The 72,089-nt window shown below is 35.4% G+C and overlaps 4 protein-coding genes across 7 annotated transcripts; 1 reads left to right on the forward strand and 3 right to left on the reverse strand.

The window, feature by feature from the left end:
* Positions 1 to 26,829: 26,829 nt before the first annotated feature.
* Positions 26,830 to 30,950, reverse strand: LOC113317505 (sulfite exporter TauE/SafE family protein 3-like). 4 transcript variants are annotated; one of them, XM_026565631.1, is made up of 13 exons: positions 30,848 to 30,950; positions 30,043 to 30,202; positions 29,296 to 29,496; positions 29,149 to 29,213; positions 29,019 to 29,043; positions 28,826 to 28,905; positions 28,625 to 28,738; positions 28,465 to 28,551; positions 28,311 to 28,361; positions 28,016 to 28,237; positions 27,671 to 27,764; positions 27,422 to 27,562; positions 26,830 to 27,277 (listed from the first exon to the last, which is right to left on the reverse strand). In XM_026565631.1, exons 2-13 carry the CDS (start codon positions 30,095 to 30,097, stop codon positions 27,192 to 27,194), a joined length of 1,221 nt encoding a protein of 406 aa, XP_026421416.1. In that variant the 5' UTR covers positions 30,098 to 30,202; positions 30,848 to 30,950; the 3' UTR covers positions 26,830 to 27,191. The 4 variants fall into 4 exon arrangements, 3 of the variants coding, with proteins under 3 accessions (XP_026421416.1, XP_026421415.1, XP_026421414.1); XM_026565630.1 differs by lacking the exon at positions 30,848 to 30,950 and adding an exon at positions 30,288 to 30,355 and having other exon boundaries at positions 28,465 to 28,473; XM_026565629.1 differs by lacking the exon at positions 30,848 to 30,950 and adding an exon at positions 30,288 to 30,355.
* Positions 30,951 to 32,773: 1,823 nt separating this feature from the next.
* Positions 32,774 to 35,014, reverse strand: LOC113319609. Its single transcript, XM_026567854.1, has 3 exons — positions 33,786 to 35,014; positions 33,515 to 33,679; positions 32,774 to 33,317 (listed from the first exon to the last, which is right to left on the reverse strand). Exons 1-3 carry the CDS (start codon positions 34,245 to 34,247, stop codon positions 33,132 to 33,134), a joined length of 813 nt encoding a protein of 270 aa, XP_026423639.1. The 5' UTR covers positions 34,248 to 35,014; the 3' UTR covers positions 32,774 to 33,131.
* A 3,967-nt stretch (positions 35,015 to 38,981) lies between these two features.
* On the reverse strand, positions 38,982 to 41,500 carry LOC113315968 (sulfite exporter TauE/SafE family protein 3-like). Its single transcript, XM_026564206.1, has 11 exons — positions 41,288 to 41,500; positions 41,040 to 41,199; positions 40,611 to 40,811; positions 40,456 to 40,520; positions 40,243 to 40,368; positions 40,091 to 40,177; positions 39,920 to 39,970; positions 39,595 to 39,816; positions 39,410 to 39,503; positions 39,171 to 39,311; positions 38,982 to 39,061 (listed from the first exon to the last, which is right to left on the reverse strand). The coding sequence occupies exons 1-11, from the start codon at positions 41,498 to 41,500 to the stop codon at positions 38,982 to 38,984; spliced, it is 1,440 nt and encodes a 479-aa protein (XP_026419991.1).
* A 23,962-nt stretch (positions 41,501 to 65,462) lies between these two features.
* Positions 65,463 to 67,214, forward strand: LOC113315969. Its single transcript, XM_026564207.1, has one exon. The coding sequence runs from the start codon at positions 65,463 to 65,465 to the stop codon at positions 67,212 to 67,214; it is 1,752 nt and encodes a 583-aa protein (XP_026419992.1).
* Positions 67,215 to 72,089: the final 4,875 nt, after the last annotated feature.

The following is a 72,089-nucleotide window of genomic DNA, read 5'->3' on the forward strand; positions in this document are numbered from 1 at the left end:
AATTGGGAGCATCAGATCTTGTCTTCGTCTTTACGAAATTATCCTTTTGATAACCATTACGATTGTGAAAAGGATTCGTATGACGTTTATAGGAAAATCTAGGCTTATCACAACACTGATTCCTTTGCCTAAGGGTTGGACAGTTATAACCTGTAACATTAAGAGGATTAGTCTTAACGTATGATACTGGTTTCACAACGTCTTGCGATGCCCAAACAAGAACATCATGAATTTTCTCATTCCTTATACGGAAACGACATCTCCTTTTCAGGTGACCTTTATTTCTGCAATAGTGGCAAACATAAGGAATGTTCTTAGCTCGATCTGTGTGTGCTGACTTGGGAGGTTGATATACTTTGCTCTTTTGAACCTTAACTGCTGGTGAACGTATTTCACTTTTGCAATCAATGGAAACCTTTTGTTGAGAAGAATCACTAGCCTTGACAAATTTTACCTCTTTGCTAATTGGAGCATCTATTCCCTTATAGCCCAATCCTCGTGTATCACGATGATTTTTACTTGCTCCTAGCATAGTGGTTAATTTGCTTGAACTAGTATTGAAATTTTTCAAGTCATCTTCCAACATCTTGATTTTATCAAGAGCAGCAGATAAATCAGCCTCAAGACGTTTTTCTCGAGCGAGAAAAGCGTTTTCTCTGTCATCAAAACTTGCTTGATGGGAGTTAATCCTTCCTTCAATTTCTGCAAGTTTTTCTTCTAACAAGAAGTATTTTTGATATACACGATCACATTCAAGTGACTTCCTACTCAGGTTTTCCTCGGTATCTTTGAGGACCGATTCGCACGTGCGATTCTGACCATAAAGACCTCCGTAAATCCTTTTCAATTTCTTGTTTTCTTGACAGAGAGGAGTCAGAAGAGGTGTGACATGAGAAGTTGTAATCTTCTTCATTTTCCACGAATGCAAAAACTTAATGTACTCTGATATTTCCTCATCAACACTCTATCAATATCTGAATCACCTTCATCAGAAAGTTCATCCAACTGTTCTTCTAGGAGTGTTTCCCAATCAATAGTTTTTACATCAAGAGAATGTTTATATATTAGCTTAGATGTGGCAGTTTTCTCAGGTGAAACGAAGCTTTCAGAATTATCAGGTGATTTCTGAATTGGTACGTTATTAGAGATAGACTCGTCCATAATCAGATCGCTACAAACACAGACTTATAAGGTCTTTAATGTGTTTGCCTGCTCTAATATATACTAATTGAAAAAGTAGGGGTCTAACAACACCACCCAATATTTCAATTAGAAATCTGTATGGACTAACTCCGAAACAATTACTAGAGAATCAACTAGACAGTCAGACTTAATCTAGATAAAAGTATCTCAAGGAGTTAATATCTCTCTCTTGTTTTCATTCACTCACGCTAATAGAAATCAACAAGTCTATAATCAAACACAAGGAATAACTTGGACGGTACCAAAGACCAATGTCGAACGATCAATCAATATCAATCAACAACCAAAGGTCGGATTTCCGAACGATTGATTCAAACGCACAACCTGTATTATTTCAATTATATAAACAAATATAATGCGAAAATATAAATAACACACATACCAAAAATTTTGTTAACGAGGAAACCGCAAATGCAGAAAAACCCCGTCCAAATTGAATACACACTTTATTAAGCCGCTACAGACACTAGCCTACTCCAAGCTAACTTCGGACTGGACTATAGTTAAACCCCAATTAGTCTCCCACTGATCCAAGTATAGTTGTACTCCCTACGCCTCTGATCCCAGCAAGATACTGCACACTTGATTCCCTTAGCTGATCTCACCCACAACTAAGAGTTGCTACGACCCAAAATCGTAGGCTTTAACAATAAACAAATCTGTCTCACACAGACAAGTCTATCAAAGGATCAATCTGTCTCCTACAGAAAAACCCTAAAAGTTTTTGTTCCGTCTTTTGATAATAATCAAGGTGAACAGGAACCAATTGATAATCTGGTCTTATATTCCCGAAGAACAACCTAAATTAATCAATCACCTCACAACAATCTCAATTGTATGGTAGCGAAACAAGATGTCGTGGAATCACACACAATGAGACGAAGGTGTTTGTGATTAATTTTTATATCTTGCATATCGGAGAACTCTCACGATCTCTAGCCAATCAATATGATTGTACTATTACACCAAAAGATGCAAGATCAGATCACACAACTACGATAAAAGTAGTATCGGTCTGGCTTTACAATCCCAATGAAGTTTTTAAGTCGTTAACCTGGTTTTAGAAGAAGAAAACCAAAGGTTAAGGAGAATCGACTCTAGCAGAGAAACTAGTATCACACGGACGTGTGGGGATTAGTTTTCACAATGCTAAATGTCTACTTTATATAGTCTTCAAATTATGGTTTTGCCATAGTTAAAAAGCAATCAATATTCACCGTTAGATGAAAACCTGATTTAGATTCAAGCTAATATTTCTCAACCGTTAGATCGAAAACTTAGCTTGTCATACACAAATGACTGTGCGCTTCTAGGTTTGTTAACCGCACCCAAACGTGTACATTATTGGTTCAACAATATTCTACCAAAAGAGGTTAACTATATGAGCGGTTCATACCAACCATGTTCTTCTTCACCATAACTAGTTCAATTTACTCAAATGAACTAGTTAAGAGAGTTGTTCAATTGCAAGGAAATCTTATGTAACTACACAAGACACAATTGAAGCAAAGATGATTTGATTCACTCGAATCGGTTCATGAACTTTAATAGCAACGGTTTGCAAATGCATTCCTTAGTCTTTTAAAATTAAGTTCAGAAATCATCTTTAGATATATAACCTTCTCAAGTTCGCAGACTAGGTTCGCGGACTTAAGACACCGGATAGAGTTTACAAACTCCGGCAGAAATTCTCGGGTTCGAAAACTACGCCGGTTCTCGGACTAGGTTCGCGGACTGGGTTCGCGGACTTGGCTCATGCAAGTAGTTTGTCAACTCCATCAAAAATTCTCGGGTTTGAGAACTTCGGCAGTTCGTGGACTGAGTTCGCGGACTTGGCACTTGCCATACTTTCGGTTCTCTTGATTAACAAAGTTCGAAAACTTCGGTTCAAGGAATCCATTGGTTATGTAATCTAAACTATCGTTCCAATCATTAAAACATTCTTAGAGGACGTTATATAATTGTTAAACTATTTCTCGCCAAAGCAATTTTCAAAATGATTGAAACATTCATGACTTTCGTCACTAGGTAAAGATAAACTTGGTCGAAGCGAAAAGCTTACCAACACATATTTCGAGATATAGATAGGCGAGGTATACTCGGCTCGAAATACCAAATGTGCATGATCTAGTCTATATATATAGCATACGACTTTTGTCTCAAAGAGTAGGAGATAGAATAGATATACTTTTGAGTGATATATAAGTTCAAGTCTCCACATACCTTTTTGTCGAGAAGTTCCACCGGTTCCTTGAGTAGATCTTCTACTTGTTTGATGAATCGCCATGAAGTCATCGAGCTCAACTAAACTTACTATTCTAGTCCGAGACTTAGCTTTAAGAGACTAGAAATCAAGACTTATAGTTTTGATCACTAACATTGACAAACATGCTTGAGATAGCAACGCATGCGAGTTTGACCGAGCAGTGCTCTAACAAAACATTTACTGTCTTTTTAAATTTTGAAACAATATCGGTAATGAATTGAACTACATTTTCTTTCCCAACATCATTAATTACCTCCTTTACAAGCTCACATATGAAATCAACATCATTTTTTAGGTTTGACGCATATACAGACTTCAAGAAAACTGACCCTTTCGGACAATTCACCAAAAAGTTAATAAGATGTCGCCTTTTCCCATCTGGAATAATAGAACATCTATATCTCTTTAAATGTACCTTAACTGTATCAACAAACTTCTTTGTTTCTTCTAATTGTTCCTTGAAAAGATTTGTACGAATCTGATGGTAAGACAGCACGGGCATAGCTAACATCAAAAGAAGAAATATAAGAAGCATAAGTAACACAACAAATGTACCGAACCTCATGCATAAAAAGAAACATAAAAAACAACTAAATAAAATCAGCTCCTACAAGTAGAAATGACTTGTATTCTTTTCCATGATGTAAAGATTTATAAAAAGAGTACCAATACTGGGAGCACTACATACCTTTTCCATACAAGTACAAATACACAAGCATATTAAACCAAAAGTAACAAAAGGTAACTAGGAGCACTACATACCTTTACCATATTCACCAATTGCATAAATATTTCTTGGAAACTTGGGCAACAAGCAGTATTAAAAGATATCGAATTCTCGGTCATCCAAGCTGAAATAGTTTTCCATGCACTTTTCAATAACTTCTCTTTAGTTGAACTGTTTCTTTCAAGAGCGGCTTGCTGAGTTTTCTGATGGTCTGTCTGCATAAATCCATTGGACCTTTATTATTACTTTGGCTTTTGAATTTTCTCATTTTTTTGACTCTGAACAGCTACTTGACTGTCACTACCACTACCACTGCCCAATTGGTATCCTTTTCAACTTCTTGTACCTCAGGGTCTTCATCATCAGTATCAACATCATCATCAGAGTTTATACGATGAAACTGTTGCTTTCAAACAGGATGAAACATTCCATGTCTTTTGAGTGATATGGTCCTTGAGCCTAGTAATTCCACCATCACGCATTTCTTTGTTGCATAACTTACAAGTTAGTTTCTTCGGAAATGCAGGATCTTTGCGTTCAGCCTATTGCCATACTGGATCTCTAGTTTGAGTCTGAGTAGAAGCTTGAGGCAGCATTGACCCACATGCAGTGTTTGAGGTTTTCTAATTCGATGAATTAGAAGAGTCCACAATCACAAACTGAAATAAAAGAAGTTAAATCATAGTAGTCAGGGAATCGTTCAAACATGTTAAACGTCATCCTTAACAACATTACTTCCGCTCTATGAAGAATAAAAAAAACTAGACAAATGATCATGCATCCAAATCAAATATTGTAACCAGACAAAAATATTATCAGTAATATAACATTTACTTTTTCTTAAATATAACAAGTAAAGAAAAGAGAGCAGTAAAGGGAAAACGTATTACTGCTGATGTAATTAGAGCTATAAGTTCAGCTAAGCAGACTATGAATTCAAACAAGAACACAACAACAATAGCTAGTTGTATGGGAGAAGAAGAATCATTAGTGAAGCTAGTTGGAGCTTGGACTAGTCCTTACTGAAATACAATCCAATTCACAAAAATATACCAATTCTCATCAGGATTAAGAAAAACAACTACATAAATAACTAGAGCACAACAACAAGAGCTAGCCATATGGGAGAAGAAGAATCATCAGTGAAGATAGCTGGAGCTTGGCCTAGTCCTTACTTAAATACAACCCAATTAAAAAAAAGATACCATTTCTTATCAGGATTAAGAAAAACAACTACATAAACAACTATTGTTAAACATCAGGATTAACTTGTAATGTAAATCATCCATATTATTTTTTAAAACAAAATTATTTATGTAACAGTCAAAACGGTCAACGACGGTCCTATGATCCAAACTCTAATTAAATTTTATCATGACCCATTCGCAATTCTGGTCACTTTTTTGTGACCCATAGTCAAAATATCCTATAAAATAATTATTTAAATTTATGTTTTTGCATCAATTTGTTTCTTCAAATAATTTTTATTTTTGACACATCGTAGTATTTCGGATTTGGTAACAAATATACTTCTTTGTTTTAATAGATGTTATTAATTTGAAGCTCTTAACAATAAGAAAGATTTATTTTCTGTTGTATGTAATACCACATGTATCACATATATATATGTATATATAGATGTATGTATTCTTAAATATGAAAAACTATTTAAAGTTGTTTACTTCTAATCAGGAAATGGACCCAATGCAACTCTTTTCACGCCATAAGGAAATGCGTTCTTATTGAGTCGTTCAAGCTTCAACGGTTCTTGCACGTTAGAATAGCACTATGTATAGTATTAGAGCACTGCTCGGTCGAACTCGCAAGCGTTGATATCTCAAGCTTGTTGTCAAGTTTAGTTGACAAAACTATAAGTTTTGATTTCTAGTCTACTTATAAATAAGTCTCGGATTAGGATAGAAAGTGTAGTTGAGCATTAGACTTCACGACGTTCATCGATTGAAGACGAAGAACTAATAAGGGGAGCTTGTGGAACTTCATCAACAAAAGGTATGTGAAGACTTGAACTCATCTATCACTCAAAAGTCTATCTACTTTATCTCCTATTTGAGACAAAAGTCGTATAGATATATAGACTTCAATTATACACATTTGATATTTCGAGTTGAGTTTAACTCGCTTACATATTTCTCGAAATATGTATTGGTAAGCTTTCGCTTTAACCAAGTTCATCTTATACTCTTGACGAAAGTCAAAAGATGATCATATGAAAATCTCCTTGTAACATTTCATTTGATGTAGACTCGAAATGTTTCGTATTGATTATTTCAATAACTTGAAAATCACTTTGATGCTAATAATTAGTGAAAAAAACTATTGGCATCCTCTAAGAAAGTTTCAATGATTGAAATAGAGTTTAGAACAAATGGATTTAAGCATAGTATGTGTACTTTCATATATGTAATCCATGTCCGGGAACCATGGTATGCATATGTTGGTTTGAGGAAGTCCGGGAACCTGGTATGCAAACCGGTACTCGTACTGGCATAAGGTTCATGTCCGGGAATTTCTGCTGAGTTTGGATGGTATGCGCCAGTTCGCGTACTGGCGAAACCCAAACTTGGTCCGGCTACTTAGATATGCATACCCGTACGCATACCTAAGTGGATGATGTTCTAAAATCGGTTTGTTCATGAACTAATACATTTATATAATAAGTAGGGTTGCCCATGGTTCGGTTTTCTACCCAGACTGAACTGGTCCAAACCGACAAAAAAACCCAGAAAACCAGAGACCGAAAAATCCAAAAACCAAGAAACCCAAAAACCGAGAAAACCGATTTTAGGTGGTTTGGTTTTGGTTTGATGTCACAAAATAACCAAAAATCAAAAAAAACCAAACTAAAGAAAAAACCGAGAGTTAGAACCAAAAAAACCGACAAAAATCGTAATAATATGTACAAAACTTTCCATCATAGTATAATATATTTACACTTCAATGAGTATATCCATAAATAAAGAAAATATTATTAAAAATGTATGTAATATTGAATTATATATGTATAATATATGTGATTTTAATGATTATACCCATAAATAAAGAAATTATAGCTCAAAATATATCTATTTTTGATGATTTGCTTTACAAACTTCATTTACGAGTTAAAAATGAAAGTCTAATCAAAAAACCAAAAAATCCAGAAAAACCAAAAAAACCAGTGGGACGGTTCTGGTTTCTAATATTCTAAACCGAACATGGTCTGGTTTGGTTTTGGTTTCCTATAATTGATATTGGTTGGTCCTTGGGTTTGGCAGAAAACCAAACCAAACCGAACCATGGGCAGCCCTAATAATAAGGAATGCAATCTTTTGCAAACCGTGGCTATAATGTTCATGACTTGATTCGAATGAATCAAAATCGATTTTGCTTCAATTGTGTCTTGTATACTTCTATGAGAATATAAACAATTGAAAAACTCTAGAACTAGTTTCATTTGAGTTATTTGAACTAGCTATGGTTAACATGAATAAGTTTGATAATGAAAGTGTTCATATGGATAACTTTGTTTGACTATTGTTGATCCAACAAAGTGTATACATTTAGGTACGGTTACCAATATCTAAAAGAAGGTACATTTCATTTGTGTGTAACAAGCTAAGTTCGATCTAACGGTTGAAAGATATTAGCTTGAGCCTGATCAGGTTTTCATCTAACGGTGAATATTGAATGCTTTGCTACCAAGGTAACACTGATTGCAAACCCTAATTTGAAGACTATGTAAAGGAGAACTCTAGCAACTGGAAAACCTAATCCCCACACCTCTTGTGTTATACTAGTTACGACTAGATTTGATTCTCCTTTAACCTTAGGTTTTTCACGAAACCCTATAGGGTAAACGATTTAATGACTTCATTGGGATTGTGAAGCCAGACCCAACTATTTTCTCAGTAGTTGCGTGATCTGATCTTGCATATTCTATCGTATTGAGTATTATCTTCTCTAAGATTGGCTCGAGATTTATTCTCTGATAGACAAGATAAAAAGTAATCACAAACATCTTCGTCTCATCGTTTGTGATTCCACAATATCTTGTTTCACTACCATACGATTAAGATTATTGTGAGGTGATTGATATTTCTAGGTTGTTCTTCGGGAATATAAGTCCGGTATATCAATTAGTTCCTGTTCACCTTGATTTATTAAAAGACGGAACAAAACTCATAGGTTTATCTATGGGAGATAGATTTATCTATACAATAGACTTTTCTGTATGAGACAGATTTTTTTTATCAAGTCTCCGACTTTGGGTTGTAGAAGCTCATAGTTGTGGGTGAGATCATCTAATTAAAGGAATCAAGTGTGTAGAGTCCTGCTGGGATTCATAAACGTAAGGAGCGCAAATGTACCTTGATCAATGTGAGATTGATTAGGAATCAACTACATTCCAGTCCGAAGTTAACTTGGAGTAGGCTAGTGTCTATAGCGACTTACTACAGTGTCGTGTTCAAATATGGACTAGGTCCCGGGGTTTTTCTGCATTTGCAGTTTCCTCATAACAAAATTTCTGGTGTGTCTGTGCTATTTTTTTCCTCATTATATGTTGTTATATAATAGAAATATCACAGGTTGTGCGTAAGTTCAATCAATTGTGAATCCAACCTTTGGTTGTTGATTAAATTGATTGACACTTGGATATTATTTTTTGATACCGTCCAAGTTATTTCTTATATTCAATCGGACTCACAAATTCCTATTTGTTTTATTGCGGATTGAATTGCGAAATAGAGATACAACTCTTGGATATATTTCCATTGATTGAGTATGACTGTCTAGTTGATTCTCTTGGAATTATATTGGAGTTTTTCCATACAGATTGTTAAGAGAAATATTGGGTGTGGTTGTTAGACCCCCGCTTTTTCAATTGGTATCAGAGCAGGAAATCACGTTTAAGACCTCATAAGTATGTGTTTGTAGCGATCTGACTATATGGACAGAGGATCTATCTCTGATAACACATCACCAGTTCAGAAACCGTCTGACGTGGTTCAAAGCCTTGAGTTACCTGAGAAATCTCTCAAATATTCTCCTTATCTGATACTGCTTTCAACTAGGAAATATGCCTAGATGAACTTTCAGATGAAAGTGATTCAGAATAGGTACAAGATCTTGATGAGGAAGTATCACAATATATCAAGCTTTTTGACCATCTCATAAAGAAAAAAGGTTCAACAACTTGATTGGCTGATATCTGACTCCTCTCTGTCAAGAAAATAGGAAACTGAGAAAACTATTTAACGGATATGATTGTGGTTACCAAATTCTACAATCTCTTCTTAAAGATCGTGAAGAAGATGTACGTTCAAAAAAATCTGAATGATAATCTTCATCAGAATCTCTTTGTGTTGAATGAAAGACTTGCAGAAACTGAAGCAAGATATGGCTCTCAACAAATATGTTTTAACGATAGAGAAATCAACTTTCTCGCCAGAGAAAAATAATTGGAGATTGATCTAGTTGTTGCTCTTGATAAGATAAAATCACTGGAAGAGAATCTGAAAAGATTCAATGCTAGTTCTACAAAATTATCCACTATGCTATGACCATGTAAAGAACATCGTGATACACGTGGTCTGGCTATAAAGGAATAGACGCTCCAAGTGCTGGTAAGATCAATTTTTTCTGTGCTAATGGCAAACTTCCTAGTGAAAATTTCACTGCTATCAAAAGTGAAAAACTATCTTCAGCTGCTGATGTTCCTAAGGACAAAAAGTGTCAATCTTCAAAAAACATCTCATAAGAAAACAGTCAAAACATTCCATTCCATTGTTATTATTGTGGAAAAATCGGTCATATCGAAAGGAGATGTCATTTTCGTTTACGAAATGAAAAACTTCATAACATTCTCGTCTGGATGTCTAAAGAAGTAATCAAACCTGCTTCTCAGTGTGCTGTCAGAAGTCCATCTCTCAATCATGAAAAGTGATGTGATGAGCCAATTCCTAAGTGTAAATATAACACAACTTCTGTTTACAATCTTAAAAAGAACAATGTTGTATGGATGACGGATAATTCTGGAAGGTCTGTAAATACAAAAAGTTTTCGAAGAAAGGAAAAATCTTCAAACTCCTCTCTTTCCCTCAATGTTGATCTTGTTACCAAAACGGGTGTTCCTGATTATATTCATATCAATAATCGGGTTTCGGAACTCAAGACCTCTATCAACAGTCTCAAGCGCAAGATCAAGAAGGCGAGAAAAGCAGCTGTTTCAGGAAACTTATGTCCTTCCCTTGTTAATCCTTTTGAAGGTTCTCATAAGAATTATATTTTACGTCAAGAAAGAGAAAAGGAAAATATCAATACCCATGATGAGCTTCATGCTCATCAAATTACAACTTGACCATTTCCTTATGTGTATCCTCTTTAAGACCATGAGAAGATACACATAACTCTCAAGAAGTTGATCCCTTCTTGAAATGGTCTGATTCTATTTTTTGTCGGCTTTGATTTTTTTTTTGAGCCTTGCTCCAGACAATTTTTTTTTTTGGGTTTGTTCTTTCTTAATTATAGTTAATCTTCAACTTTGTGTTGTACTCTGTATGAACCAAAGTTTCCTGTCATTTACTCAAAACTTGTTTTTCTCAAAACATGTTTCTAAACGAGTAGCTCATTTGGTTCCCTGATTTTGATTTCAGGGTCATGACCATGATATCTGTGCACCCGACCCGATACCGAACGCTTGAGGGTTCCCTTGTGAAAATTCTTAAAAATATATATCAAGGATTTGTTTTGATATATATACTCGTTCAGTAACGTCAATACTTTTCTTGGAATTTTTGTGTGCACAATGGAAGGATGCAAAAAGGAAGATAAATTTGATGATGCCAAGGTTGTTGAACTTCACGAAGAACCCATCTCCATCATTTTCTTTCAAGCAATTGATCATGAAAATGAAGTCCAGATGTCTCTTCAATTGGTTGGAAATCTTCTTCAAGATTTTGAGGTCGTATGTAAACAATTTTAAATTGCATCAAGGAACCTTGCTTTTCTGAAAAAACGAACTGAAAAGAGCATCTGATGAACTTGTCCTTGTCTGTTCTCTGGTTGCTGACCGTATCTAAGTTTCTCTTAGATATGTTTTACTTTTGTCTAGGAAACTTCTTACGAGAATTTATTCTTGTATTTTAAGAAGAATAACTAGGGTTTGGAATTGCCATTATTGTGAGTACACATAGGTATTTCCAACAATTTTCATCTTGCAATGTTTTTAGATTTATTTATTTAACTTCTAAAGTTTATTTGGAAGATGATTTTGCAGTATTAATCTTTATGGTTTTATATATTGCAACTTGTTATGGTATATGTGTGTTTGCATCTGTGAACTATGATTGTCCCGTATATGTCAAAAGTTAAGTCTTTGGTATGTCATTATTCATATATTGATAAAAGATTGAATGAACTTTTGACAAACAAAAGTTAAGCCTATTATGTCATTATGCAAATATTGATGGAAGATAAGATGAACTTTTGTTTACAATGATTAAGTCTATTATATGTCTCTATGCAAATAGTGATGAAAGAGAATGAATTTTGTCTATTCCGCAGTATTGGTCTTCCCTGGAGTAGGCTAGAGTCTGTAGCGGCTTAATAAAGTGTGGTTTTCAAATCTATACTGGGTCTCGGGGTTTTTCTGCATTTGTGGTTTCCTCGTTAACAAAATTTATGGTGTCTGTGTTATTTATTTTCCGCATTATATCTTTTTATATAATAGAAATATCACAGGTTGTGCGTAAGTTCAATCAATTGTGAATCCAACCTTTGGTTGTTGATTAAATTGATTGACACTTGGATATTGGTTTTTGAAACCGCCCAAGTTATTTCTTATATTCAATCGGACTCGCAAATTCATATTGTATGATTGCAGATTGAATTGGAAAATAGAGATACAACTCTTGGATATATTTCCATTGATTGAGTTTGACAGTCTAGTTGATTCTCTTGGAATTATATTGGAGTTTGTCCATATAGATTGCTAAGTGAAATACAGGGTGTGGTTGTTAGACCCCCGCCTTTTCAATTGGTATCAGAGCAGGTAAACACGTTTAAGACCTCATAAGTCTGTGTTTGTAGCGATCTGACTATATGGACAGAGGATCTATCTCTGATAACGCATCACCAGTTCAGAAACCTCCTGACGTGGTTCAAAGCCTTGAGTCACCTGAGAAATTTCTCAAATCTTCTCCCTTATCCGATATTGTTTTCAACTGGGAAAAGTGCCTAGATGAACGGTTATATGAACTTTCAGATGAAAGTAATTCAGAAGAGGGACAAGATCTTGATGAGGTAGTCTAACAATATATCAAGCTTTTTGACCATCTCATAAAGAAAAAAGGTTCAACAGCTTGCTTGGCTGAATATCTGACTCCTCTCTGTCAAGAAAACAGGAAACTGAGAAAACTCTTTAAGGGATATGATTGTGGTTACAATATTCTACAATCTCTTCTTAAAGATCGTGAAGAAGATGTGCGTTCAAAAAAATCTGAATGCGATAATCTTTATCGGAATCTCTTTGTATTGAATGAAAGACTTGCAGAAACTGAATCAAGATATGGCTCTCAAAAAAAATGTTTTAACGATAGAGAAATCCGCTTTCTCGCCAGAGAAAAACAATTGGAGATTGATCTAGCTGCTGCTCTTGATAATATCAAATCACTGGAAGAGAATTTGAAAAGATCCAATGCTAGTTCTACAAAATTATCCACTATGCTATGCCCATGTAAAGAACATCGTGATACACGTGGCATGGCTATAAAGGAATAGACGCTCCAAGTGCTGATAAGATCAATTTTGTCCGTGCTAATGGCAAACTTCCTAGTGAAAATTTCACTGCTATCAAAAGTGAAAAACCATCTTCAGATGCTGATGTTCCTAAGGACAAAAAAGTGTCAATCTTCAAAAAACATCTCATAAGAGAACAGTCAAAAACATTCCATTCCATTGTTATTATTGTGGAAAAAGCGGTCATATCGAAAGGAGATGTCATCTTCGTTTACGGAATGAAAAAATTCATAACATTCTAGTCTGGATGTCTAAAGAAGTAATCAAACCTGCTTCTCAGTGTGCTGTCAGAAGTCCATCTCTCAATCATGAAAAGTGTTGTGATGAGCCAATTCCTGATTGTAAATATAACATAACTTCTGTTTACAATCGTAAAAAGAACAATATTGTATGGATGACGGATAATTCTGGAAGGTCTGTAAAGAGAAAAAGTTTTCGAAGAAAGGAAAAATATTCAAACTCCTCTCTTTCCCTCAATGTTGATCTTGTTACCAAAATGGGTGTTCCTGATTATATTCATATAAATAATCGGGTTTCGGAACTCAAGACTTCTATCAACAGTCTCAAGCGCAAGATCAAGAAGGCGAGAAAAGCAGTTGTTTCATGTAACTTTTGTCCTTCCCTTGTTAATCCTTTTAAAGGTTCTCATAAGACTTATGTTTTACATCAAGAAAGAGAAAAGGAAAATATAAATACCCATGATGAGCTTCATGCTCATCAAATTACAACTTGACTGTTTCCTTATGTGTATCCTCTTTAAGACCATGAGAAGATACACATAACTCTCAAGAAGTTCTTCCCTTCTTGAAATGGTCTGAGTTGTATTTTTTGCCGGCTTTGATTTTTCTTTTTGAGCGTTGCTCCGGAATTTTTTTTTTTTTTTGGGTTTGTTCTTCCTTATTGACATTTGATCTTCAACTTTTTGTTGTACTCTGTATGAACCAAAGTTTCCTGTCATTTACTCAAAACTTGTTTTCCCAAAACATGTTTATAAACAAGTAGCTCCTTTGGTTCCCTGGTTTTTGATTTCTAGGTCATGACCATGAACTATGTGCACCTGATCTGTTACCGAACGCTTACAAGTAACGTTAGTGTTCCCTTGTGAAAATTCTTATAAAAATATATCAAGGATTTCTTTTGATATATATACTCGTTCAGTAACGTCAAGACTTCTCTTGGAATTTTTGTGTGCACAATGGAAGGATGCAGAAAGAAAGATAAATTTGATGAAGCCAAGGTTGTTGAACTTCACGAAGAACCCATCTCCATCATTTTCTTTCAAGCAATTGATCATGAAAAGGATCTTCCAGTCCAGATGTCTTTTCAGCTGGTTGGAAATCTTCTTCAAGATTTTGAGGTCGTATGTGAACAACTTGAAATTGCACCAAGGAACCTTGCTTTTCTGAAAAATGAACTGAAAAGAGCATCTGATGAACTTGTCCTTGTCCGTTCTCTGGTTACTGACGGTATCTAAGTTTCTCTTAGATGTGTTTTGCTTTTGTCTAGGAAACTTCTTATGAGAATTTATTCTTGTATTTTAAGAAGGATAACTAGGGTTTGGAATAGCCATTATTGTGAGTATAAATAACTATTTCCAACAATTTTCATCTTGCAATGTTTTTAGATTTATTTATCTAAATTCTAAAGTTTATTTGGAAGATGATTTTGCAGTATTTACCTTTATGGTTTTATATATTGCAACTTGTTATGGGATATGTGTGTTTGCGTCCGTGAACTATGATTGTCCCATATATGTCAAAAGTTAAGTCTTTCATATGTCATTATGCAAATATTTATAAAAGATTTAATGAACTTTTGACAAACAAAAGTTAAGCCTATTATGTCATTATGCAAATATTGATGGAAGATAAGATGAACTTTTGTTTACAAAGATTAAGTCTATTATATGTCTCTATGTAAATAGTGATGAAAGATAGAATGAATCTTGTCTATTCCACAGTATTGGTCTTCCCTGGAGTAGGCTAGTTTCTGTAGCGCCTTAATAAAGTGTGGTGTTCAAATCTGGACTAGGTCCCATGGTTTTTCTGCATTTGCGGTTTCCTCGTTAACAAAATTTCTGGTGTCTGCGTTATTTCTTTTCCGCATTATATCTTTTTATATAATAGAAATATCACAGGTTGTGCGTAAGTTCAATCAATTGTGAATCCAACCTTTGGTTGTTGATTAAATTGATTGACACTTGGATATTGGTTTTTGATACCGTCCAAGTTATTTCTTATATTCAATCGGACTCGCAAGTTCCTATTTGTTTGATTGCGGATTGAATTAAGAAATAGAGATACAACTCTTGGATATATTTCCATTGATTGAGTCTGACTGTCCAGTTGATTCTCTTGGAATTATATTGGAGTTCGTCCATACAGATTGCTAAGCGAAATATTGGTTGTGGTTGTTAGACCCCCGCTTTTTCATATAGGTTAAAAAAAACGTTGATGTTTATACCTATCTGAACCATTTAGAGTGGTTATCCACTTTACTTAAGTGAACAATGTTTGCAGATAAATGTTGTCTATAAGTATGTAGTTCTTTATCTTTTATTTTCATAATCTATGAATTTTGTTATGGGTGTGGTGATAAGTTTGATGACTACCATTGAAGTAGTAAAATGTCACAATTTTCTTTGAGACTTTATTTTTTCTGGATGTAATTTTAGAAGTTTTCGATATGAAATTTTAGTTTTTGCCATTTTAGTGAATGTACTATGGTTAATTGTTTACTATGGATACAATATGTAGTGTTGTAGCTTGACATTTACATTTTTTTCTAAGGGGAAGTCGAAATATCTATATGATAAAAAAACCTACTGATATTCAGAATGGGGCCGACCCTTATGCACTCATTTTATTGTCTCTATTTTTGGAGACTAGAAATCCTACTGAGATTTTGTGACCAAAAAAAGAAAAAAAATGGAAGATTCATTCTCACCTAGCTTTGGGGGTATTATGGTTGGGACAGTTAAGAATTTTCTAAAATATATGCAACTGGTGCAGCTCCATACACAAAGAGAATTCTGGAGTTCGTAATGGTGAATCTGTTAGAGCATTGCTCTGTTGAACCCACAAGTTTTTCTATCTCAAGCTTGTTGTCGATGTTAGATGATCAAAACTATTTATTGATTTCTAGTCTACTAAGTAAAGTTTCAAATAGGTTAGAATTGTAGTTGAGTATTAGAGATCACCCTTGAAGACTGAAGATCGACGTAGACATTCAGAGAATTTCTGTATCAGGTATGTGAAGACTGAACCATTCTATTTTACTCACTATACCATCATTCTATCTATTGATACTATGTCGTATGACTTATAGTAGAATCACAAAGAAGATGTTTCGAGTCAAGCTTGTCTTGTGAAAAATCTCGAAACATGATTTAGCGATTAGATGTTCAAAGGTCCTTAACAGGATTAGTTCTATGAATTAATTTGTGGATTAATTGAAAATTTCCCATGCAAATAATTACATTACTTGGGAATGTTTTAAACATCATAACAAAGAAATATGAACTTTCTGAAATTTCTACTCATGGTAGGTTGGCGAAGAAGTTCGCAAACCATGTATAGATATATGAGATATATAAATACACGAAGGTTGACGAACTAGTACGAAAACCGCAAGTTCAATTGGGAACAGTTCACGAAGCCGGTTGGCGAACCTTGGTAAACTGGTTTTTATAAGTTGGATAAACAGGATAACAGTTGGAGAACCCGACTCACGAACTGTGGTCAACTAAGTTAGGTAGTCTAATAGGGTTTGCGAACCTAGTTCACGAACTGTATCACTCGACTCGTGAATAAGTCCACGGCTGGCAAACCATTGTATCAACTGTCCCGACAATTTTTAGCAGATGCTTAAAGACTTATTGTTTTAATATGTTTAACATTGCTAGAAATCTCTAAAACACTTCTAAGACTTCATTTATTACTTAAACACTTATGTGTTTGTATCATGACTAACTTCTTATATAAGTTTTTCAATGAACATCAAATAGCTTTGAGTTTTTTTTTTGGCTAACTTGCCAAACTGAACAGTCATTATACACGTTCCATAACCGAACCTGTCTGTATAGTTTTGTATTATATAATGAAGACCTAAATTGTTTGCTTGATTCTCAAGTTATTTTATCTTGAATTATAAGCTAACCCAGGTCTTTAAAAACTATAAATAGAGCATCTCTTTCAATTGGGAAAATCAATCCCTGACACTTTGTTTCTTAGTTGATTCTAGAGCCGTTCTCTATTGACCTTTTAGGTATACGACTAAAATACTTCATTTTGGGGATTAGTGAATGCAGGTCCGACTATCTTTAACTTGATGATTTGTGAATCCTGATCTTTCTTTTTTGTTATCGAGGTTTTCGTAATCTCTTTCAGGCAAGATAGATAAAAATCGCAAAGTTCTCTTCATCTCAGACTTTGTGATTCCTCAAGTTAGATATCTAAAGATTGATCTTAGTTGATATTTCGACGATTATTTTTGAGAGGTGGTTAAGAATCTATATTGCTCTTCGGGAGTCGTAAGTTCCGGATTTGTGAGGTTTGCTAGATTTGTTTATTGCAAACATATTTCCACACTTGATCTTTGATCTAAACAAAAATCTAATAGGCTTATTTGTTAGAGGAAGATTAGTATCAAAAGTCTTCACTTCGGTTGAAACAACTCTTAAGTTGTAATGGACGTCAGCTAAGGGAATCAAGTGCGTAGAACCTTACGAGGTTCAAGAGACGTAAGGAGCACGACTGTAACTGAATCGCTTGGAGGGTGGGTTAGGTCCCATCTACATTCCAGTCTGAATTTTAATAGTAGGCAAGTGTCTGTAGCGGCTTAATACAGTGTGATGTTTAATCTGGACAAGGTACCAGGGTTTTTCTGCTATTGCAGTTTCCTCGTTAATACAGTATAGTGTCCCTAGCAGACGAGTTAAAATCTCATGAAAGTTTATAAGAGGTATAGACACATAACATATACTCCAAACCTTAGCTACCTATGAAAAATCTAAGAATGACACTAAACAATCTCCTTATTTGGCATACTTTCATGGCTATAGTAGGAAGTACCCCGACACGAATTCAATTGTTGTACACGAGTTTGTACTCAAGCATACTAAAATTCATATACAAGTAAATCTACTCGGATAGTTGCACTATGGACATCAATATCTGGAGTCAAACAAAATCACATAAATATATATATATATATATATATATATGTATGTATAGATGGTTTGCGAATGTTGACTAAGGTGAACAGTGTTTCACAGAATCTCTGTTTGATAATTAATGCCAAGATAAACCCTAATGGATTGAAATAATGGTATGAATCCTAACTCTAGTATCAACATAGATGGTATATACAAGGGTCCCAGCGGTTGATAATCTTAATTCTAAATCAACTCATATGTCATAAATAAGGGTCCCAACGATCGGTTTATTTATTGGAAATAATAATATATTTATTTTTTTAGTTTGATTGGTCTGGCGGTCGAACTGGTCCAATGGTCAACACAGCTGGTATATACAAGGGTCTCAGTGATCGATAATCTTAATTATGAATTAATTCATCTGGTATATACAAGGGTCCCAATGGTCGATTTATTCATTGGACAATAATAGTATATTCATTTTTTTAGTCTGATTGGTCTAGTTTCTTTGTTGTTGTACCTTCTGGTACTTGTTCAACATGACCCTTTTTGCTTGACCATTACCTTCTTCAATAACTTTATCTTCTTCATTATCTTCTTCAAGAACTTCACCTTTTATACCATCTCTATCAACATGCATTACATCACCATCCTCACCATCATCGTTACCTCCTCCAGTAATGGAATTCCTTGATCATCATCATCATGTACCTCCTCTACCACCTGGAATTCATAGATCATCATCATAATTACCTCCTATATCAGTTGGAATTGATTGGTCTTCATCAGTTTCATAAGAATCCCTTTGTTCTTCCGTTGGTGGTGGCTGAGTATCTTTAAGCATTCCAGTCTCCAAAAATCCACCTCCAAGTGTTACAGTCAAGATTTTTACGCCTTTTGCAAGGAGGTTTCGAAGGAGAAATAACATGTTTCTTTCTTTGCTTGACCTTTTGGAGCCTAAATAATAACACAATACACAAGGAATCAATTAAAATTTGCATATACAAACTATAAATTCAGAAACAGTGACATTGCATTGCAATTAGTCGTCAAGGTCGATGTCAAACATAATGACGACTAACTATCTTATGGATTTAGTCGTCAAGGTTATAGTTTCACAAACATGAGACCAAAAGAAAAAATGGACACATGAAACATTGGATTTTGGCAGTGTTTGGTCGTCAGGGTCGAAAATATATCAAAGTGACGACCATAACCTAGTTGGAAAGTTAGGTTTTCAATACCCCGACAACCAATTACAAAATGGAACACTGGAAAAATAAGTTTTTGAAAGTCAGTAATCGACATGATTTAGATTTTCATAAACTTACGACTAATCATACCCGTCAACTAGTAGTCATCTTTCTAAGATGAATATTGTGACAACCCTGCGAATGTTATTTTCGGAGATTAAAATTCTTCACGATATTCATAGCAGGAAGATGATGACTAAAAGTAAACATGAAAAGTTTTCAAGGTAGACGAAGAGATACCCTGACGACTATATAACTGCAACTCAAATTTTTTGATTTTTCTGTCCTAATTTGAGTTTACTTATTTTCTCAACCTCGTTATTTCTCCCGTTTCTTCACTCGCGCAGATTTCTTCTTCCATTTATATTGTTGCATTGTCTTTCCAATTCCAGGGTCACGAGTAGGTTTTTTACTAGTTTGTTTCATACGCTTCTGCATCCTTAAAGATTAATCGACGAGTTTTGATGGAGAATGATAGAGAGGGAGAGACCAATCGATCGTTAGGGTAGAGGAAGAAGGATAAGGAATGATGAAATGAAATTAATATTACCAATGAGTTAATTTTAATTAGAATTTTCAAGGGTAGTTTCGTAATTTTATCCATTTTTGACACTCCTTAGCCTTGATTCTAAGTCCTTTCGGTATACCCCAATCATCCGAGTTTAATAAAGGCCACAATTTCCTTTTCAACTTTTTCCTTTGGTTCTCCTGGCTAGTTTGAGGCCTATGTATTATATGTGAGGCCTATGGATTTTAAATCCTACCTAGACAAAGAGGATAAAGAGAGGCTAATCTAGGTAAACGTACTAAGCTACCCCTCAATATCAAAACATAATCCAAAGCTTTATCATTCAAATCATTTTCCTCACAAACTAAAACTAAAGTCTAATTACATCGATCAATTTAAAGAAAATTTTATTATCTTTTTTTTTCATAATTTTTTTCAAACTAAGCATCGTCGATTCTAACCCATCACTCTTAATTATACTTGTGATTGGTTTATCCATTCAAATTGAAAACTACAAAAGGTCTTGGTTTTTAACGTTTAACCACAATCAGTCGATGTTCACATCCATATCAATTGATTCTTATTATAATCGGGCGATGTTCATGACCACATCCATTGATTGTTCTTGATGTCCTTCGCGGTTGAAGGACATCAAATCAGAATCCATCGACGTGGTCATGAACATCGCCCGATTCTGGATAAAGGAAATTCCAAATTTTTTTGTAATTTTTTGAGCCTACAATCGGCCATTATGAATATCTACGTATACCAATTATGGTTTTAATTTCAATAATAAAGAATCTCGCTTTTAGAATCGTCTGATATAAGACCATATATGATTTTTGAAAAATTTGAGATCATACTCGATATGCATTCGCAGATTGAGTATGAGATCATACACGATCAGAGAATGTGTATGATTTGTGTATGATTCTGTACGCCTTCATATCATACGCATTCTCAAAATGCATACCATTTCATACGCATTCATATTCATGCAGTCGGCTAATAAGGGTATCATATCCACCCAATTTTAGTGTTATTCGTGAATAAAAAACATCAACCCAGAATCATCTTACGTTACATGGGCATGAAATCCACCGATTTTTGGTGGATGTTCTTATAGAAAAATCATATATTTTCATGTTTCGATGATCAATTAGCATTAGTGGATTTCACTGTTAATAAGATTAAACATCTACTAATAAAACGAATTAACACTAATTATCCATTAATGAAAATAGTTGGGTAAGGGGTTTTTTTTAATTATTTTTAGATGAACATATTTTAACTTAGGGGTAGGATCCGTTTACATGGTTAGAGTGGCATAATCTTGACATTTTCGCGCAATTTTTTCTACCGAACCTAACTAACTGACAATGAATTTGAAGCTAATTTTTTGGTAACATGTTCTTCTTATAAGTCTTTACACTCCAACCAAAAATGAGAGCACTCGGAGATGTAGAAGACTACCATATGCTATTTTGAATATCAACTATTGAAAACTAACAGTTAAAATTAAAATTTGTGGATGATAAAGTTTCCTATTTCGAAATAATATCATTTTTGGTAGCTTTAACTTATTGAGTCGTCTCTAACAATTTGAATAAGCCTCAAATTAGCCAGGTTTGTCTTCCTTTGTTCTTTTTGGATATATAAATTCCCGTTTGTGTTTAACGGTGATGTCCCAGGGCCAACAAGCTTGCATTTTGGCATCCATTCATCACAGTTTTGGCCGTTCGGTAACATTGCCATTTGACATGTTTATTTGGCGAAAATTGTCCCAATAATAAAGAATTGCTAACTGTCTCCAATCATGTCACGCAGGTGTTAAATTGTGTATCTCCCATTATTATAAACAAAAATTCTCAACGGACTGCTGAAAAACCACTGGAAAATCGTTACTCACAGTTTTTTTTTAAATTTACGGTGGGTCTCAAAAATGACCCTCTTGCTAATCCCATGTCTGCGGGCCATTGTTGATTTGAGACAACAGTTTTTGCTTAGTTGTTTGGTCTGTGAAGAACCACTGTATTAATGAGTGACGTCTCATCATGTCCTAGACTACACTACGTGGAAAGTCTATCTCCTGATGTCCTACACTTAGGTACACCGGGTTCCGGAATGCCTATCCTATCACATCGTACACTACACGGCGTCGAAAGTCTCAAAAGTCAAAACTAGGAATTCAAAAATTAGGTGTTTGGAAATGTTTCTGACTTTGAGAAAATACTTCTACTTCTGAATGAAAGAAGCAAAGGACACAACTAGGGGTGCACATACCCTATCCATATCCACCAACCCTACCCTACCCGCCCGTGTTTTAACCGTATTCTATCCTACCCACTATTTGGCGGGTAGGGTAACGGGTAAAGATTTTCTTAACCGCCGTTAGATGGGTAGGGTGATGGATAAAGCTCGAAATTACCCTACCCTACCCGCCTACCCGTCTAATACTGAAAAGACAAAGTAACCCTTGTATTGTTTTCTCCTCCTGCCTATTTTTTTGTTATTTTAAAACATAATAGGGGTAAATTACAAAGTAAATGGATTTTCTCTATCGAACCATTTCATCGCTTTTCATTTGAACCATTTTTCTCTGTTTTCATTCGAAGTAGCGAAGTGGTGATTTTATGCAGAAGAAGTGAAGTCTGGGTTTTGAGGGTTTCGATCTGAAGATGTAAGTGTTTATAGATTTCAATTTGTGTTTTGGTTTGGGTTTCAATCTGAGTAATCATCTCCGTCTTCATATGAGTAATCAGTTGAGTAATAAGATCTAGGAATTTAGCTGAGAAATTAACATGCATGTTAACTGATTCATTAGTTAGTTGGGAAATTTTATGATTAATTAGTTGTTTTTTTTAGAATTCTTTTTAATGATTGTGTTTCTTGTATTGTTAATCGTTCACTGATTCACTTAGAAGAAAAAATTAAGGTGATAGACGATTGTGTTTGTAATTAGGTTGATTGTGTTTGTAATTAGGTTGATTCTTAAACTGGATCCAATATTCGTAAATTGTTATATTGGGTGTTTTCTTCATTTGATTCTTCAACTTGATGTTTGTTGGTCTTATCAGTTCAGTAAAGCTTGTATCCGTAGCGCAATTTCTTGATGTGTCTGGTGGTACAATTCTGGAATAGATTCGAATATGGTGGTACAATTATGGATTTTAACTGCAAATTTGAGTTATAATCACTCCCAATTTTCTTTTATTTTATTGTATCTAATGGGAAACTTGTGAATACTTGCAAATATCCGTAGTTCGCCTTGAATTGGTACAATTTTCTGGAATTGGTATAGCTGTTTGAATCTGTAATGATAGCATTTAGATACCCATTCCGTATGTGCAAAAGTAATTGTGAGTTTGGCGTCGAGTTGTTGTACATCAAATGTTATTAGCTTACATGTGCTACTGCACAATTAAATGCTCTGAACCATTTGTATTGCGAACTTGTTGAATAGTCGGACTTCTTCATATTTCTTCATCTCACTTGCTTCAAAGTTCTGTAACTTTACATTTTTCTTCTCAACTTCTGGGGTATAATATTTTTTCCACAGTTATCATGGTCCTCCTTTTGTCTTCAATCACTCCTTGTGGTGCAAGGATGCACCTTGCACCTTTGAATCTGCCTGATACATCAGTCACATACAAAATAATATAAGTTTCAGAAGTATGAATATACTAGATACAGTACAATAAGCCGTATTACTGCCATCTTCTTTAGTTGCTTCAGTTCGTGTCTTCTCCTTTTCTTTGGACTTGCTGACTGTCATTGTTTCTCCAAAATCTCTTGATATGGCACCATATTTCTTAGTTGGAATCTTATTTTTCGTGTCCAACTGGTTTTTATTTTATTATGATAAAATAACTTAAAAGGAAACATTTCAAAAAAATAAAATTTATTTGGGAATTCCCCTTGTTACATTATTGGTTCCTTCTGCTATTTGCTAACACAGTTGTTATTCCCCTAATGTGGTTGCGGTAGGTGACGCTCCTTGTAGTTATTCTCATAAAATTGATCATGTTTTGATTAGTTCCATTGTAGATTCGCTTCATAAATTCCTTAATGAATGAGTTGGTCTTTCTGTTCACCGGTTTGGTTTGGGTTATTTGAAATTGAATCTTGGGATCTATAATCAGAAATTTGAGAAATTGTCAGGAAATGGTCTCGTGGTTATATATGCCTCACCACATCCTAAGAATATAAGAAGCTGATTTTGAAGTGAGGTTCAGCTATAGAATGCGTGTCCTTAGTACTCAATTTGAAGTAGCATTGGTAGACTAAATAAATTTACGATTGATATGCCTTACATAGTCACAAAGGCTTCTGCTCTGTCTGGTGCTCGGTCTGTAACTAAATGTTTTCTATTCCAGAGTTGCACAAAGCGCAAGTGTTGTCAATATTGCTTAGAATCCTGTGGATTCTATCTTCCACCGACAGAATGTCATGAAGACACTTCCAAATGATTAATTCTGTGCATAACACTCATTTTCCATAGCTTAGTCCAAGAAATTGTACTACTGACAGAACTGATTGAACAATTAGCATCATTATTCTCACACAAATTTTTATAAAGGGAACCAACTGTGAATTCCGAGTGATCGAAGACAATTAAACCCAATAACATCGATCTATTTTAAAGGTGCACCCTTAAAACAGTTGCTGGAATTCCTCAAGTGTGATAGCCTTGATCATCTTACTTCAGTTAGTTCTCAACTGATTGCTTCTTTAGATCAATCCCGTATTGGTACCATAATATTTAGCCATCTGTAAACATTTTTATATTTCTTAGTTCATAATATTTAGCCATCTGTGAACATTTTTGAAGCCACTGTTGAGGTGTCTAGATGTTTTGGTCTTTGCTTACGAGTTAATATGATCTGTATATGAAGTTTCTATAACAATTAAAACTGTTTCTACAGGTATTTTTTGAAGCCACTGTTGAGTTTTCTGGTTCTACGTATGTCACTTCGCATACATTTTTGGGGGAAATTTGTGATGTACGTGGAGAGTTAAAAGAATGGCAAAATGCTCATCATGATCCTCACTTAAGACATATGAGTGAGAAGATGTTACTTAAATACAACATGAAACCTTTATTGTTTATTGCTGTGCTTCTTGACCCAAGAGAAAAAGAGCGTGGACTGCAAGTAATACTAGAAGACCTGATTGTGCATGATATTCCTTGGATGAAACAAAGATTGGTAAACAATTGGTTAGATAGAGTGAAAAAGGATTTTAATGAATTATTCACAGCTTATAAGGAAGAATATATAGGTGTAGGAAGTGTGTTAGCCTCGTCGGAGTCCGTAGGTGATACTGGTGGTTGTCCTAGTCACCAGAGTTGTAGTTCTAGTTCTACGTCACATAGAAAGAGAAGACATAAGGCCCATAGAGAAGAACGTAAAACCCAGTTATCTATAACGGAGGATGTTGACAAATCAGAGGTGGAAAGATACTTATCTGAACAGATTTACTCACAAACAAAAGACAACAAAAATGGTTCAAAGTTTGATATACTCACTTGGTGGAAAAGCAATGCTGCAAGATTTGATATTCTATCACTTATAGCAAGAGATATACTTGCTATTCCCGTCTCTTCAGTTGCAAGTGAATCTGCTTTCAGTACTGGAAAGCGAATACTTGGTCATTTCCGAAGTTCTTTAAAACCCCGAACTGTGGAAGCATTGATTCTCCTACAAAACTGGTTAAGGACACCGATTGATATGGATCCATCTACATTTGGAGCTGAAGAGAAGGAGGATGACGTCTTAGAGTCAGGTATACAACTTTCCTACATTTGGGTTGTCTTACTCTTTTGTTTGCTTTTCTTAATATGTCTTCACTATGTTTGCGAAACGACTTAGTTGGCATTTTCTTTATCTGTCTGTATCCATTTTCTCTTCTTTATGGGAAGTACTGGTGGAAGTTTGAATGTTGTTTAGAACTTTCCATTTCTAGTCAAGGAACTTGCATGTTAAACGGTTGTAGCTACTTAGCAAACTGAACGCACGAATGCTGTTTAGAACTCTATCCATTCATAGTCAAAGAACTTGTTAAATGGTAGATGATAATATATGGTAGGATGCACATTGGACAGTAGATTTGACTTGGAATGTCATTGATGCTTGAATATAGTCATCAATTATAATGAACTGGTAAAATCCTCATTATTATTTTAAATGAAGGATGACGCATAAAATGTTTTAATTTTTCTTAATGAATTTTTTGAAGCAATCAATTAATAACTGAAAGATAGATCAGGTAGACTTTGTAATAACATATGCTGCCAAATGAACGAACAACAGAACTAGTAGATTTGCTGATTTTTCAACTGTTACCAGAATCAAGTGATTCTGTTGAACTTGATAACTAGTGACAGAACAGCTGAACTAGTAGAATCCTCAGTGAAACCATCTTCGAGTCTTCGCCAGAAAACAAAGATTGGTAAACTATTATGACTGAATTATGTTGTGATATTACTTGATATTGTGACTGAACCAAAAGTCTGAACTTGTTGTGATGTTGGTATTATGACTGAATTATGTTGTGATATTACTTGATATTGTGACTGAACCAAAAGTCCAAACTTGTTGTGATATTGTATTCCATAGTAGAATGTTGTGATATCTCTCTTCTAACAGATACAAAACTTGTTGTGATATTACTTGATGTTGGTATTATGACTGAACTTTGAATCAAATCATTCACTATTATGACTGAATCTAACAAGAGATAACTTGTATGCAGATTTATTTGGTGATCTTAGTACTTATTACATCATCGTAGATGATAATTGAAGAAGAAGGTCAATATGAAGAGCTTTTGGTGATGATACTGTTATATGAAGAACAAGGTCACGTGAAGAACATGGAATTGGGCTGGGATTCATCGTCTATTTCAAAAAGAATACAACTCTTTTCTTGAGAATACTTTTGTTTGTACATTTTTTATGGTTAGCCATCTGTAAACATGGAATTATGCTTTTCTTGAGAATACACAGTATTAATTTTGTATTGCAGGTGATATAGACGGTTATACCCGCCACCCTACCCTACCCGCCAGAGAACGGGTTGGGTAGGATCTTACCCGTTTAATGGCGGGTAAAATTTTTCTTATCCGCCAGTAAACGGGTAGGGTGGCGGGTATAGGCCATATCCTACCCACCCTACCGTTGTGCAGCCCTAGACACAACTGCTAGAACCAAAACCACAGATCACGTTTTTTAACCCAAACGTATACAATTGTCTTAGAGGAGATATATATTACATGAATAAGTACTAAGTATGTTTTCGGCACAAGTTCTGAAATCCCAAGTACGGTTTTAGCACAATCTTCTCAGTCATGTTCGCTATTCCAATACCACCTGTTCAACAATACCAGTATTAAAGGCCTCTGTTATACTCTCAAATGTTGCTACTTAAACGGTGGAATGACAGATATTTTTAAGTGCCTAAACAAAATATTTCACAGGATATGTAAAATTAATTTATGATGAATAAGTTCTCACCTAGTAAGATTACGGTCACAGAGATGGTGAAAACAACGACGAAGATGATGATAGATGGCCTCCTAAATAATGTGACCATCTTTCTTCCTATAATCTGGCCTACAAACCCACCAATACCTGCCACAGCGAGAAAGTACAGTGCTGCAAAAACAAAATTTAAGAGTTTATCAATGTATTACGCAACTCATACAAAGTTATCAAATGAAAAAAGTTTATCCGCAAGACGATGAAAAATGTGGATTTGCCAACCATAAGGGATTGGGAAAGGCCTTAAATAGTAAAATTCAATAGCAGACATGGATGCAGAGAACGTCACGACAAAAGTAGATGTAGCACTAGAGACCTGCACCACAATAATTCAAGATGTCAAGTTTCAAAACCAAACTAGGACGATTAGACGAACTCTTGTTACGGACTGAAAAAACCTAAAAAGAGTAACATTGGCATCAAAAGGCTGGTGAATATATACATGACTCACATGTAAGAATGGTAAGAAATGCCACAGGTTTGATTGTTATGAGGATATGAATGTGGAATTGCTATTCTAAACTGCCAATCACGAGGTACACCAAAGGACAGTGAGAGGTAACACACCTGAGGAACAATGCCAAGCTCCAAGAAGAAAGGAACCAAAATGAATCCAGCACCGAGACGAAGAAGCTCACCAACCATACCAGCAAGTAAGCCAATTAAACAATATAATATTAACTGATGCTTTTTGAATGCCGTGCCTCTCACTCCCATAGAAGGAATCACCTTAACTCCCTTATACAAGTTAACTGCCTGATACAAAGACCCTCCAACTGAAATTGGGATCTGCAATACATGGAAAACTTCTTAATTGATGTTCCAAAACAAGACTTCAGGAATTCTATAAGCGAGTCCATACCTGCATTGAGGACAGAACCCAGTATAACACTGAACAGGTTGTTGTTTGGCTCTATGTTCCATAAATGCAAACCAAAAATAAAATAAAACCCCCAGTTAGATCATGAGTCCAGACATCGCAGGAAAAGCTAAGACGGTCAGTGACGAAAACAAACCTTAGCAATCTGCAGAAGAAGGAATGAAACCCAGATGAAAACAAGATAGACAATTTCCCTCCAATAACTATTTTTAAAGATGGGAACCTGGAACAGATTTGATAATTAGATGACCTGTTTGTCGACCCTGAGAGGTGGAAAAAAATAATCTAGAACAGACCTCAACTTGTTTAGATGGATTTGCCTCCTTTTCAGAGCCATTGCTAGGACAACTTGGAAAAGAATTTTGGTTCATTCCTTCACTACCAATACGTTCATTTGCAAAAAAAGGAACCTAGATAAATAAGAAATTACAGTCATAAATTGCTGGAGCTGGAAGTTTTCTTCATTGAGTACCATAGAACGACAAAGTATTACCAACCACTGAATTTGTCTTCATTGAAGTGCCACAACTTGCACTGCTCGATACTGATTTGTTACTCGATTCTTCTCCAGCAGTACCTTAACAGCAAGGGAGGGATAAATATGCAACAACTTTAAAAGAAAGAAGTTATAGGCAAAAAAGGCTGTTTAAGCTCAAACTTTATGCTGAAAAAGGATGCCGTACAACTCACCATACTCCAAACACTTAACACCATCCTGAAACACAAAGAGAAAGAATCAATGCTGGAGAAACATTTACTAGATATAAGAATCTAACAGAACAAACAGGCAAAGAAGATGAGAAAAGAACAGGACAAAGACCTTCTTCAATATAGTTTCCTTTTTCCATGTTGCTCTACCATTTAAAATGGCCAAGGTTAATGGGCCTACAAACAGTCAAGTTGTCAAGAACAACATCAAGTACAAAAAAGTAGTAACATATTCTATGCTATATCGAGTAACATTTACCTATAACAAGAATAAATAGGAGGATCGTGACTATCCAATCAGGAAATACCAAGCGTAAAGATACTCCTATGCTGATCCCAAGCATGAGCATTGGCTGGATGAGAAGTGCCAAGTTGTAATCCATTATAGGCATATCAAGTGTTGGATGCCTTCGCTTGAGGTTGTAGTACACGGTTGCGAGAGCTCCACCTGTACCCATGCCTAACCAAATGACAAAACCCATCACTTCATCACTCATACACACATTTTGAATAGATCATTTCAAAGTAGTATTGATGTGTATCTACATTGGCATAAACAAACTTAAGGGACATTCTGAGTGTTAAACAAATACACTGGTATAAATCGAATTAATGCTGTGCCAAGCCTATGAAAATCTAGTCGAAGAGTTGTGCCAAGCCTAATAACTATTCTGAGACGTCATTTGCTAGTCGAAGAGTTGTGCCAAGCCTAATAACTTAATGCTGCAACTCTGCAAGCCTATGAAAATCTAACACAACCACATATCAAGGAAAACAGATCGAAATTTCTGGAAAGAACGGCATGACAACCTAAGTCACTGCATTGAAAAAGATTGTGGCTACTGATCTAATTGAATGAAGATGGAGAACACAATTGAAACCGTGCAAATCAGTTACTAGAAGGTAAAAAAGAAACAGAATGCATTCACTGTTAGCGGATGAACACAAAATGCTTCACAAGAGACATACTTTCAAAACTGGCATTAGGAGCAATTACTACTCTTACATTTTGATATTGGAGCCGACGATTTTGGATCAAATCCTATGATATGGATAAGCATGGGAACAAAAATTCCACCCCCACCACCTCCTCCAATACTCCCAACTGCTCCTCCCAAGAACCCAATAATTGAACCAACAATAATCCGCCAGCCAAATACAAATACCTGCAAATGCAAACAAGCACCATGCCCAAAATCACTTTTGTGTAATAGAATGGAAAGGAGAAAAAAGAATTTCCGAATGCCTTACTTCCATTACTGAACTCAAATAGTTCTCTTTGTTACAGGCATCTAGGATGAGATAGTGAAATGCAAAGGCGGGTTGTTATACAACTCTGTTTTAGCCTAACGTTAGGCATAAACCCTTCGCTGGCATATCAAATGCGGTTCTACGCATCACTCTCTACTCATTAATAAATGTCATTTTCTTGTCCCCAATCAAAATGAACAGCATAAATAATCATAAAAACGATTTGTTTGTTTTTTTATATACACTCTCTTTCCCTCATTAAGAGAGTGAGATGGAAGAAATAAACAGAATGCTCGATGATACGCGAACACCACAATTGGCAGCTAATGATCATTTACTTGAAACCGTCTAGGGTATCACTTCCAATCTGTTTGTTTCAATTTGTTTTCTTTGCTTGTTTCTTATGTCATTTTTGTTGAAGTACTACTAGTGGGATCTTTTTCAGAATGATGCAGACAATTATAGTAAAAAACAGAAAGTCAAAACATAAAACCAATCAGAAAATATTTCCTTAAATAAAATCGAATCATGAACTAATGTGATTCTCTCAATCGACTCACCGGCCGAATATGTCGTTTCGACGAGTTAATTTCCTCTCCATATGGAATTGTTTACCTGAGAAAATAAAAAGATCCAATTAGATGAAACAAAAATCTAATTCACTTAGGGTTTCAACTTAAAAACAAAAATATATGCATAATGCAATGCTATGAATTAGCATTGTACTATGAATGTTTAAGCACAAGGTTTGATTTCTGCATCTACGAAAAAATTCTTCCCAACTAGTTCTTTATTAAACCCTAGACCTCAAATTTTAAGATCTTTATCCGAACCGGAAGTTCTTCCCTCCAAAATACGATAGGACCGAGGACGATATATTCACCGTAGCGTAGATCAAACCGAAATAAACTTCGTGGGCCCACCAGATCATGGAGTTCCCACTCGAGAAGGATAGGGTCCGTAGAGATTTTCTAGATGGTAGATGCAGCGATGTAGATCGTGATTATTAAATGCTGATACCGTAATTGCTAAAGGCGGTGTACCAATTTACGATCCAACGGTCAGGATTATTTTCTCTCATATAATTTGGTATCCGTCCCTTTAATAGTGGCACCCGTCTTTAGCAATCGTGTTTGTAGATGTCAAAAATAATTATAACATGGTTGGATGCCATTTGTTTTTGACGTTTCAAAGTTAACTTTTTACTGCTATCATTCTGAAATTCTGTTTCCAAATTAATTTTTGAAACAGTGAAAAAAAAAAATTAATTTTTGACATTTTTGTTTTTGGAAAGTCAGAAAAATAATTTCTGAAGTGGTACTTGAACATGCTAGTTTTTTACTCTCCACATGAGTGGCAAGTCGCCTATGTGTTACAAGCTAGTAGCTTCATATTCCAGCAAAAGTACAATCTACTAATATTTAGGGTTAGATTTTCGTTTTGTGTTTACAGTGGTGTTTCAAAATCCATACACAATGGAGTCGACATATTTGATTACTTGCCATCCCGGAAATGTCGACTTCAACATTTTTTGGCACCTAATATATACGATAGAGTTGAGATCTCTCTCGAATTTTCGCGTACAATTTCACCTGGTTGGCGAGGAATTATCCATCTCATCAAGTCCTGCACTACACGGCGTTCCAGAATATATATCTCTCATAATCTTAATGTCCTGCACCACACGGTGTTTCAAAAAGTGCAACTCTCATAATCAAAATGTCCTACGCTACACGTTGTTTTAGGATACGTATCATCGTGTCCTACACCAGAGGGTGTTTTAATTGAGCATTTCATCATGTCCTTGCTACACGATGTTCTAAGATGTGCATCTCATCAAGAGTCGCTTTAAGAATGAATTTACAAACAAAACCTCAGGTAATTTGTGTATGACCCAGGACCATATCCAGATCAATTGTGATATCCATAACAGTCCCTATGAAAACCGGATATTTTCCATGCTCAATGTCTCAAACAGAGTATACAGACAAACCCAGTTTCAGAAAGCACCCCAGATTTTAGCAATCCTGTGATTCCAATCCGATTAACACTTGATCTCAATCAAAAGTCTTTGGCTTGGATATACCTTTCACTGCTGTTGTGATCACAATATATGTGTTACCTTGATTGTTTTGCATAAACTAAACCAGTAAAATCACAGAAAATGAAAACAACACAGAAACAGAAACGTCTGCAGCGTTAGTTTCGGTTAGCTTAAAGAGTCATTAACGGCAGAGAATGCAGCAATGGATTACAAGCTGCATTTATTGGCACTGTAAAACTCCTCTAGTCTTTATACCTGTCTTAAATCTTAGATTCTTATCATCAGTTTTGCAAACTTCAACTGAATTGAACTTGTGTGCTATTTAGAATAAAAACAGAACGGTTTGTGTTGTAGCTAATTTACTTTTTTTCTTCTGATAGGTCACTACTTAAAATAAGATGGTTCACTTGTCTCAGTATTGACATACATAAGGCAGCTCAAAAAAACATAAGATGGTTCACTTGTCTCAGCATTGACATATATAAGGCAGCTCAAAAAAACATTAACCATGAATTTCAGGGAATCCAAAAATTTCCAAAAGCTTCCTATATAAATATAGAAGGTATACAAATTTCAGTAATCTGGCTATGAGTGTCATCAACTAAGGTTTAAAGAACACAAACGTGATACCTGAATAAGCTATTGGAAGTGCTCTTAGCTTATTTTAAATCGCTTCATGTGTCTCGTTCTAGGAAGCTCACAGTGCCATCTTCAAAGGTCAAAAGAAGTGCATTTGGATACTTGAAGAAGCTGTTGGAAGTAGTTTTAAATTCCTCTTGAATCTCCTTATGTGTCTCCCTCTATCTAGACCGAAAGAACAGAACCAATTTCTCCAAAACCATCGAGTTTTTCAACAAAAATTTCAGAAATTTGAGTTCATTATCAAATCCTTCCACCTCTCTGATCTCGACAGACTTGAGGTGAGAAAACATGCACGTCAGTGACAATCCTGCTTCCCAATCATCTCCAACTTCTGCTAAATTAGACTATATCCAAACAATAACAAGCAAATGATAAGAAAGATGAAGTGAATAAGAAAGATGAACTACTTGCTGGCAATCTCAAAATACACTCTGGATGACTGCTTTAACAGCATTTTGAGTTGCATTAGAACTCAGAGAATTAGATGGTTAAAAAGGCATATTTCACCAAATCAAATAAGGAAAGTTTGATGAATTGCTACCTCCTTTGATGTAAGGATAAGACTCATCAAAATAGGAGAGATCTTGAGCAAGTAAGCAATTGAACGCAAGCAACCTCTTGTAAAGCTCATTTCCAGCTTCAGAGTTTCTAAATCACACAGTTGAGTAGGTTCACAGTCTAACGAGCCAGGAGCATGTAAGAGAACCTAGAGAAAAAGTATGTGAATTTTACATAAAATTGCAGCAAAACCCAACAAGACTATTGGTTTGGAGGCAGAAAATAAATTCATGTAAAAAAGGGAGCGCACATACCTCAAGGAACCCATATGATAGTGTCAGGTGATGCACCTTATGAACCGCTCCCAGATATTTCATCATACGCTTAGCAAACACTTCTTTTTCCTCCGTGGACAGCTCGGAATATGTTTCTGCGGTTTCATATGCTTCTGGTTTTCTTAATCTCATATTAAGATGAGCACCAACTAGAGAAGAAAAGTTTTCTAGCGAAAAATCCTCTGTCATGAAGCCTGTGCATCTGAAGTCTTTGACAATTGGAGCAGATATCTTGGTGGTGCAAGTCAACGAATTGATTGCCAAAAAAAATTGAAGGCTGTGAGAATCAATAATGATATTCCTTTGATTGTTCATCTGTACATCACAGTTTTGTATGACTACCATTTCCATAGGTGGGCAACTTGAGAAAAGCCTCTGTAACTCTAAATTGGAGACTGAAATTCCATTGAGCGATAGTTTTTTGATTTGAGGTAAACTCATCGACTTGGGTAGAATAACATTTGTGTAGCTATCAAAATGTTGACTAATGAATGTAAAACTCAAAGTCTTCAATGATTTACAATTAAGGAGTTGATGAGGAATCTCATATGTTGAGTTTGGATTTGGAAAGTGAACAGCAATTATAGTTAGCTCTTGAACATTATGATTTACGGCTTCAAGGATCCACCTATTCAGAGTTTCTACTAAGGTATCATTAAGTACAAGAAACCCCAACCTAATCACCTGTATATCAGAGTTGGAATTCGAATACCCTATCGATAAAACCTACAAATCTATCATGTATCCTATTGAGAGTCACATAATTATCAGTAAACATATATCTTCTCTCTTTACCTTGTATAAATGAAGTCCAACCTGATTTTACAAACGGGAGAGAAATCCAAACATTTTTCCATCTTTTTGACAAAGCACTGGTTCGTACTACAAATTTCACATCAATGTAAGAGAGAATTTCATGAATCAGACTATCCGGTAATTTGCTGATTCTATCTTCTCCTACACCTTCTTCACAATGTTTAGTAGATATTGAATTTCTTTTTCCTTTCATTGTTATATGAATCCCTCAGTGAATAACCTAAACCCTAATAAACCCCCCAAATAAAAATTTGAAGTTCAAAACACTAATAGAAATTGGAATGAAATACCCGTGCCTGGAACCCAATCTAATGGCGGAGAAATAAGTTCTGGATGAATGACTCCGACCAGAAACGAAAACCTATGACTCCAACTTTTGCCAAGGAAATGAAGACAACGAGAAGAGCTCTGCCTGGTGAGTGGTGGACCGAGTGAAGTTGAAATGGTGCCCAACACAATGGTTTAAATATTCTTGGTTTCATCGACACTAATAAATAATAATTACACTTCTTTTACACCTGTATTGGTGATTGTTTTTATTTATTTTTTAGAATTCACCCAACGAAAGTAAGTTGCATTCGTGATTCCGATCAATTTCTGCTAATCTTTAACAAGTTTAGTCGCTTAAGCAAAATGAACAAGTGATCACAAAATTGGTAAAAAAAACACATGCAAGGCCCAAACTTATTCGTGGGAGCTCCGTGACAAAGAGAGAAAGAAACCCATTCCAATAAGCATTATACATTGAACACTGGTTCCAACTTCCAACAGAGATGCCTAGTTTCAAAAAGCCTCCCAAATTTTAGCAATCCCTGTGAGTCCTATCTGGTTTACACTTGATCCCAACCAAAAATATTGAATCTTAGCAGTCTTTTAGAATATACCTTTCGCTGCTATTAATGCTCCATATATTGTGATCACAATACATAAGTTACCTAGATTACTTTGCATAAACTAAACCTGAGAAATCATAGAAAGCCAAAACAACACCAAACAGAAATGTCTACAGCAGTATTTCGGGTCATTCCAGAGAGCCTTTAACGGCGGTAGATGCATTTAATCTTAGTTCTTTAAATCAGTTTTGCAAATTCAAACTGAATAGAAGTTTTCTTCTCCTAGACTAGAACTAAATTTGCTCCTCCTTTTAGTATCCCACTACTTAAGATAGGATAGTTCACATAACATAGCACTGATATAAATATAAGCCGGCTCAAAAACCATTATCCATGAATTTCAGGGAATCCAAAAAGTACCAAAAGTTTCAAATAATTAGAAGGTATACAAGTTCCAGTAATCTACTGACATCTACTAAGGTTTTGAAAAACTTAAATGTGATACCTGAATAAGCCATTGGAAATGGTCTTAGGTTCTTATTAAATCGCCTCATGTGTCTTGTTCTAGTAAGCTCACATTGTCTTCAAAGGTCAGACGAAGTGCATCTGGATACTTGAAGAAGCTGTTGGAAGTTTACTTACACTCCTCTTAAATTGCCTTACTTGTCTCCCTCTTTGAAGTGAGTCACTGGTAGACCGAAAGAATAGAATCACTTTCTCCAAAACCGTCGACTTCTTCAACAAAAATATCAGAAACTTGAGTTCATTATCAGACCCTTCCACCTCTCTAATCTCGACAGACTTGAGGTGAGAAAACATGCCCGTTGATGAGAATTCCTCTTCCCAATCATCTCCAACGCCGGCTAAGTTCGACTATAACCCAACAATAACAGGCAAATTATAAGAAAGATGAACTACTTGTTGGCAATCTCAAAGTATAGCATTTAACAGCATTACAGTTGTATTAGAACTTGGAAATTTAGATTTGTTAAATCAAACCAAATACGAAGACTTTAATGAACTGTTACCTCCTTTGATATGAGGATAAGATTCATCATAATAGGAGAGATTTTGAGTAAGTATGCAATTGAACGCACGGAGCCTCTTGTAAACCTCATTTCCAGCTTCAGAGTTTCTAAATTACAAAGCTGAGGAGAATGAAGGTTTGATGTGCCAGGAGTTGGTAAGAGAACCTAGACAAAGGGTATGTAGAAAATTATGTTAAACAAAATTGCAGTAAAACCATAAAACGCTAAGTAGAGTAAATCAAAGGAAAGATAAACACTTGTTTGTATTTTCATATTTGCAGCTAGGCAGAAAATAAATTCATGTAAAAAAGGAAGTGCACCACATACCTCAAGGAACCCAGATGAGAGTGTCAGGTGATGCACATTGTGAACTGCGCCTAGATATCTCATCATACGCTTGGAAAACAGTTCTTTTTCCTCAGCAAGCAGCTCGGAATATGTTTCTGCAGTCTCATCTGCTTCTCTTTTGTCTCTCAATCTCATTTCAAGATGAGCACTGACTAGAGAAGAAAGATTTTCTAAGGAAAAATCTTCTCTCAGGAATCCTGTGCACTTGAAGTACTTCACATATGGAGCAGAAATGTTGGTACTGCAATTCAAACAATTAACTGCCGAACCAAGACGTTCATGATACCTGTCTGTCAGTTCAAAAAATTGAAGGCATTGCGAAACAATATTGATATTCCTTTGTTTATTCATCTTCCTATTTTCATTCATCTGTATATCCCAGTCTTGTATGATTACCGTTTCCATAAGTGGACAACTTGAGAAAAGCCTTTGTAACTCTGAACTAGGGACTGAAATTCCTTTAAGCGTCAGTTTTCTGACTTCAGGCAAACTCATCGACTTCGGTAAAATACTACGCGTATACCAATTATAAGGTATGTCCGCCACCGAGATACTTAAACTCTTCAATGATTTACAATTAAGGATTTCATGAGGAATCTCATATGGGATCTCATAATATTTTAAGTGACGATAGCCCCTCTCATAATCTGAGTCCCGATAGTATGGAGTATTTAAATCTAAGTGTTGAACATTACGACGTAAGGCTTCAAGGATCCATACCATAAGAGTTTCTAAGGAAAGAGCATTCTGCATGAAAAACTCCAGACTCATCTTCTGTATATCAGAGTCATTGCGGAATTCAAATACCCTGTTCAGAAAATATGCAAACTTATCGTCTGCCACAGAACTGAATTTAGTGGTGTTATCATCTTTTTTCTTAAATGAAATCCAGTTTGACGTTATGCAAGGGAGAGACTTCCAAACGTGTCTCCATCCTTTTGCCAAAACAGAGGTTTGAACAGCAAATCTCATATCAATGAAAGAGAGAATGTGTTGTATCATTTCTTCTGGTAAACTGCTGATTATATCTACATCTTCACAATGTTTAGAAGATAGTGGCTTTGTTTTTCTTTTCATTGTTATATGAATCAGAATAAGAAACCCTAAGTTTGCTTTCAAAGAATCACTTAAATCCTAATAAACCCCAAAATTCTTATGGTTAAAAACCCTAACAGTGATTAGAATGAAATACCTTAAGTCTTGAAACCCGTCTATTGCTGGATGAAAAACTTCCGGATGACACCAATTTTGTTATGTAAACGGAGTGATGAGTGATCTGTGGTGGGACTGAAGTTGAGGAGATACCGAATAGGTGTATAACCAAAATGAAGATCCTTGACAATATTTTGTTGCCTTTGATAGGGGGAGAAAATTAGGAGTTTTCTTATTTTCCGGAATCAAACTTTCACTGATCAATGAAAACGTGGGAAGACAGGCTAGGAATAATGCTAAATTTACTGATAAAACAGTTCAAGGCTGCTAACGGGGGGTGCCAACTTGCTTGGGGGTGTACCAACCCACAGGCAAATGGTTGTTTTGTCTTATATGTAATATGCTACACCCGAAGCAATTTGTACCCCTATTAGCAATCTGGAAACAGTTGGCACCCCAAGATGGAGAAAGTGGGTAAAATTTGAATTTTCGGAGACGAGTCAAATCGGGATAACTCACATCAAGAAGCACAACTACTACAAAGCAAAAAGCTTATGAAGTACCACATGGTCCACATCCATGGTTGGCCGCAGTCGGATACGATACGGCGCGATTCTGATCAAAACTGACCGATACTGAACATCCCACCAGGGACAAATTAGTCATTAGCGATAATTTTTCTAGGACTCAATTTATCCCGGCAGATGATTCAGAATCACAAAATAGACATTACGTACGGGTGTGCGCATGCTTAAAAAACAAAGAACTGGTACTTTCTTTGTGTTGTTGTAACCGTAAACAAGTTAAGCTACTCATAGCAAATCAACAAGTAAGATAGATTATAAATTCAGTGTTCTGACAGTAATTAATCACAAAATTGGTATACAAAAACATGAAAAGCCCAAACTTATTCGCTTTTTAACACAAGATGAGTGACAAAATGAAGGGGAAGGAGAGGAACTCGGCGACGAAGAGAGAAAGAAATCTCGTTCTAAGCATCATGCTTTGCACAGGTTCTCAAATCCCATGTATTCCTTTTGATGAAGCTTGACGAAAATGTTTGCAATACCAGTGCCACCTGTTCATCAGGATGCAAAATGAATGTACTTACTTTTGCATGCATTGTTTCTTAGTACTTATTCAAAAAAACATCGAAATTTACATATGAAATGGTTCTTAGTTCTTACCTAGGAAGATTGCGCTCATGAAGATTGTGAATGCCAAAATGAAAATGATGAGAGATGTGCGTCCTAAGAAATTGATCAACTTTCTTACTACATGTTGTCCTACTAAGGCAGCAAGAATAGCAACTGCCATGAAGTAGAGAGCTGCAAAAGAAAACAAAAACAAAGAAAACGTTCACGCTAAACAGAAGACATCAAATGTTGAATGGGTATTTAGATCAAATTCATGGATTCACACGCACCGTAAGGGATTGGAAACCGATGTAGAAGGTGATATTCAATAACTGACATGGATGAGGAGAATGTCATGGCAAAGGTAGCTGTGGCACTCGAAACCTGCATTTAGATTTAAGATTAATCAAAAATTAGTAGGCAGGGAATCTTCCTACAAAATTGAGGCGAGGAACAAAATGAAAGTCAATTGAACCTGAGCAGGGATGCCAAGCTCTAAGAAGAGTGGACCCAATATAAAGCCACCACCGAGACCTAATAGCCCGCCAACCATTCCAGCCAGTACTCCAAAGAAGCAATATGTAATCAACTGGTGCACTTTTAAGTTCATGCCCTCTGCTCCTTTAGAGGCAATTACTGTCTTTCCCTTGTATAGGCTTACTGCCTCATGCAAAGTCACCCCCACAGATACAGGTATCTGAATGCATAAAACAAAAAGAACGTTTTTTTATTTTCTAATGTTTTTTGAAGATCAGGGTTGAGGAACTGACTTGGTTAAGGGCATAGGAAATATAAGATACCTGCAGCAAGTTCAAAATCCAGTACCAAGTAGAACAAGTTTCTGTATTATTCTGAGCCCAAAAATAATGTAGAGAATTGTTTGTTAGTTAAATCAACGGCTCCGCAGACTATGTAATTGACCACTAAATATCATGCATATTGAGGAAGATAATTCCTAGAGGCTAACAAACCTTGGCAATTTGCAAAATCAGGAAAGCAACCCAGACGAACACCAGAAGGCCGAATTCTCTCCATTGAACATTTTCAAGAATAGGTACCTGGATAGCTTAAAAAGTCAGTTACTTTTCGAGATGCAGAGACTTAGATTTTGGAGTATGCTGACCTCTTCCTCATCTTCTCCAGGAGGAACATTCATCATCTTTTGACCAAAAAGACTAGGACTACTTAGTAATGGCTTCTTAAGTAGCGCTTCTTGACTACCATTCAACTCCAAGCGGGTTGCCTCCTCCTAAAATTAGCAACAAGATTTCGTGACTAGTAGGAAATATTTACAGCATGATTTGAATTAGCTAGTACAAAGTACGGACCCAGTTACCGTCTTCAAAATGGTTTCCTTTTTCCATTTCTCCACACCCTTGGAGAACGCCATGGTTGACGTCGCTGCATGAAGAATCTCCAGCATCAATCAAAACTGGGCTTCAAATTTCGATTAAAGTAAGAAAAGTATATGTTATTCAGATAGATTTTTACCAACGAAAAGAATAATTAGGAGAAGAGTGACCATCCAATCAGCAAAGATCACACTAAAAGCAACTCCGATACTAATTCCAAGCATGAGCATTGGCTGGATTAGCAGTGCCAAGTTGTAATCAATAATAGGCATATCGATAGTTGGGTGCCTTCGCTTAAGGTTGTAATAGACAGTTGAAGCAGCTGCACCCATGATCATACCTGACCAAACATACAATAACCATAATTTTTGCAATAGCCAACAGGCAATTTCACAAATGAACTTGCATTAAATTTTCCTAGCTCTTTTGGAACTTTTCCAATTGAATTTCATCCAAGTCTTCTTAATTCAAGGTTTTTGATCATGAAAACATACGCCAAACTAGAAATGAAGTAACTTTGGAAATTCAAAGTAATAGTAGCTGATTGCCTATTATTACTATCACTTACATTTAGAAATTGGAGCTGCAGATTTTGCATCAAACCCAACAACAAGGGTAAGCATAGGAACAAAGATCCCACCACCACCAACTCCTCCTACACTTCCAAATGCTGCTCCTAAGAACCCGATAGTCGAACCAACAACAATTCTCCACCCAAATTCCATGTCCTGTGAAACCCAACATCATTCAATGAAAAAAAATATCAAAAAAATCAAAATTCTAACATACAAAGTGATGGGATTTGGATTAACTTACAGGCCAAACATGTTCATAAACTGATCCAACATTTGCATCCCAAAGGAAATTTCTTATACTAGTAAAATAATCCGATACAATATGAACCTCCTCCACCTCTTCAATTCTAATCTCATCTTTCAAATCCCTCTCTCCAGTAACAAAAACAAATAGAAGTACATATGCAAACAACCCAACAAATGCATGCAAAAATATGGTTCTGAATTCAGCCATATGTCTGAAAGTCTAATGATACGCTGAAACTGCTTGAATTTCTTTTCAATGAAAAGTATGAGCTTGAATTTGCAAGGATTATTGTTTTTATCCATATTGATAACTGACCAGTTCTACTACTTAGGGCCTGTCTGTCTGTTTTGGGTTGATAAATTGGAATAAGAATAATTCAAACGTGGAGAAGAGTTTCTTTCCTCCCCCACCAATTTAATTCCACCAGTAGTACTACATACAGATCACACTATCTGCACACTTTTGTCACAGAACTTTTTTGAACCCTGACCAGAAGGTCCAGAACCTTTGCTTCCTTTTCTGAGCTTTCCCTCCATAACTACAGTACCACCTAATTGCCGTTAGAGCTTAGATATTCCCCACCCACTATTTTGAATTATCCACCCAAGAACTCGGAGCACTCCTCGGTTTTTACGAGTTTGTGGTAAGGAACTGGAAAACGTTACATATGAGGTGAATGCTATGGATAATAGAGGTGTTATGGATAATAGAGGTGTTCCTTAAATTTTATTACCAAACAAGTGAGTTTTATTATATGGTCTGCCAAGATGTTTTGTTGATATCCAACCAAAACCTGCATGTCCTGCAGTCCAAGACTGTAAAAGTAAATTATCGGAAAAGATTGTGAGAAATGTAGTTTGCAGGTAAAATAAGCTTCGGCAATTTACCGGAGAGAATCATGGATACTCTCTAATCGGCACGCAAAACATCAGTGACTAAAATGTGTTGGACACCACTGGCAGACCATATTTGGCTATACCCTATCCATTATAGACATTTTTTTTTATTATCCTGAAACTAGGGGGATCCTAAAAGGGAAACCTTTTCATCTGGTAATGGATAGGCCTTTAATTTTGAGGGAGATCAAAAGTTAGGATTTTTGGAGGCTATAAGCATAAAACTGTCTTGAAAGTTGGAATCCGAATTGAAGTGTATTGTTTGTCAGATATCACTTTCCATCCACCGTTGAAAATGAACTGTTAGAAGTTTTGTGAGTCTCACTAAATAGGGACCGAAACATAGGACAGTCTTTAGCTAAGTTCCAATTTCCAACTTAATGAGCCAAAATTTTCAGCTACGGCGTGTAAATCTTTATAGCCAGTGTAACAAGCAGGAGCAATCACACTTATCTATACCGTCTCCACCCACACTTGATGGTAGTGAAATAGTAAATCATTATTGACTTCTTTTTTTCCCCCTTATTGGTGTGCAAAACTGTAAATTATACTGTACTTTGGAAGAAAAAATATTTCCCCGATCAAAGAAGTTTTCTAGTCACCAAATAACAACACGTACACTTACCAGAAAAAACAGTATGGGGTTGGATGACTTTTGGAAGCATGACTTGCATTGAGATCATGGGTATGTGTAACCAGAAATCAACACTTCTAAGTTGGCGAATATGGAAGCAATTCAAGTCTCAATGCATTCATGATTCATTTTATCATTTAAGTTTCCCCAAATTCATTAACCAAATTTTTTTCTTCAGACATGACTTAGCGTATTTGTTAATGCAAATAGAAATCAGATGCAATAATTAGAAGGAAATAGTCAGTTGGTTTACTTTCAGCTTTCATGTATCTAGACGGTTTTGAGCACATTATACACTCTAGTTTAATGGTTATTTTAAAAATTTGAAGATAAGTTATTTAATGAACAACACGCGCTACTGACTGAGTTTATATTTTGCTTAATAAATTGTCAGATTTTATTGGATTCAAAATCTCAAAATAAACTTGTAAAATAGGGGGAATTCTTGTTCTGGGATTATGAGACATTACTAAAAGAAGAATAACCTGGGGTTGATTTTTTGTTGATGGCCCAAATTGTCACTGTAGGGGCATTATTTGATCATGTCAAACTAGCTTACTGTGTTCGGTCATTTAAAGCATACAAAGGCCAAATATCACTTGGGAAAATAAACTAGCCTTGCCCAAAGTGGCACTATTTTATATCGCAGAAGCTTTAAGATTCAATAAACGGCCAACAAGGATTGCACCCTTTGTTATGGTTACTAACTTACGGTCGGTTATGGAACTAGGAATCGAGCGTGGAGGGACTTGACAAGCTGATTGGGTATAAAAAAGAACTTTTCTTTTTCTTTTAATTGGGAATATATTGATAGCGCGTTTGGATACATATTTATTTCTGAATTCTGCTTCTCGAGAAGCAAACATATTTTTCTTCACAAAAAGTTAACTTTTTTAGTTCTAAAAAGTCGTATTAAAATTCTATATCCAAACTGACTTCTTGCTCTTTGACATCTGGAAGTCAAAAAGTAACTTGTGAGTGTGCATCCAAATGCGCTATAAAACAGACTAATTTGGGGAGTTAGAGTCATTGATTTTAGATTTAGTAGAGCCATCTAATGTGAAAGTATTGAGAGTCTTCACTGCATTAGATTTGTCTACTTCTAAAGCATTAACAATACAAGATGTAGGGATAAGATCAGAGTTTAAAATACAATGAAATCGTTTAGCTTTTTTTGTCAAAATATCTGCTACACTATTTTCCGTTCTGGGAACTAAGGAAAAACCTAGAAAATTTGGACAATCAATGACTTCCAAATTAACTTCTTCCATGATTGCTTGATTTCTCCAGGAGATTCTGGAATCGCCTTCTATGTTGAAATTTGAAAGATGAAACTCCTTATCCCATTTTGCTGCCTGAAATAAACTTACTGCTTCTTTCGGAGATGTTGTTCTTGATTGTCATGCTCTTCCTTATTCAATTTCACTCGTTTCATCTCTAAGGATTAAGAAAAAACCTGATGGAATATTAATAGATAACCAAGCTGCATCCATATTAATTTTGTGTGTATGTTTTCCTGGGGGTTTTCATTCTTCTGTACGATGTTTGGTCAAATTCAAGTGTGTTTGTCCCTGTACTTTAGAGGTTTCATTCTTGTTCCAAAATATATCATGTCTCCGTATGTCTAATGCTAACTGGTTTGCTGATCTGTAATTACCTTGAAAAGCTCTATTGCATCTTTCCTTCCAAATGAACCAAATTTTTGTTAGGATGGTCTCTAAGGCTATTGTACTATTGGGATTGCTGAACCAAGAATTGCATAAATCAAGAAAAGTGGCAGTGCTATCAAAATTGAAGTTTATTGGACTAGGTGCTAGAGCCCAAACAGATTTAGCATAACTGCAATGAAAAAAAGATGTTTTATGGTTTCATTTGCTTCACAGCCAAAGGTACATTTTGGAGAAACATCTCTAAGAATTTTTTATAGTTTTGAATTTGTAGAGATTACAGTCTGTAAGCATTTCCAAGTAAGGATTTTCATTCTCTGAGGCACATCTAACTTCCATAAGCTTTTCCCGAAATAATCAGGCATATTCAGATTGTTAGAGTTGACTTTGTTTTCATTTAATTTTGTATACATAGGTTTGACTGTAAACGGTCATGAGTTTGTCAGTAGCCACCTTAATTTATCTGGCCTAGTGTTGTGTCTCCTTATTGGGAAAATTCTAACATTACAGATTCTTCCAGCCATGTTGCTATTGAACATTGAGGTTATCAAAGGAATAATCCAATTTTTTGTGATTGGATCAATAAGATCCATCAAAAGTGTTAAATGGTTGTAGAGAGTGTTTTTGTGTTGATACAGGGTATCACCTAAATTATGTATCCAGTTGTCTTCCCAGATATTAATGTTTTTCATCCCTTACCTCCCATCTACTATTTAGGTCCACGAAAATTATACCTTTACTAATGCATTTCCAAATCCAAGAGCTAGTTGGACCAATTTTAACCCTAAAAGCAGATTTATTCCTGAAATATTTGGGTTTCAGTTGAGATGGCCAAAGAGAGTCAGGTTCAGTGATGAGTCTCCAAGCTAACTTAGCAATCATAGCTAAGTTAGTGTTGTGGCATTTCTGAATCCAAAACTACCCTTATGCATAGGTTTACAATGACATGTATAAGCTTTCAGATAATATTATCTTGTGTTAGTTTCTTCTCCCCACCAGAAATCCCTTTGTATGACATACTATTTATGTTTTTTGTTATTGTTTTTGGAAGGATAAAGCATCCCATTTGAAATGTAGCCATACTAGCCAACACTGATTTGTGGTAAAACTTTTCCTTTCCAACCTTATGATTTATGTTCCATTTTCTCCATAATTATCTCAAAAGCTTTGATCTTAGATTTATCTATGAAGAGAGGTTCCCCTAGGTAAGAGTCTTTAAGATCTATTTTATTGATTTTGAGCAATTTAGACATCATTCTTTTTTTTTTGGATGAACTCTCTTGCTGGAAAAAAAAAACAACAACAGATTTTTCAATATTTATGAGTTGACCGGAGGCTTTACTGAAGATGTTTATAGTGTGTAAGATGTTTTTGCATTCTTTTAGATCGGCTCTTATGTAAAGGAGGCAATCATCTGCAAAAAACAGATGAGAGATGAGACTATTTTTTGGAGTAATTTTAGCTTTAGGAATGAGTTTTTCTAATTTATGAGTTAAAAGTAAATGATTTCATCATGTGTTATTACTATGTTATCGGATATTTGTCTTTTAGATAGAAAAGCTGGTTGAAATGGGGAAATTATGTTGTCTAAGAGGTTTTTCATTCTATTTACTAGGATTTTAGCAATGATTTTGTAAATAGTGTTACAGAGTATTATGGGTCTGAATTGACTAGGGTTCTTGGGATGTCTAGTTTTTGGTATTAGGAAAAGGAAAGTTTTTTTTTATGTTTGGATGCATAACTCAGCCTTCAAAAAATTGTTGGATAGTTAGTGTTACTTGGTCTCCTACCGTGGCCCAGTTCTGTTTGAAAAAAATTGCTAGAAAACCATATGTTCCTGCAGATTTAATAGGTTTCATCTTTTTAAAAACATTGAATATTTCCTCCTTTGAGGGGATAAGAGACAGTTTGGTATTATCATTGTCAGGTACACCAAAGTGAGTAGATTTGAACAAAATATCATGATGAGAGGCGTCTACAGGGTCAGCAAAAAATAGTTTTTGATGGTACTTATCAAGGGTTGAATGGATTTCTTTTCTGTCAAAAGTAAACTCATCATTTTTATTCTTTAAGCATTAAATGGCATTCCATTTTCTTCTCATAAGAGTGACTGTGTGAAAATATTTGGTATTTTTCTCTCCTAATGCAACTATATTGTCCCTACAGTCTTGTTTAGCAATAACTTCCTGTGTATCATAAAGTTTTTCAAGTTGGACTATTTTTATCTGAATTAGTTCCTCTTTCCTATATTGGTATTGAGAATTAATTAATTTTCAATCTGTCTGAGGAGTTTTCTAACTTTGTTTTAAAGGAATATCAAAAATGTTTTTATTTCCGATCTAAGACTTTTATTCCTAGAGCTTTAAGATTAAAACTAGTAAATCAGCTGGGTCATCCTTGATGATATGGTTCCAAGTTTGTTTAATGACATGAACACAAAACTCCTCTTTCTGCCATGTATCATGGAATTTAAAAGTCCAGTTAAGATTTCAAAACCACTATCTAGAAACATAGAGATTGGGCAATGATCTGAGCCAACAACAACTAAGTGAGAAATGCTAGCCTTAGAAAATTGTAAATTCCATTCTGTATTAGAGTAGGCCTTGTTAGATCATTGTTCGGTCTAACTCGCATCGTTGCTATCTCAAGCATGTTTGTCAATGTTAGTTATCAAAACTATAAGTCTTGATTTCTAATCTATTATAGCCAAGTCTCGGACTAGGATAGAAAGTGTAGTTGAGCTCAAGGACTTCATGGCGATTCATCATACAAGTAGAAGAACTACTCAAGGAACCGGTGGAACTTCTTGACAAAAAGGTATGTGAATACTTGAACTTATCTATCACCCAAAAGTATATCTACTCTATCTCTTACTCTTTGAGACAAGAAGTCGTATGCTATATATATAGACTTGGATTATACACATTTGGTATTGCGAGCCGAGTATACCTCGCCTATCTATATCTCGAAATATGTGTTGGTAAGCTTTTCGCTTCGACCAAGTTTATTTTTACCTAGTGACAAAAGTCATGATATGTTTCAATCACTTTGAAAATTTCTTTAACGAGAAATAGTGTAACAACTGTATAACGTCCTCTAAGAATGTTTCAATGATTAGAATGAGAGTTTAGATTACATAACCAATGATGGACATAAGCATTGTTATGGAAACACATTTATGTATAAGTCATATTCCTTGAACCAAAGTTTGCGAACTTTGTTGATCAAGAGATACCGGAAGAATGACTTGTTGCCAAGTCCGGGAACTCATTCCGCGAAATGTGGAACTTCTCATCCCGAGAAATTATGCTGGATTTGACATACTAGTTGCGTGAGTACCAGTCCGCGAACCCAGTCCGCGAACCGGCGGAAGGTCTCTTGCCGAGATTTTCTGCTGGAGTTTGTAAACTTTGCCGGTTTCTTAAGTCCGCGAACCTAGTGTGCGAACTTAAGAAGGTTATATATCTGAAGATGATTTCTGAACTTAAACTTTAAAAAGACTAAGGAATGCAGTTTACAAACCGTGGCTATAAAAGTTCATGAACTGATTCAAGTGAATCAAATCATCTTTGCTTCAATTGTGTCTTGTGTAGTTACATAAGATTTCCTTTCAATTGAAAAACTCTCTAACTAGTTCATTTGAGTCATTTGAACTATTTATGGTGAAGAAGAACATGGTTGATATGAAATGCTCATATGGCTAACCTTTTGGTTAACTATTGTTGAACCAACAATTTATACGTTTGGGTACGGTTAACAAACCTAGAAGCGTGCAGTTCATTTGTGTATAACAAGCTAATTTTTCGATCTAACGGTTGAGAAATATTAGCTTGAATCTAAATCAGGTTTTCATCCAACGGTGAATATTGATTGCTTTGTTACCAAGGCAAAACCCTGATTTGAAAGACTATATAAAGGAGACATCTAGTATTGTGTAAAACTAATCCCCACACCTTACGTGTGATACTAGTTTGCGTACTAGAGTCGGTTCTCCTTTAACCTTTGGTTTTCTTCTTCTAAAACCAATTTAACGACTTAAATACTTCATTGGGATTGTGAAGCCATACCGATACTACTTTTATCGTAGTTGTGTGATCTGATCTTGCATCTTCTATCGTACGAGTACAATCAGATTGATTGGCTTGAGATTTGATATCTCCGATAGGCAAGATATAAAAAGTAATCACAAACATCTTCGTCTCATTGTTTGTGATTCCACAACATCTTGTTTCGCTACCATACGATTAAGATTTTTGTGAGGTTATTGATTAATCTAGGTTGTTCTGTGGGAGACAGATTGATCCTTTGATAGACTTGTCTGTGTGAGACAGATTTGTTTATTGTCAAAGCCTGCGATTTTGGGTCGTAGCAACTCTTAGTTGTTGGTGAGATCAGCTAAGGGAATCAAGTGCGCAGTATCCTGCTGGGATCAGAGGCGTAGGGAGTACAACTATACCTTGGATCAGTGGGAGACTGATTGGGGTTCAACTACAGTCCAGTCTGAAGTTAGCTTGGAGTAGGATAGTGTCTATAGCGGCTTAATACAATGTGTGTTCAATTTGGACTAGGTCCCGGGGTTTTTCTGCATTTGCGGTTTCCTCGTTAACAAAATTTCTGGTGTCTGTGTTATTTCAATTTCCGCATTATATTGTTTTATCTTTATAATTGAAATAATACAGGTTGTGCGTTAGATCAATCAATTAGAGAATCCGACCTAACGGTTGTTGATTGATATTGATTGACACTTGGATATTGGTCTTTGGTACCATCCAAGTTATTCCTTGTATTTGATTAGTACTCGCAGTTTCTGTTTGAGGAAATCAAATCAAGAGAGAGATACAAACTCGTTGATATACTTTTAATTGATTGAGTCTTGTTGTTTCTCTTAAAAGTATATTCTAGTTTGTCCATACAGATTGCTAAGCGAAATATTGGGTGGTGTTGTTAGACCCCCGCTTTTTCAATTGGTATCAGAGCCGGCAAACACCTTAAACCTAATAAGTTTGTGTTTGTTCGTTTCTTAAAAATTATCCCATGGGAAATTTCTTTGGAAAACTTGCTCTTGGCATCTGTAGCGCACGCCATATTTCCTTAAAGATTGTTCAAAGATTATTATGGATAAAACCTCTGGGTTCTCATGATAATCTTACTTCATCTAAAAGGGAAGATTTAGATGTTAAGATCAATCAAAAGGAAAAAATAAAAAGAAGGAAAGATTGAGAAAACGCTCGACACGCTCAAGGATATGGAACCTCACTAGATTAACTCTTGATCTCTTTGAGGAATACCATCATGGTGGATCAATTGATAAAGATCTATTCAAAGCTTTCGAAGGCGTTTTTAAATTCTTAGAAAAAATAAAATCTGTTAAGTCTAAGAATCGTTCCGAAAAGGGTTCTGTATGTGTTGAATCTGTTAATACTATGCAACCCAGAAATCGGAGGTATCCTTCTTCTAGCCATAACAAACGGAGGATAGAAAGCTCTAACTTCCCTGACTATCATCATTACTTTGATTATACTACAGGGACTGTTCACACATATCAACCAAAAATGTCGCATGAGAATCCCTTTGCGCATAATGCCTCTTGGTAACAATGATGGCAATTCCGCATTTGTATATATCTTGGAATGGGGCAAGAAAATGGTTTGAGTTGTGTACAGCTTTGTTATTGTGTTTAAACATCAATTTTAGCTTTCTATTACGTCTGTTGTCGTTCACATGTGTGTTGTCATGGAATGCATAACCTTTAATGTGCAAATGGCTAAGGAAATCCCATCTTTCTTATATGGGTCTCGGTTCATGAACGGGTCCAAGCCCATTTGTGGGCTTATAAAGAATAAGTTCGCGCACCCTAGTCTTCTTCATCACCTGTCCGCGTACGTGAACCTCTAGGGTTTTGTGTGTTTCCTCCATTGAAGCTTCATTAGAAAAATTGAAAGAAAGGGTGTTCAAGATTCAATCCAAGTAATTATTTTTCTCTTGATCCTTTCATTTTTCTAGTCCCATGATGAATTCTAGAAGCAATAAAAGGATCTCTAAAAACCTAAAAACCTCTAGCTTGAATTCTTCTTGTGACCAAAACTCTCTTAGAATTAGGTTTGTGGATGATTCTTGTGTTAGAGTGTTTGATAAGATTGCTTCAAAAGGTTCATCCTAGAAAAGAAATTGGTTTTTTCTAGTGGGCATGAAGAGGATTTGGTATGCTTTAAAAAATTCAAGCTTGGAAATATCTTTGATGGTCTTGGTCAAGGATTTGATTCTCTTACAAGGATTTTCTATGCCAATATTCATGATGTTGATTGCAACAAGATGGAATTCAAATCCATGATTGGTAGAGAAAGGTTTCTTGTTGATAGAGCATTAATTTCAAGGATTACCCAAATCTTGTTGGGGAACGTACGGCTTCCTATACAAATGATGAACGTCCATCTTGTGATGATATCTCGGTTGGGATTTGTGGCAAGAAGGTCGTTTGGAGTAAAGGAAAGTTCCATACTAATGATCTTAGTATTATTTTGATGGCTTTTGGAAAACTTGGTATCCCCAATCTTTGTCCCTCCATAATTGAAAATTCTTGGTGGAGTCACGAGTTTGCGGAATTGGTATATTTCCTTGATTCGGGTATTTCATGTCTCGATATTTGTGGTTTCATTATCTCTCAAATGATTTCGATGACTTCACCCATCAAGATGTTGGGTTACCCTTGCTTGATTAGTCAAATTTGCCGTGATCGTGGGTGTGATTCAATTGGCAACTCTCTTGGGGTCCCCAAACCGGTTCGTCCGTGTACCTTTAGGCGTACCATGAGCCTTCTTCAAAAAATTCATAAGGTGTGTAAGGTTGATTCAAGAGTGAAGTGTGTTCAAGAACAATTGTCTTTGGTTGCAATGAAGTTTCCCGAGCTCGAGGAAGAATTGAACACAATTAAAACATCTTGGATTATTTCCGATGAGGAAGAAGATGAGTAACGTGTGTTTTTGTTGCCTAGTATGTATTCTTTTTGATTAGTTGGAAGAATAACTAGTGCTTGAATAGCAATGATTGTGACTACACATAGTTATTATTTTTCATCTTCTTGTATTATTTTTTTAGGTTTATTGGTTTTAAATTCTAAAAATATTTGGAGGATGATGTTTCTGCAGTATTAATCTTTATGATTTGTGATATTGCAACTTGTTATGGGATATGTATATTTGCGTCAGTGAATTTGAAGGTCCCATACTTTGTCAAAAGTAAAGTCGTTCGTGTTCGGTATTCACGTACTGGTAAAAGGATGAATGGACTTTTAACAAATACAAAAGTTAAGACTATATTGTCAATTATGTTGATGGAAGATAGGTTAAAATCTTTTGTTTTCAAGGATTATGTCTATTATTGTTGTTATGCAAATAATGATTGAAGATAGAATGAATCTTTGTGTATTCCGCAGTATTGATCATCCCTGATCCATATTCATACGTATTACTGTGAGGCTTTGTAATGTGTCTTATGTTGAGCACGATACAACCAAGTTGATTATTTTTGATTGGCTTTGTTGTTTGTTCCGTAAGGTATTTTATGTTAAGCATTTTGAACTAAATTAATCATCTTGTTTGGTTATTTAGTTATTGCTCCGTAAGTTTCCTTATGCCGAGCAAAACAATTGACAATTAAATTGATTACTTTCGTAATTAGTTTGGTTGTGTATTCCAATTAGATTAATTATGGGTTCTCTTGTAATTAATCTAGTTGAGTATTTTTTTTTGTCTTCATGAGTTTTCTTATGTTGAGCACAAACAATTGAATTGATCATTTTTTATATTTGATTTGATTGCGTATACCGATTAAATTAGTCACGGGTTTTACTTGTGATTAATTTTGAGTTTTTGGATATAAAAAATCATTCTTATGGTTTTTGGTGTCCAATAAAATCCTTATTTTCTTTCGAAATTAAGGTCGCTCTTGTTGTTCTTTTGGGAATGACATCAAATGGGGGAGAGTTCTTTTGAACTTGTGCTTAATGGTCATATCTTGAGGGGTGTGCGGCTGTGGAATTTTAGGGGTTATCTTGTATCTTTAAACTCCTTGATGAATGCTATTAGCTTCGGCTATATGATTGCATCTAAATAAGATGATGTGCGTCCTTTCTTTTTAGTCATGAAATTTCTCTTACAGAAATTTCATTATGATCTCGTTCTTTTACCTTTGCCAATTTTATTGACAAAAAGGGGGAGAATTAATATGTAGTTCACACTACAAATACATATGGTCTTCGGGTCATTATGTAAGGGGGAGTGGTTTCCATGTGAGATGGAGTATTGACTAAGGGGGAGTGATACATATCACCATAGTATTATTGTTGAAGTTGTGATACAATTGAACTTTGACGTTGTGTAATAATACTATGACACTGTATAACAATGATCGAGACCGATGCTTTCTCATTGTTATAGCTACGGATCTTCAACAGCGGTGATGCTAAACTTACAACCTTTGGGATCATTGGAGTACTTGGAAGTGACGAAGATTTCGAGGAATGTTGAAGATTAGACATGTGGAATAGGAGCTACTTAAGTTTCTTTATCTTTTTTTGTGTTCCATATGTATTGATAGTTTTGTCACTAAAATTGACAAAGGGGGAGATTATTAGAGCATTGCTCGGTCGAACTCGCATGCGTTACTATCTCAAGCATGTTTGTCAATGTTAGTGATCAAAACTATAAGTCTTGATTTCTAATCTATTATAGCTAAGTCTCAGACTAGGATAGAAAGTGTAGTTCAGCTCAAGGACTTCATGGAGATTCATCATACAAGTAGAAGAACTACTCAAGGAACCGGTGGAACTTCTTGACAAAAAGGTATGTGAAGACTTGAACTTATCTGTCACTCAAAAGTCTATCTACTCTATCTCCTACTTTTTGAGATAAAAAGTCGTATGTTATATATATAGACTTAGATTATACACATTTGGTATTTCTAGCTGAGTATACCTCGCCTATCTATATCTCGAAATATGTGTTGGTAAGATTTTCGCTTCGACCAAGTTTATCTTTTCCTAGTGACGAAAGTCATGATATGTTTCAATTGCTTTGACGAGAAATGGTGTAACAACTGTATAACGTCCTATAAGAATGTTTAAATGATTGGAATGAGAGTTTAAATTACATAACCAATGATGGACATAAGCATTGTTGTGGAAACACATTTATGTATAAGTCCTATTCCTTGAACCAAAGTTTGCGAACTTTGTTGATCAAGAGAAACTGTAAGAATGGCTTTTTGCCAAGTCCGCGAACTGCCGAACTTCTCATCCCGAGAAATTCTACTGGAGTTGACAAACTAGTTGCGTGAGTACCAGTCCGCGAACCGGCGGAAGGTCTCTTGCCGAGATTTTCTGCGGGAGTTTGTAAACTCTGCCGGTTGCTTAAGTCCGCGAACTTAGTGTGCGAACTTAAGAAGGTTATATATCTGAAGATGATTTCTGAACTTAAACTTTAAAAAGTCTAAGGAATGTAGTTTGCAAACCGTGTCTACAAAATTTCATGAACCGATTCAAGTGAATCAAATCATCTTTGCTTCAATTGTGTCTTATGTAGTTACATCATATTTCCTTGCAATTGAACGACTCTCTAACTAGTTCATTTGAGTCATTTGAACTAGTTATGGTGAAGAAGAACATGGTTGATATGAAATGCTCATATGGCTAACCTTTTGGTTAATTATTGTTGAACCAACAATGTACACGTTTGGGTACGGTTAACAAACCTAGAAGTGTGCAGTTCATTTGTGTATAACAAGCTAAGTTTTCGATATAACGGTTGAGAAATATTAGCTTGAATCTAAATCAGGTTTTCATCTAACGGTGAATATTGATTGCTTTGTTACCAAGGCAAAACCCTAATTTGAAAGACTATATAAATGAGACATCTAGTATTGTGCAAAACTAATTCCCACACCTTACGTGTGATACTAGTTTGCGTACTAGAGTCGGTTATCCTTTAACCTTTGGTTTTCTTCTTCTAAAACCAGGTTAACGACTTAAATACTTCATTGGGATTGTGAAGCCATACCGATACTACTTTTATCGTAGTTGTGTGATCTGATCTTGCATCTTCTATCGTACGAGTACAATCAGATTGATTGGCTTGAGATTTGATATCTACGATAGGCAAGATATAAAAAGTAATCACAAACATCTTCGTCTCATTGTTTGTGATTCCACAACATCTTGTTTCGCTACCATACGATTAAGATTGTTGTGAGGTTATTGATTAATCTAGGTTGTTCTTAAGGAATATAAGACCGGATTATCAATTGGTTCATGTTCACCTTGATTATTATAAAAAGACGGAACAAAAACTTTAGGGTTTTGCTGTGGGAGACAGATTGATCCTTTGATAGACTTGTCTGTGTGACACAGATTTGTTTATTGTCAAAGCCTGCGATTTTGGGTCGTAGAAACTCTTAGTTGTAGGTGAGATCAGCTAAAGGAATCAAGTGCGCAGTATCCTGCTGGGATCAGAGGCGTAGGGAGTACAACTGTACCTTGGATCGGTGGGAGACTGATTGGGGTTTAACTACAGTCCAGTCTGAAGTTAGCTTGGAGTAGGCTAGTGTCTGTAGTGGCTTCATACAGTGTGTGTTCAATCTGGACTAGGTCCCGAGATTTTTCTGCATTTGCGGTTTCCTCGTTAACAAAATTTCTGGTGTCTGTGTTATTTCAATTTCCTCATTATATTGTTTTATCTTTATAATTGAAATAATACAGGTTGTGCGTTAGATCAATCAATTGGAGAATCCGACCTAACGGTTGTTGATTGATATTGATTGACACTTGGATATTGGTCTTTGGTACTATCCAAGTTAGTCCTTGTATTTGATTAGTACTCGCAGTTTCTGTTTGAGGAAATCAAATCAAGAGAGAGATACAAACTCGTTGATATACTTTTAATTGATTGAGTCTTGTTGCTTCTCTTAAAAGTATATTCGAGTTTTTCCATACAGATTGTTAAGAGAAATATTGGGCGGTGTTGTTAGACCCCCGCTTTTTCAGGCCTTGTCTAGTATTTCCTGGATATTTGCATTACCTTTCCTATTATTGTTCCATGTGAAGTCAAGCCTATATATCCTAAACTAACATTCTTGATAATATTGTTATAATATTCACTTTTCTTTTTTATTGAAGGGTAATCCTCCCAATTTTTCAGATTGATCAAAAATCATGTTCATATCCCATATTAGGACCCAAGGAAGTGTAGATTTGTTAACATGTTCTGTTATCTTTCTTAATTAAAAAGTCTCATGCTACATTTCTGTTTGAGGGGTATGGGTTTCCATAGAAACAGGTAAGCAGCCATTGTTTATGTTCAAAATTTGTTTGGACAATTATGTTAATCATGTTAATATTCTATTGAATGGTTTCAAAGTGAAAGCCATGTACCTAGGCTATTGATAGACCACCTTCTAATCCTATTGGGTCTAAAATGTGAGAACTAGGGTATGAGTAAAAGGAGATTTTTAACTAGAGGTCTCTGAGACTTGGTCTCAGAAAGGAAAAGCATTTCAGGTTTCTCGTCTTTAATCAACTGTTTTAAGTGGTTATGTGTAAAAGGATTGTCACACCCTTGTGCATTCCAAGGTATGAGTTTCATCCTTATTGACTTTCTAAAGTAAAATGCAATAGATGATGAAATTACTACTAAAGCATAACTGAAAACCTACAAGTGAAAATCTACAAGTGTAACTATGATTTAGGATAACTGAAAACCTAACTAAACATGAATTGGAGTATAATTAAAGCAATATGATTAGTCTATCTAGATTTAATGGAATTCAGTAAATAGAGAAGTACCTGTATCACATCCTTTTCTAAAAACCTAACTAAACATGAATTGGAGTATATTTAAAGAAATATGATTAGTCTATCTAGATTTAATAGAATTCAGAAAGTACATGTATTGTATCATTTGGATTAGATGGAGGAGATCGATAGAAAGTTAGGGGTAAGTAGGGTTCCTCTCCTTTGTTATGTTCTTTCAAATTTGACCTATATTGATCAATTGACAGTGTTAATCATTTTTCATCAGATAAAATGATACGCTTCTCCGGGATTGAAATTTTAAAAGCAGGTTCAGAAGATAAAACAGGCGATTTGAAATCTTGAAATTGTTTGTTTGAAATTGGAGTAGATAATAAAGGGTTTGCCGAAAGAATTAAAGAGGAGATCGAGGAATTTGAAATAGGCGATTCAAATGAATCCTTAGCGTTTTCATAAGATAAAATTGAAGACGTAATTTTAAAAGCATTTGAATTTGAACCCTTCTTGAATTTGATGGATTAAGAATATCCTGAAGAAGACCCGATTCCGAAATAGGTTCATACCTACTAGATCGGATCGTTTCAAGGACTCGGTTTGTTTCCGAGTTAATGGACCAATTGGACTCTTAGACCGAGTGAGAATGAGAATTGAAATTATCAGCCAAATTGAAAGGGAATGTGGGTTTTCCTAAAATATACTCAGAAACAAGAGGCATATCAGAGTCCAAATTTATAAATTAGTTTGGGTTCGAGATAGTCTCCATTTCATTAGGAGTGATATTGGATATCGGAGTAGAAATCCTTCCAAACAGCAATTGGTAAGCTTCTTGAACTCCCAGTTGTTGTAGATAAGAATCAACAGACTCAGTTTTACCTATATGCTTGTAGTTATCTCTTGGATTCCATATTTGTACTGGGATGTCATTGCGAAAGAAAAGATCATCACTAGGGAAAGGTGAATCAACATATATGTCATATATATCCTCTAGAGCTCTACATTTTTTTTTTCTGTTAGCCGTTACAAATTTTTGTTACTATCTGGAAATTTGGTGTAGTGGAGGTCCGTGTTGTAAGATGGCACAATTATTTTGTTTTTGAAAAACCTTATACAGTGATCACAAAACTTGGAAGGTAAGTTGAGATAGTTAATGAAACAACTCTGAGATCGGGTATATCTGCAAACTTTCACTAAGAGTTTATCCGCTAAAGGTTTTTTTTTTTATATTAGCCCATACTAAAGCTCTTGGGGAAAAATTAACAAAATTTGGATCACTACCAATACAAACTATTTTAACATATCCTAAATTAGTTGCAATCAAGCTTATCATTTCATTGCTCCCACATATGTTGATGCTCGGCATTGAGTATGCTACCGCAGATATGGACTTCTTGCCAGGATATGTTGTAGTAGCATCTAAGACATTACCGAAAGGGTACCGTGGTCCATTTGAAGTAGCCCATAAGAAATCTTCACGAGATTGAAAACAAATTATGAATAGATTGGGGTCTACTTCTATGATATGAAAGGCTATGTTAGGGCCCCATAAATGAGTAAGAGCACCCCAGGTTACCCAATGTTTGTAAAGTTTTGTTGAAAAGATTCTGGCCAGAATGTTATAGTTTTTGATCCCAAAATATCTTATAAATTCAGGTGAGTAGGTAGTAAATCCCATTTGACTATGGTTTGCAAAGTGCTGAGCTAAAGAAAGACCATTAAGATGCCTATAGAGATCATCATGATCATTTGACATGATGAGGGGAAGGAAAAAATAACAGGAGAAAAAGGCAAAAATATAGAAGAAACTCTTTTTAAGTGATTCAGATTAGATAAGCAGGAGAGAAAGGAAACAACATAGAAGAAACTATTTTTAAGGGATTCAGATTTAGAGCTGAACATGGGTCGGGCGGGTCGGGTTTTAGCTAATACCAACTACCGACCCAATTATTGCGGGTTTTTATTTTCATAACCAACCCCGCACCCACAAACATCGGGCGGGTCGGTCGGGTTTGGGTTTAAACCCGTTTCAGATTGTAGTTCAATATTTTCTGCAAGTTTTTCACCTGCAGTGTTTATATATGTACCTTCTTTATATTAAATGATCATCCATACACACATGTTTTAAAGTTTAAACATACTTCTTACTTAAGTTCTTAATTACTTAAAAAATCAAACCATAAACATAAGTCCTCATTATTAAGCTTAAACCAGTACTAGTGTACTATGTACACTAGTACTTCCAATAAAAACAAGTTTAAACAGTATTACTACTTAAAAGTTAAGATTAAAACTTAAACAATAAAAGTTTGCAGACCAACAGTAAGTGACTCATGTCTCTTCTATCATCTTCAAGTCTTTCCAATTATAGCGGGTTTTTTCGGGCGGGTTTTAGCTAATACCAACTACCAACCTAACTATAGCAGATTTTTATTTTCATAACCAACCCCGCACCCCAACGGATGGGTTCGGATTAAAAACCCACGGGTTTAGTGGGTATGGGCGGGTCTTGTGCATATCTATTCATATTAAATAAATTACTATTTATTTATAAAGGGAACATCGGATTATCATCGTATTAAAGTTTGAATTTGTAATATTAGAGGGTAGTCAAACAACAAAGAAGCGTAAATATCGGTGCTCCAATAGGAAAACAACAACAAGCAAAGACAACTAAGGACTATCAAAGGTGTAGGTACACAAAATAGTCTCGCCACTTGGTCGCACAAGAAGGCACGAATTAGGTCCAAAGAATCTCACTCAAAGATCTTGCATCGTTCCCCAAGATCCCAATCAGTGACTTGTCAAATCAAAAGTCAGAATCACATCGTCACTGATTAACGACACTAAGTAAGAAAACCTGTATGAAGGAGGCATCCCAAAATGAAGTAACTCGCATAAAGAATCTAAAACAGGAAGGATCAATTGGAGTACCCAACAAGGAACCAGTCACGAAATCAGATAGGCGAAGTAAGGTTACTTAGTTGGAAAGTTAATCTGCGAAGTCAGTAACTTGTCAAACAAGAAAAGAGACAATTGTTCCGACAAACTTCCAAGGTTATCAGCGAAAGGAAGGGAAAAACTTTATGGAAAATGGTATTGGCGAAGTATAAAGAACCTCCACAAGAACCTGGCGATGATAAGGCGAAGTAAAATGAGATGTATTCCATTACGATTGGATGGTATATAAATAGAGACCCTTGGTCAATGTAAGGGGGGGTCGAGATTTTGGGGTAATAATAGTCTTTCTTAGAGGGTGAAAGTAGGGTTTTCCTGGTATCCAAAACTTTTATTTTCACTTCCTGGAGTGGTTGATCAATAAAGATTTTCTTGTCCAAAATATTTGTTATGTCTTACATCTTGTTTGTTTCCTATTTGGGTGCGCTACTGGATTTCCAGTAGTTACATTTTGGCGTCCAGAAACAGGGAACTTAGGTTGGGGATTCATCCTCATCTAAGAGTTTGAGAAAGTTGAAATTATTTTAAAATCATAGAAGTTAGAGATCTTGGAGAATTTTTTTTTACAAGTTAGGGTTTTGTAGATCTCAAACGGTTCATTCATAATTAGGATCGGAGGTCTAGGAGAGCGAGTAATTCTTGGGTGTTACATCGTGAGGTTGGTTGGAATTTAGAAGCAGAGGCTGATTTGGAGATATTGAATCAAGGACTAGTTGATGGCCAGGACACCGGATCGAGCGAGGCACTTGATAGCAACAAGGAGAAGCAAACGTTTGGAGGCGAAAATAGGAGGAAGAATGGAAAGGGGAGAAACTGCGGTTACAGGAGAAAGGCAAGGCGTGAATAAATGACGGAATGATCAGACCGGTGAAGACGATTTTAGGGAGGGTTCAGTGCACACCTCTGACACATATACCATCGTCGGAGAAGAACTGACCCGCAGAGAGATGGAGGAAAACATCGGCGAAAAAGATATGACGCTGGAACAGTTAAGGGAGACACTCCTCCTCGAGAGGGAGCGAGACAGGGACTTAGCGGAGTAACACACTAGGATGATGAGGCAAAACGCTATGTTGACAATGGAGAATCGCCAACTCAATGAGTAAAGAGCAGCGGGCTCCACGGACTCGGAAGAAAGAACAATATCATCGGGAGAAGAAGAGCCACGACAGAGGAGATACGCTTATGAGGAAGACAGAGGAAAACGATAAAGGAGACAACAAAGAGAAAGAAGTGAATAAAGAGATTTGAGAAGAGCGTTGGAGATAACAAGATTGGAAGATCAAAGACGGAGATACGAAGAAGACAGGAGGCACGAAGAAGAAAGGAGGCGAGAGGAGGAGAGGCAACGCGAAACAAACAGGAGATATGAGGAAGAAATATCACGTGGGGAATCAAGGTATGGCGAGATGAGAAACAATTATCGCGAAGAAGCAGGAAGAAACCTGAATCAAGAAGTCATGAACGAATTGCAAGACATGAGGACATTGATAAACAATTCTCGAAGAGGTGGTAGGGTGCAACTGGCAGAAGCAATAGAAGCAAATCTCCGTTCACCTACGAGATAATGTATGCGGACATTCCTGAGAAATGTGTACTACCAACATTTGCAAGCATATTCAGCGGATCAGAAAGTGTCGTACAACACTTAAAACAGTACATCTTTCATTAATGAAATGGGGACAAAATGATGCGGTACTCTGTAAGTATTTCCCAGCGAGCTTAACCAGAGAAGCGTTAGCTTGGTTTGATGGGCTACCGGAAAGGTCGATTTCGTCATTTAAAGACTTGCAAAGAATATTCTTGACTACCTATATAAGTAACAACATGTTGAAGACGGGGATTGAGACCTTGTTTAACCTGAGGCGAAGACCGACGGAGAGCCTACGAGGGTTGGTAACAAGATGAAGAACGGTATGTAGTGAACTCACAGGAAGAGTCGATGAGAAAAATTTTATCCTATCCTTTGTGAACGCTTTAATCCCGACCGACCCAGCGAAGGAAGGAAATTCAAGGCTATTACCAAGAACAGTGCACGTCGTGGAGGATGATCCGAAATATGAAAAAGGGGAGCCTTCAACTCCAGTCCTTGCGAAACTTGTAGCTGTGTCAAGCGGAGATCAGGAATGGATTGATCAACAAAGATATGAGGAGTCAAGACGAAGGAATTATGAGCCACGAAGTCATAACACGAGATATCAGCAACGAAACAATCAAGGGCCAAGGTTTGGAGAGCGAAGACCGAATGCACCAACTTTTGAAGATATAAAGCTTCCTAGACTTAATACAACCACTACAAGAAATTAAGGACTTAGTGACAATATTTTGGACGAAAATTTAAAATTTGCCACCAAAAGTCATTGTTTGCGACGAAAAAAACGTTCACCAGTATAAAAATTTATTTGCGATGAATTTTTATAATTATCGCTAAGCTTGTCACCAAAAGCAAAATCAGGGACTAAATAATTCTTTCTCACAGATAATTTTTTTTAGTAATTATTTATATTTCCCACAGAAAATCACAATTAGTGATTACCATGAATATTCGTCATAAAATATTATTTTTATGAGAAACTAAATTTTTTGTCGTTAGATATTCTTTTAACGACATCACTTATTTCTTGCAAAATTAATTTTTAGTGATGAAGTCGACTTTTGCCGCTGGGTTTTTTTTTGCTACACAAAATAGGTTGTCACTCCAAATACATTTTGGGACTAAAACAGCTTCTATTACCAATAATGTGTTTATGTGATGATTCGTGTTTACCACAAAAAAATATAGTTAGTGATGACAACAAATGTCCGTCATAAAAAATTGTTGTTGTGAGAAACCAAGTCATGTATCGTTGAATAGCTTTTTAATGACGTCACTTGTTTCTCGCAAATTTAATTTTTGATGACGTATAGGGGGTTAGTCCACGAGTGAGTTTGGGGGAGTTTAATGTATTTTGAATCTTGGGGATTTTGAGGGAGTGTAAGAGAGTGTGGGGAGTTTGAGAGAGTTTGGTGTTTTGAGTGTGGGGAGTTTGAGAGACTCTCCAGAAATCTCTACTTTTTTGAGAGATTTGGAGTGAGGAAAAAATACACTATAAACTCTCTAGAACTCCCCAGAACTCCCCCAAAAACACCAACTCCCTAGCATTCTAATTTTAACGACTAACAGGGAGTTTGAGAGTTTCTTTCAAACTCCCCCACGACTAACATGGTTTTCTAGGGAGTTTGGGAGACTCTTCTAAATTCTCCCACGACTAACAGAGATTTCGAGAGACTCCTTTGAACTCCCCCACGACTAACAGGAAAAAACCAAACTACACCCAACTCCCCCAACTCTCTTGAGGACTAACACCCTAGTAGTCAATTTCCGTCAACGATTAAGAAATGTAACGTTTTGGTTGGACCGAAGCCAGAAGCTGGTGGAAGTAGCGTCAGCATCTGAGTTAGCCAGAAGCGGCGGTGTTCAATGTTTTTGTCTTCTTTTCTTCTAAATTTAGATGTTAATTCAGTAAGCGGCATTTGGACAGCCTTTTCTATGTGTACCTCGATTAATTCTTAGTATACTTTTCACTGCTTTGCAGTGTCTTAGCAACAGGATAGTCTTGCAGGCTTCAATAGGTGGTTGTAGATAAAATCCTGGATTGCTATTCATCCCATTCTCTTATTTGCAGCAACTTGCAGTTGTTTGCCGTGTTCTGCTGTCTTTAAAATATGACCTGCAGTCTCTTTTGGAATTAGGAAAGTATGTGCAGACTGTTCAGTTGTGTCGCTATAAGGTTTATATGTACGGACTTTTGTCATTGTACTTCTTTTTGTACTACAGCTTATGTCACTCTCGCAAACCTATCATCGGTTTGGTTTTCTTTTTCTTTAAAACAACATTTTCGTTTATGTTTCAAGTCCCTTTTCTTTGCTCACCAAAATCAGGAAGGACTGAAACATTATAAGTTTCTTATTTCTTTCTCTAGCGAGGTTCTGTAGAAAAAAATAAACTTTGGTAAACATTTGTTAAGTGGAAGACAGTAAAAAAAATTTAGTTGCCCAACTGGTCATAATCCAAAGAAAACTTTATTAATTTCTTAATGCAAGTTTAATACAATCTTAAAAAAACATCTCCTTTGATAATTTCATAAGCCTCCGTGAATTTGAATTCGCGCCCTACAGATGCAGCATATGCAAGAATTGCAGCTTCTTTATCTATATTCAAGCCCCTCAATATTTTTTGATACCGTGAACAACAAAGACGTATGTCCCCGAATCTTTCTGATAGACATTGTGTCGTTCTTCCTTGATCATTACCATTTGAGTTGACAAAATATTGAAGAACACGATCCCAGAATGTTGTTGCGCTCTCCTCCATTGTAGTTTCTTCTAAGCCTGCAAGATAAGCCCTGTAAAGATCATTATCTTCTTCAGTGGTGAAATTCATTTCGCGCTGGTTAGTTAAGCAAATAGTATGAGAAATAAGAAGTTGCGTCTAGAAACCATATATATAAAAAGAACATATTTAAGTTTAATAGTAAACATCCTAGTTTTGGGGATCAAAGAAGACAAAAATGATCTGGTCTTGGGATCTATCCTACTCTGGGGGATCTATGCTAGTTTGAAAATGAAGAATATTTCTTACACTATCCTCTCGATCCAGTCCTGATTCAAATTGCGCATTATGTGCACCAAGTTGAATGGATAAGTTCTCTGTACAAAAAAAAACACAATTATTAATTACAAACTTATTCATGGAATATTAGAGGAATTATGCATATGCATATAAAGAACCATAATTTTAGTTACTTACGGTTGACAATCTTTTGGAAAACAAATGTGAACGAGACTGAACTTCCTTTTCACATATGGAGATCTGAACCAAATGATATACATCATATTAACCCAAAGGGATATAACCAATATATCAAAGAGATTAACAACATACATACTTGGCATTTTGCCGCCATTCTTTCACTAGAGTATGTGCAAAAATTCATAAAGTTTACATTTCGTAAAAGAAAGACGTCGTGTTTTATTATCAACCAAGAAATCTGTTACATATTCACTCGCATGAAAATTAAATTTGATAAATACTAGAAAATTTTACCTTTGAAAGCAAATCAAATGATGTTAGAGATGATGGGGGTCAAAGCGATCGCTTTAAATAATCATGACTTAATTCGAACAATTTAGTTATTAACACCTGGTAGCTATTTAGATTAAATTAAATAAAGTGTGCATATAAAGTTCAGCTCACCTATATTAAGAATCAAACTAAGACTAGGATTTCTAAGTAGTGGGCCAGTATCCGTTTAATTATAATATTCAGGGTTCACTCACCCACGTGACCCACCGACTTGTATATGGGTGATGCAAAATCAGTTGACCGTTGGATTCAATGTATTAACAAAAAGGAAAAGATATGCATTTGAGATTTGATAAGTACCGCGTACAATATCTAACACCTGGCTTCGCCTTGCTTTGTATTTAAGCCACCTGTACTTAGAATCAAAAACTTAGCTTATTAAAAGAATTCGTATAGTTTATCAAAAAAAAAAGAATTCGTATTTGCGTTGAACTCGACTTCCGATTTACTTGTTATCCGTGGTGAAATAGGTATTCCAAAGTTGGTACTTTCCTATAAAATCATAGGTGTCGTAAAGAAGATTATTAGATGAGAATCATAGCACAGCGTGTGGCAGATTAATTGATTTGTTTTCACACCGTGTGCAGCACTTGATTTACTTTCAAGAGAAAATACAGGTTGGTCAAATTTTTGTTTACTCTCTATGAAGTTCATACGCTATAGATCTCCATGGTTTGTTTTGTTCATGTAAATTTCAATTTAATTAGAATTATTTTACTTTATGCAAAATATCTAGTTGTACTACATATTGTTATCATGATTCTATGATTTCTATAAAAAATCATAATTATCAAAAACATTATGTAATTGTGTTTTTTTCCTAATATCTTATATTTTTTGTCATTGATGATTGTTGATTATTTTTTTGTTTTAATCAAGAGAAGATAAATATCCTTTGGCTAACGAATAAAACTCTATTCAAAATTCAGGTTTAATGGTTTGGTTTTCTGTTTGTATGTGGTTTCTATTGTAATTTTCCAACGTTTTTAGTATTATTTATTTATATATTTATTTGAAGCATATGTTATTATCTGATGAATTATTTTCCTATAAATTTTTTTCATAAATATCTTACCTTCTTCTTTATTCACAGGAATGGATAAAAGCTGGATGTACGAGAGAAACAAGTTGAGCCCTAAATTCTTAAAAGGGGTTCAATCGTTTATTCAGATGGCATCTAATTATATGGCGGAGAAAAACATGGATAAATGTTTATGTCCATGTGCAAATTGTATAAACGCAAGCGTTCATGTTTCATTGAATTTTGTCGAAAGCCATCTATATAAATATGGAATGGCAGGAAGTTACACGATATGGATACATCATGGAGAAGTTGATCCTAATTCCCAAAATCAGCCTAATCCAAGTTCCGCCAACGTTGATATTGATGATGATGATGATGATTATGAGGACGACGATGAAATAGTTGAAATGATACACACACAAATCGAATCGAGACGGTTGGATAGTCAAGGAGAAGGAATGGATACTGGTCGTGATGATAAGGGTGAAGTATATTTTGGAGAGTTTGTTGAGTTATTAAGTGAAGCCAAAGAAGAATTGTATCCTGGCTGCACAGATTTTTCGTCATTGACGTTCCTTATAAAGTTGATGCATATCAAGGTACTAAATCACATGAGTAAAAAGTGCTTTGAAATGCTCCTCCAACTGCTGAAACTAGCTTTTCCAAAAACCAATAGGATTCCGAAGTCATACTATGATGCCAAGAAGATGCTTCGTGACTTGGGATTGGGTTATGAATCAATCCATGCATGTAAAAATGATTGTGCAGTCTTTTGGAAAGAACACAGTGAAAGAGTTGATTGTCCTGTTTGTCATGAGTCTAGGTACAAAATTGACGATGGGAAAGGCAAGAAAATCCCGCACAAGATATTGCGATATTTTCCATTAAAACCTAGATTACAAAGGTTATTTTCATCAAAACACACAGCTAAAGATATGCGATGGCACAAGGACAAGTATGACCAGAAAGAAGGAGTTTTGAAGCATCCTGCTGATGGGGAAGCTTGGAAAGATTTTGATAATCGGTATCCATCGTTTGCACAAGATCCGCGTAACGTTCGACTTGGTTTGGCCACCGATGGATTTAATCCTTTTGGAAACATGAGCAACTCATACAGCATGTGGCCGGTGATACTTATACCTTATAATCTACCTCCTTGGAAATGCATGAAGGAGCCTTTTTTCATGATGTCACTACTTATTCCTGGCCCACAAGCACCTGGCAGAGATATTGATGTATATTTGCGTCCTTTGATCGATGAACTGAAAGAATTGTGGGATACTGGTGTGGAAACTTATGATTCCTCAAGTGAAAAAAGTTTTCGTATGCATGCAGCTGTGTTGTGGACCATTAATGACTTTCCAGCATATGCCAATTTGTCTGGATGGAGTACAAAAGGGTATTTAGCTTGTCCTGTTTGCAATGAAGATGCACCATCAATTAAATTGAGGAGCAAGATATGTTATATGGGCCATCGCCGATACCTGTCCCCTGATCATAAGTGGAGACAGAGTAATGTTCATAATGGAAAACACGATTATCGGTTTCCACCTAAGAAGTTTACAGGAGATGAACTTTTGTCCCAGATGAACAATATTAGAATTACCAATCCGGGAAAGCATCCAGATATATATGACAAGAATCGTAAGCGTTGTCCTGATGAATTGAACTGGGTAAAGAAGAGCATATTCTACGAGCTTCCATATTGGAAAGATCATTTAATCAGACATAAGCTTGATGTGATGCATATTGAGAAAAATATATGTGATAACATTGTGGGAACATTGAAGGAAAAACAAAATATACAATGGAAGCTCGTTTAGATTTGGAAGACATGAACATAAAAAAAGAGTTGCATCTTAAACGCGTGGGAAAAAAATTCATAAAACGTCCTGCGTGTTATACTCTGTCACCAGATCAAAGGAGAGATTTTTGTAAATTCCTAAAATCGGTGAAGTTTCCATATGGTTATGCCGCTAACATATCAAGGAGTGTTAACATATCAGATCCGTTCAAGATAATTAGCAGTCGAAGGAAGAATTCAACTCAAACTGTTATGAAATTTCCCTCCTGCAAGAGCTTAAATATTCACAACAGACCTGTCTTCCTTCGTGGCCAATGCATAGGTCTCTCTAACACCTGATATCCCTATCCCCGTACTTAACTTAAACAAATCCTAGAAAAACAACTAAAAAGAATGAGATGACGCAACACATACAAAAGACAACAAATAAAGAAACGCAAAACCACAGGTAAAGAAAACACATAATGTTTTTGTAATATACTGTAAGTGTGAGAATCTGCAGTATCCCATTAATTGACATTTTATCAAGCACCATATATGCATTATCCAATTCGCCAGCCCATTGATCAGAGTGGTATGAATACTGAATTTGGAGAATGACCCATAAAAAATATAAGAAAAGATTTGATTTTAGTAGGACAATACCTTGTAATCATCTGTTTGCACTTTCACCTTTTGGTATATTAGTTTCAAGGAAATGAAAGGATTTTGCTTGATTAACATCAGATAAAGAAAACAACTTGCAGTTAGCTTCATGTAATCTCTTCAAAACTGCTGCAGTTTGGAACAAGGAAATAAAGGAGTGAAAATAAGGAGTGGTGTAGTGTTGATCGTGGGAAACCAAAATTGGCCGTAAATTTGAAATGAGTATATCATGAGCGCGGGTATTAAGTAGTTGCATCAAACACGATTTAATGTAAGTTGTGTGCAATAAAAAATCTCCGTCAGATCTCATCCATGAATAAAATCCTCGGCACGGCAGAATTAGCTGAATAACTTAGGTTTTGTTTCTGAATTCAAATTTAGCTAGTAACCTTTTTTTCCCCATAAATAAGATATTTCATCAAAAGACTAAGGCTCAAGAATAGTAGGTGTTACAAAAGAAGTAGACCCATCTAGTGTGGGTGTAGATTTCCCAATATTAGATTTATCTACTTGAAATTGTTTAATACTATATGGGAGGAAAGTTTCCCCATTTGATAGTGGAATTCAAAGGTCAAACAAACTTAGCTAGAATATCCTCAACTTGATTTCCTAGTCTAGGAATAAAGAAAAATCCAAAAAGTTATTATAAAGATTAACTATTCTATTTTCTACAGTTATATAAGCTTTGGCTCGTCAAGAAATGTTTGTTGATGTTAAAGATTCTTGTTCTCAACTAGGAGAATGGGAAAGATGTTTTCATGGATGTCACTGGTGTCTCCCCTTTCACTGGTGATGGTATTCGTTCATTTTTCCTCGGAAAGGCTTTTTCCAACGCGGTTTCTAGAAAACACACTAAATATTTGGACAAGTGTACTTCTTTGGGATTTGGTCTGGGCATCTTGGCGAAGACACTTTGATTTTTTTCAAGCGTTTGAAGAATTTCTTAATTAGTAACGATGCTGATAGTGGCTTTGGTAGTTTTATTTTCCATAGATTAGGTGTTGCTATTCAAAGAGGAGTTGGAGCCCAGCTTGTTGCTAGGATTCCGACTAGGAGCTTTGTTTGAGTTTTGTAAGAACTTTACCAAAAATAAATAAGTTAAAAAAAGAAAAAAAGAAAAAAAACAACTTTGTTTTGGTTTTGTAAGGTTTTGACGTATCTGTATATAATTTTGCTTCGCATTTAATATAATGTTGTTTTACTAAAAAGAAAAAAAAACAAGAAAATAGAATTCAATAAAAAACTTTTTTATCAAAAATAGGTTTACCTATAATTCATGCTTAAAAAATAAAAACAACAAAATCCCTATAAATTAAACCTATATATCCTTGTAACACATAGGGAATGTCATGATGTATCAAAATTAATTTTCTCTAAAGGATATTATAATACATCAAAATTCATTTTTTCATTCAGATATCGTTGTAGTACAATGGTAAAGCTATTAGGTGATGTTATAAGTGACTATTAGAGATCGAAACTTGTGATCACAAAATTCTATATAGATCAAAAATAAATAATTTCTCAATTATAGCTACTTGAGCACAAACTCATCAGCAGCAAATCCTATAACGATCGGGAAGGAACAAAAAAAACGAAAAATTAACTTCTTTCTGAAGCACTCTGCTTTAGAGTATGGTATCCTACACAAAAATATTTCAAAAACATATGGGTTTACTACTTATGAACAAATCACATTCCACAAATATGGACAGGCCGATGTAGTTAACTTCGGATTCTGGTTCGTCTCAGCCAGGAACATTTTCCCACATCACCAATTTTTAAAATAGAAACAAGTATTCATTCAAAATAGTAAGAAAATCAATAACCATACAAATTTCAAAAATTACAACCAAGATTTCCCGCAATCAACTGACATTCAATCAAGTTTTCAGGAGGATTCCAGTTGATTCCGTCTCGGTGAAATTAAGCATCATGCTGCCTTGAGTGCCGAAACCGGAATTTCCGAAGAGATCTCGGTCGTCTCTCGCGGCCGAGATCGACTGCGTTTGCCCAGAATCAAAAGTCAGTACCACAAAGAAAATAGATAGTGGAAATCCAGCAATTTATCCTTAGTTGGTAAGCAGTTGTAATACATGCATTTCAGAAAGAGATGATAAAGGATATGACGAAGTTTCGTGAACAAAAAAATTCCAACCGATAGTTATATTATATATAGAAATATTGTGAGCTAGACTATTATTAGAACAACTCTATTTGGAATCCAGTTGTCCTTCCATAGAGATAGCGACTCCCAAACATAATGTTTTTTTATTATGTCAATCATATGAAATATCCTTTTCCATAAAGGATAGAGTTTGGTTTAAAATATCTTTTTTCTTAATACTAAGACCACCAAGAACCTTAATTTGTCAAAACAAGATGTCTTTCCAGCTCTTGGGATAAAACATGATATCATTCTTTAATGTCCTTCATCCAAATTTTCTTTGTGCAAAATCCATTTTAACATTATTTTGCATAAGAAATATAAATAAGTGGTGATTTTTTATACCTCCTAGTAGAGGTTTAAGTTGGGGTGTGCGAGCGCTAAAAGTTGAGACCACCCCAAGATGTGACTTAGAATGGCATAAGTTATAGTTTCGTGTTTTGTGCTGGGACAAATTAATCGGCATAGTGGCACAACACAACCTGCAAAGAAAGGATGCCATAACATGCATAAAATACTACACAACACATTTTTGAAATTTTATATTCGTTATTTTAGCTTATTTCTTTGACAATTATTACATATACATATAATATCCAAATGTATGAAAAATAATATTTTCTTTACATGAAATAAATATATTAGAACCAACACGGCACGACTCAACACTTTTATTTTTCTTGCACAACACAACATAACACGTCGTCTAACAAGGTGCAGTACAACACGCCTTAATCTCTAGATAGAACAACACACAACACAACCAGCACACTAAGGATCGATGTAACTTCGTTTGCTGAGCCGACACATCTTACACCTCTACCTCTCAGCAGGCTCCCACATAGTTAGCTAAGCTCAGTCTTAGCTGGTCGTTTAAGGAACACAGATCTCCAAACAGCTAATTTACCTCTAAAATTGTAAAATAAAAATCAAATATGTTAGTTTGAAGTAATAAGAAAATTCTTAAATATTTTTCATGCAAATATGTTCTTCAATTGGAGAATATTAAAATATCATTCTTAACATTAATTATGTGATGTGACTAAATATATAGGCAGATTTGGCAAAGTGCACCAAGATGTCTAGCATCAGGGCTTCAATGGATTTCCGAGAACTCCGATATTATTCGAATCCGCATTCAAAATATCAAATATTATTCGAAAATAATTTTTGACTTCGGATATCCGGGTATGTTACCAATCAGATACGAGTTAAGATACCTAGATATCCGCTTCCCGAAATATCCACATATGGAATAATATACATAAATATATATTTTCTCATTTGTCTTTTTTTTATTGAAAAACACTTATAAATGTTTTAATTAATTTATATTATAATATTCTATTCTTTTTACAAAAATTACAAATATTTTGTTGTTTTCTTGTTTTATGGTTTTGGATCAGATAACTATCTGATTTATCTGAAGTAAAAAGACTATTCGTTCAGATTTCGGATCGAATGAAAGTTTGTATGATTTTCGGAATCGAATACAGATAGTTCCCTATTCGCATCCGTATAAAACTATTTACGCTCTTATGCTAGCATTTCTAACTTGTTTTTGTGAAAATAAAATAACCCCTATATATCAAGAAGTAACTGGGATCAAAGTGGACTCTCTTAGCAACTTTAAGCCAGAGATTTTGTTTACCTAAACTTATTCAACCGGTGGAGACGATCAACAAGACATGTAAAGATTTTCCTTGGAGCGCGGATAATATAATTCAATAAAAAATAATTTTCATACACATTAAATTTTTTCAAAATATGATTCAGTGTTAGTTTGTTTTTCTCTGAAGTTCAAATAACAATTTTTGTATAAAAATCTTTCCATCGAAATAAATAAGATTTATTACTTTAAAAAAAATATATGTCGTTTTAAAAATATTTCCCTTAATGTTTTTGAAAAGACGAAGGTATCCAAAATATGCTCTAACAGTTATTTTTATCTTTTTTTTTAAATTTTCCACTTTTAAAAATCTATTTCGGTATTTATTTTTTAACAGTATTTATTAATGGCGAGGAAAAATGATTATCCTTATTTCATTTTTCTCTCTCGGAATATCACATCTTCTGAAACTA

Source organism: Papaver somniferum, chromosome 10 (assembly GCF_003573695.1).
Source record: "Papaver somniferum cultivar HN1 chromosome 10, ASM357369v1, whole genome shotgun sequence".
Classification (NCBI taxonomy): Eukaryota; Viridiplantae; Streptophyta; class Magnoliopsida; order Ranunculales; family Papaveraceae; genus Papaver; species Papaver somniferum.

Bases quoted from the DNA above. Each gene is read 5' to 3' on its own strand.
- LOC113315968 (XM_026564206.1), bottom strand. From the start codon at position 41,500: ATGGCTGAATTCAGAACCATATTTTTGCATGCATTTGTTGGGTTGTTT. The intron at 39,971-40,090 runs GTTTGTTAGCCT...TTTTGGGCTCAG, and splicing joins TGATTTTGCAAATTGCCAAG to AATAATACAGAAACTTGTTC. The intron at 39,062-39,170 runs GTAAGAACTAAG...CCTGATGAACAG, and splicing joins CATGAGCGCAATCTTCCTAG to GTGGCACTGGTATTGCAAAC.
- LOC113315969 (XM_026564207.1), top strand. From the start codon at position 65,463: ATGGATAAAAGCTGGATGTACGAGAGAAACAAGTTGAGCCCTAAATTC.
- LOC113319609 (XM_026567854.1), bottom strand. From the start codon at position 34,247: ATGAGTTTACCTCAAATCAAAAAACTATCGCTCAATGGAATTTCAGTC. The intron at 33,680-33,785 runs GTATGTGCGCTC...CTTTTTCTCTAG, and splicing joins TATCATATGGGTTCCTTGAG to GTTCTCTTACATGCTCCTGG. The intron at 33,318-33,514 runs GTAGCAATTCAT...GTTTGGATATAG, and splicing joins TTATCCTTACATCAAAGGAG to TCTAATTTAGCAGAAGTTGG.
- LOC113317505 (XM_026565629.1), bottom strand. The intron at 29,497-30,042 runs GTAAGAGTAGTA...TCATTTGGTTAG, and splicing joins GTCGGCTCCAATATCAAAAT to GCATGGGTACAGGTGGAGCT. The intron at 29,044-29,148 runs GTCTTTGTCCTG...TTTGTGTTTCAG, and splicing joins AGGAAACTATATTGAAGAAG to GATGGTGTTAAGTGTTTGGA.